The 70,898-nt window shown below is 42.4% G+C and overlaps 1 protein-coding gene and 5 long non-coding RNA genes across 12 annotated transcripts; 3 read left to right on the top strand and 3 right to left on the bottom strand.

The window, feature by feature from the left end:
* Window positions 1-17,507: 17,507 nt before the first annotated feature.
* On the top strand, window positions 17,508-24,187 carry LOC135565260 (uncharacterized). Its single transcript, XR_010461436.1, has 2 exons — window positions 17,508-18,491; window positions 24,050-24,187. It is a non-coding gene; the product is annotated as an uncharacterized LOC135565260 (long non-coding RNA).
* On the bottom strand, window positions 20,508-22,835 carry LOC135565213 (RNA-binding protein 25-like; the record flags this gene model as incomplete). Its single annotated transcript, XM_065011276.1, has 3 exons — window positions 20,508-20,641; window positions 21,767-21,801; window positions 22,684-22,835. Coding segments are annotated over 3 exons (321 nt in total), but the record flags the coding sequence as incomplete, so codon positions are not given.
* A 12,520-nt stretch (window positions 24,188-36,707) lies between the features above and the next one.
* Window positions 36,708-39,622, bottom strand: LOC135565263 (uncharacterized). 2 transcript variants are annotated; one of them, XR_010461440.1, is made up of 4 exons: window positions 39,534-39,622; window positions 39,111-39,162; window positions 38,897-39,018; window positions 36,708-38,601 (listed from the first exon to the last, which is right to left on the bottom strand). It is a non-coding gene; the product is annotated as an uncharacterized LOC135565263 (long non-coding RNA). The 2 variants fall into 2 exon arrangements; XR_010461441.1 differs by lacking the exon at window positions 39,111-39,162 and having other exon boundaries at window positions 39,534-39,619.
* Window positions 39,623-41,621: 1,999 nt separating this feature from the next.
* Window positions 41,622-58,131, top strand: LOC135565258 (uncharacterized). Of its 5 annotated transcripts, none has more exons than XR_010461430.1 (8): window positions 41,622-41,845; window positions 47,566-47,835; window positions 49,629-49,837; window positions 52,527-52,689; window positions 55,119-55,195; window positions 55,812-55,916; window positions 56,043-56,162; window positions 57,841-58,126. It is a non-coding gene; the product is annotated as an uncharacterized LOC135565258 (long non-coding RNA). The 5 variants fall into 5 exon arrangements; XR_010461431.1 differs by lacking the exon at window positions 55,119-55,195 and having other exon boundaries at window positions 41,623-41,845; window positions 57,841-57,889; window positions 58,042-58,125; XR_010461432.1 differs by lacking the exon at window positions 55,119-55,195 and having other exon boundaries at window positions 41,623-41,845; window positions 58,094-58,131.
* A 2-nt stretch (window positions 58,132-58,133) lies between these two features.
* On the top strand, window positions 58,134-63,831 carry LOC135565262 (uncharacterized). The gene is made up of 2 exons (XR_010461438.1): window positions 58,134-58,371; window positions 63,694-63,831. It is a non-coding gene; the product is annotated as an uncharacterized LOC135565262 (long non-coding RNA).
* Window positions 63,031-65,174, bottom strand: LOC115123217 (uncharacterized). Of its 2 annotated transcripts, XR_003862576.2 has the most exons (4): window positions 64,322-65,174; window positions 63,889-63,940; window positions 63,675-63,796; window positions 63,031-63,379 (listed from the first exon to the last, which is right to left on the bottom strand). It is a non-coding gene; the product is annotated as an uncharacterized LOC115123217 (long non-coding RNA). The 2 variants fall into 2 exon arrangements; XR_010461439.1 differs by lacking the exon at window positions 63,889-63,940 and having other exon boundaries at window positions 64,322-65,168.
* Between the last annotated feature and the right edge of the window lie 5,724 nt (window positions 65,175-70,898).

Genomic DNA, 70,898 nt, shown 5'->3' with positions numbered 1-70,898 from the left:
CAACCAGTGAAGGCTTTGATTTCTGGGTCAACAGATGGAAAAGGGATCTTAGAAAAGATCAGCAGAAAAAGTCTTAAAAGATCAAATATCAGAACTACATAAAACCAGAATCACGTTGACATAAAGACCCCTGACTACTATTATCAACACTTACATTTGGGTTTGGAGAAATCGTTTTGGTAATTTGGCCTTGTGCCTTGTAATTCCGTTACCAAAACCACACATAACTTTCAGATATTTTCACATTTGTCTTTGTGAGGAGGGGGGATAATGAAAGTTCACAGAAGTAACAAGTAATGGTGGAGCTAACAATTAGTTCTAGTGATTTTTCTGATGTATATTTTGGTTGTGAATTATTAAGTGATTAAAACTCATAATTCCGTTACCAAATTATACTATACTAGCGTATACGTCCAACTTAAATGGTTTGTCAAAGTTGGGAGCGGCAAGCACTGGGGCACTACCAAGTAGTGCTTTGGCTGAATCTAAATGTAATGGCAGATTTCCTCCTCTTCGTCAGAGGTGTTGCAAGGATCGGGCCAAAACGCAGTGTGGTAAGTGTCCATGTTTTAATAGAATAAACTGAACATGACACAATATAAAATAACAAAGTGAATATTAACGAAACAGTCCTGTGTGGCACAAAGACTGACACAGGAAACAAACACCCACAAAACAACAGTGAAACCCAGGCTACCTAAATATGGTTCTCAATCAGGGACAACGATAAACAGCTGCCTCTGATTGAGAACCATATCAGGCCAAACATAGAAATAGAAAAACATAGAAAAACACACAGACTGCCCACCCCAACTCACGCCCTGACCATACTAAATAAAGATCAGAACATGACAGTACCCCCCCCCCCAAAGGTGCAGACTCCAGCCGCAAAACCTGAACCTATAGGGGAGGGTCTGGGTGGGCGCCTGTCTGCGGTGGCGGTTCTGATGCGGGACGTGGACCCCACTTCACCAAAGTTCTGGTGCGCCTCTTCGCCCGCCTCTGTGGCCTCTTTAAAGCGGCGACCCTCGCCACCGACCTAGGACTGGACTGAGGGGCAGCTCCGGACTGAGGGGCAGCTCCGGACTGAGGGGCAGCTCCGGACTGAGGGGCAGCTCCGGACTGAGGGGCAGCTCCGGACTGAGGGGCAGCTCCGGACTGGCTGACGGCTCTGGCAGAGAAAAACACACATAGAAAAACACACAGACTGCCCACCACAACTCACGCCCTGACCATACTAAATAAAGACAAAACAAAGGAAATAAAGGTCAGAACGTGACACAAAAGCATAGCTACATTCCTTGGACCACTTAAATGGTACTTTGGGACTAAGCAGAGATGTAAGGAGAGCTACTACCGTCGAAAAGTTCTTACAGAACGTACGATAGTACCCTCCCATCCCCAGGAATCTGCACAACTGGTGACAAGTCGTGAGAGCAGGAAAAGCAACAATTGCTTCCACTTTGCCAGTAATTTGGCACACTTGACCTCGTCCCACCTGCGTCCCTAAGTAAGCCACAGTAGCCTTCCCAAACTCACACTTGACCTCGTCCCACCTGCGTCCCCAAGTAAGCCACAGTAGCCTTCCCAAACTCACACTTGGCCAAATTGAGGGTTAAAAGAAGCATTCTCCAACCACTGAAACACACTTTTCAAGGTGGCGAGATGATAAGACCAAGTTGACGAATTAATCACCACATTGTCAAGGTAAGCAGTACAATTTGACACATCCACGAACACAATGTTAACTAGGCGCTGAAAAGTAGCAGGTGCATTACACATTCCAAAGGGCATCACAGTATATTGTATGAAGTTATCAGGCGTAACAAAAGCTGAGATGTCAGAAGCTTGAGAGTTCAGAGGCACCTGCCATTAACCTTTTAGCAAATCTAACTTACTAACGTAAGCAGCAGAGCCAATTCTATCAATGCAGTCATCTAAGTGAGGTTTGAGGATCTGGATTTCATTTAGTTGTTATCCCTTGTCCTAACAGTTGACACAATTTCTGTAACTTTCAAGTCCTTGACACCTGTTGACATATGTTACACGCCTCGGACTGGGATGTGGTCAGCAGATAATAAACCTGAATTAACAGGGTAAAATGATGAGATGGAGAAACGTTACTAGTGTTCAGTAGTAGGAAATCTCCAAGATGTATTAAAATACTGTTCTCTTTTGTTAATCTGTTTGGTGATCAAAACCAATTATCCATTACAACTCTGTTGTATTACATCTCCACATTTCATATTCCAGTATTAAAAAAATAAAAGGTCTGAGGTTAAAAAACTATCACCACACATCTACACATTCACATTATATATAACTCACTGTACTATCAGTGTCAATTTGGAAAAAGCTATAAATTACAGGAGGCCTGTGCTAAACGGTGCTACAACCATTATATTATAAACTACTAACATGTAAGCTATCAGACTGAGATAAACTAGCCTAGAGCTAGCTAGTGCTTAGCCAAGCTAAATTTGGTTAGCATCAAGTTAGCAAACTGTTAAATACTATTTTTGTAGAAATAATAACACATTTTATCGTGACATGACATATTTACAAATATTACCTGAACTAAACTGAGTCTTTGTTAGAAAATAAAACAAATGGAGTCTAAAACGTTGTTGAAAAGAAGTACAGAAATTTCAGACGCCATCTTGTTCCCTTCTCTTACATGTAAACCATTAGCAACCTAGCCAACCTCCATTACTTACAATCACTCTGTTAAAACTCCCTTCAATTGCCTTCAAACGTGACCAAACTCATGGACTAAGTAGTTAACCATGTTACCTCAATGTGCTGAGAGTCATATTGCACTTTTGCACATTACGTAACTGAATTAATAGGGTCAAATGATGAGACGGAGAAACGTTATTAGTTTTCAGTAGTAGGCATTCTCCAAGATTGAAGAAGAAACCTCTAAGACCTCACGATCTCACTAACGCTCCCCATTGACATCACAGCTCCCCCTAGCAGCAGTAATCATATACATTACTTTAAATGCAAATACCTGGGAGGCCTAGAAAATGATACAAGGGATGGCTCCATCAGATAACAAATGAAATAAAACATCAAAAATATGACCATACGTATTTGTATGTGGCACATATACACATGGCATATGCTTGGGTGCCACCTTGACATCTCTGATCTGCTTGCCTCAGTGGTGGAAAAAGTACTATATAGTCATACTTGAGTAAAAGTAAAGATCCCTTAATAGAAAATAAGTAAAGTGAGAGTCACCCAGTGAAATACTACTTGAGTTAAAGTCTTAAAGTATTTGGTTTTAAATATATTTAATAGGGGACTCTTGCGTCCCACTTGGCCAAAAACCAGGGAAAGCGCAGTGCGGCAAATTCAAATAAATTGATAAAAAAATCTAACTTTCATTAAATCACACATGTAAGATACTCAATTAAAGCTACACTCGTTGTGAATCCAGCCAACATGTCAGATTTTAAAAAGGCTTTTCGGTGAAAGCATAAGAAGTTATTATCTGATGATAGCACAGCAGTAATCAAAGAGGGTAGCATATTTCAACCCTGCAGGCGCTACACAAAACGCAGAAATAAAACATGCCTTACCTTTGACGAGCTTCTTTTGTTGGCACTCCAATATGTCCCATAAACATCACAATTGGTCCTTTTGTTCGATTAATTCCGTCCATATATATCCAAAATGTCAATTTATTTGGGGCGTTTGATCCAAATCAAATCAAATGTATTTATATAGCCCTTCGTACATCAGCTGATATCTCAAAGTGCTGTACAGAAACCCAGCCTAAAACCCCAAACAGCAAGCAATGCAGGTGTAGAAGCACGGTGGCTAGGAAAAACTCCCTAGAAAGGCCAAAACCTAGGAAGAAACCTAGAGAGGTGTTACGCCCCTGAAAACAGGGGAGAAATAATCACGAGAGTGATACGGTGTTGTATTCTCAAGTCAACATTTAGTTCAATGATTTCACAAAAGTAACACATTACATAACAGAAAACTCATTATACAAATAACACAGCAAAATATCTTATTAACAACACGCACGTTCATTCACAATCGACATAAAATGGCAGCTACTCTCAGTACGATGCTATCCTTCACTTCAACCGAGCAGGGCTAATATTACTCTCTTCAAACTTAACTCTAACTTCCTCAAGACGTTACTAAAACACACCTTAAACACTCTTGACATGTTCGCTAGTTATAACATTTAAATTACTATTTTTATCATCAATAAAATACCTGAAAACAGGGGAGAAATAATCACGAGAGTGATACGGTGTTGTATTCTCAAGTCAACATTTAGTTCAATGAGAAAAAAGACCGCGAATTTCCCCAGGAATATGGGTGGAGACCAGAGCAATCGATCTCCGGCTCATAGATTAAAAGCATTTCGTAGATCACAGATTAACACTTTTAGGCACCACAAAATAAAGTAATCAATATAACGTTTACACATTACTCTCACAATTCGTACCCTTTGACAGATTTGAACTTTAACACAATTATATGAATGTTATCAATCTCTATCAACTAATACTGAATGCATATTTTAACCTTAGATGTTTTAAGATCCTCACATACTATGAACTTACTAATACTTTTCAATGTATAACAGGCTATGAATATGTCCTTTAACCTGTCACACTCTCCCGACAAAATAAATGTTGTCCCAACATTACCAACATTGTCTTCTTCAACAGTTCGTATGCACTGGACCTAGAAAATCCTCTTCTGTAAGGTAGTACTTGAGCAGAAGTCACGGGTCACAGTTCAAATATAACTAACAAGTTATATTCACAGTCCATATCTGTTGACCAGCTATATAACATAAGCAGTATTTTCTCATACTATTGATCAACAGTCCATCAATTTTAATGATCTATATGCATAGTCTGTAAATTGTCTCTTTTGACAGTCTGTGAAATCTGACAGTAGTCCATGGTCAAACATGTCAACTCTGTAGCCTCATGTTTGCTGAAGCCCATACATGTAAGGTGGCTGAAAGTAACATTGCTGTAGTGATGGCAGCCATGGAACCAGTCCTGGTGCAGAGTAGACAGGGAACAACTGTGGCTGTGGCTGTATACTGTAGCAGGAAGGGATACCAAGCTGATCATAGGTGATACGTCTTGGAGGGTGTCTCTCTTTGTGGCAGCTGGTAGGCTGGTTCCTCAGGTTCAGCAGCATCAGTATATGAAGGAAAGGCACTTGGTGGACGATCATCAGGCAAATTTTCAGCAGGCAAGTTAATCTCCTCAGCAGGTAGGTCTTTAACTGTTGTTGTCTCCTCCAGCCGCTTTTCAACAAGAGGCTGTGCTGGTAGTGTATCAGGGACTGGCACTGCAACTGTCCGTTTCACTGTTGGGGGCCTGTGTTCCCACTCTCTCGCTGGTTCAGCATTCCTCTCCTCAGGTACTGTAGGAGATGTGGGAACCTGTAGCGGCTCATGATGAAGGTCATATTCATCCCCACTGTCTTCATCAGAATCTAGAGTCTGTGATGCAGGCTGGTGTCTCCTCGTTTTCTGACTTTTGTCCACTTTGGTCATTTCTGGTTGTGTCTCAAAAGGTAAGTGGTCACAGGACATGAGCAGATTTCTGTGCAGGACCCTGGAGCGTCCCTACCCTTTTCTGGTCTCAATTCATAAATCGGCAGGTCTGAACCCATTTGTCTCACCACTGTGTGAATTGTATCTTCCCAATAGTTACGGAGTTTTCCTGGTCCTCCTCTTGGTGTCAGGTTTTTAATCAGAACTCGCTCGCCAGGCTGTAGCACTGAACTCCTAACTTTAGTGTCATAGTACTTCTTACTTCTTTCAGCGGCTTTCTGAGCATTTTCATTTGCAATGGCGTATGCTTCTTCCATCCCTCGTTTCCAGTTCTCCACGTATTCTCGCTGGTTACTGGAACCTGCCTCTGTGCACAATCCAAAGAGCATATCAACTGGAAGCCTGGGTGATCTCCCAAACAGAAGATAAAATGGTGAATAGCCAGTCACTTCGCAACGGGTGCAGTTATAGGCATAAACCAGTTTGTTCAGAGACTCCTTCCAATTTGACTTTTGTGTCTCAGTTAGTGTCTTTAACATTTGCAACAATGTTCTGTTCATGCGTTCCGCTTGACCGTTTCCCATCGGGTGATAGGGTGTTGTCCTGGACCCCGCCATGCCACTGAGTTTCTTTAACTGATGGAACAACTGATTTCCAAATTCTCCCCTTGGTCATGGTGGATGCGGGACGGGAACCCAAACTTCAGGGCAAAATCATTGAAGATGAGATTTGCAGCAGTTTTACCTGACTTTGATGTGGTGGCGTAGGCTTGAGTGAAACGTGTAAAATGATCAACAATCACGAGGATGTACTCATATCCTCCTTTGCATCTGTCGAGATGAAGGAAGTCTATACATACCAGTTCAAATGGCTGTGTTGTCACAATGTTTGTCAGAGGAGCTCTTGTTGCATGGGCTGGCCTTTTCTGCTTGACACAGCTACAAGTTTTAGTCACATAGTGCTCGATGTCAGATTGCATATATGGCCAGAAGAAGCGGTCACGTACTAGTGATACAGTGCGGTCAGTACCTTGGTGTCCCATGTTATTGTGCAACTCTTCCATCACTTTACCTTTGTACTGCTCTGGTAGAACTAACTGCTTGCGGGCTGTAGTGATTCTGTACAAAATGCCATCACTGTCTATTGTCAATTTGTCCCATTCTCTGAATAGGCATTTTGTCTTTGGACTGAATTTCTTTTGCTCTTTAACTGGCGGTTTGGAACCCGACAGTTTGAAATTGAGCACAGGACGGATGACTGGATCAGATTCTTGTGCTTCTCTAATCCCATCTTTTGGGATCGAGCTGGTTGTTGCAGTGGTTGTCTCACCTTCAGCTGATACTGACATAGATGCAGCTGAAAATGACCAATGTACAACAGCCTCTTTCTGTACCTCAACTGCTTGTATCGTGGCGGCGATGGTGTCTGGTGGAAGCTCCTCAGAACATTCTCTCATCAGTGACTCTACATCCAGTGGCATCCTTGACAAAGCATCTGCATCACCGTTCTCTCTGCCTGGCCTGTACTTTATTGTAAAGTGGAAATCAGCCAAGTCTGCAACCCACCTGGAAGTGGTTGCGTTCAGTTTGCAGTAGACAGAATGTAGCAGAGCGGGTTGTTATCGCTGTATACAGTGAAGGTGGGAGCATAGTACAAATAGTCATGGAACTTATCAGTGATTGCCCATTTTAGAGCTAGAAATTCTAGCTTGCTCGGAGTGGTAGTGATAGTTCTTCTCAGCTGCTGTTAAGGTTCGAGAGCCATAAGCAATGACCCTAAGCTTCCCCTCTTGCTTTTGATAAAGAACTGCTCCCAAGCCTTGGTGTGACGCATCAGTGTGTACAACAAATGGCTGAGTGAAATCAGGGAAACCTAAAACTGGTGGGTGAAGCAAACACTCAATCAGCTGTTCAAGTGCCTGTTGATGCTGGTCAGTCCACAGGATTGGCTTGTTTGAGGGCACCACATGACTTACTTTCTTTGTTTTTGTTTTCCGTGGGTGGTCAGGTAATTTCTCTGAATCTGCTTTCAGGAGGTCATACAGGCAGCTGGCACTCTAGAAAAGTCTTTGATGTACTGTCTGTAGTACGTGAGTAAACCAAGCATTTTTCTGAGCTGGCCCACAGTCTCTGGTCTGATTTCTTTCAATGCTCTTACTGCTTCAAAATCGGCTGGGTCAACTCGACTACCCTCTGCAGACACTATTCTGCCCAAATAACGGACCTGGGGTTTAAAGAGATCACACTTACTTGGTTTGAGTTTAATGCCATACTCTCTGAGACGCTGCAAAACTTTTTCGCACATCATTCACATGGCTGTTGAATGTTTTACTGAAAACTAGCGTGTCGTCCAGATAAGGAATGCAGATGTTATCCCGGAGCCCTTCCAAACACTCCTCCATACACCGCTGAAAAGCTGCAGGAGCGTTCATGAGGCCGAATGGCATACGTATCCACTCATAGAGTCCCCACGGTGTCACAAATGCTGTCAGTGGTCTGCTTTCTTCTTTCTGCTTTCCGACATGCCGCCATCTTCTAACTCTGTGACTTCCTCTCTTTCAAGGAACATCATAATGCGAGTCATTAATGCTATGCGGGATTTGTCTTTAACATCTCTTCTCTGTTCGCCTGATATTTCAAGGAAATCACATATCTCTAGTAATTTGTCTTTAGTCAGGGTGTGTAATTCTCCTACTACCTCTTCCTGTAGTTCTTCCAAGGCGCTTGTCATGTTGACAGAACAGGAGGAACTTTTACTGTGCAGGAGTTGACTCTGAATTAGATGGTCCTGTCTCTGATGGTCGATCAATGGCCTCAGTTGACACGTACTTAACCACTAACTTCCAACTTCCCTCGAACAGCAACACTTTCCTCACTGCAGCCTGCCTGAGTTGTTATGTGGAGATTTAGCTGGCTGGAATTCAGCGACCAGGGTGTGGAAACTGGACATCTGAGCAGCAATCTCAGCGGAGCCTCCAAAAATGTTACGCCCCTGAAAACAGGGGAGAAATAATCACGAGAGTGATACGGTGTTGTATTCTCAAGTCAACATTTAGTTCAATGATTTCACAAAAGTAACACATTACATAACAGAAAACTCATTATACAAATAACACAGCAAAATATCTTATTAACAACACGCACGTTCATTCACAATCGACATAAAATGGCAGCTACTCTCAGTACGATGCTATCCTTCACTTCAACCGAGCAGGGCTAATATTACTCTCTTCAAACTTAACTCTAACTTCCTCAAGACGTTACTAAAACACACCTTAAACACTCTTGACATGTTCGATAGTTATAACATTTAAATTACTATTTTTATCATCAATAAAATACCTGAAAACAGGGAGAAATAATCACGAGAGTGATACGGTGTTGTATTCTCAAGTCAACATTTAGTTCAATGAGAAAAAGACCGCGAATTTCCCCAGGAATATGGGTGGAGACCAGAGCAATCGATCTCCGGCTCATAGATTAAAAGCATTTCGTAGATCACAGATTAACACTTTTAGGGACCACAAAATAAAGTAATCAATATAACGTTTACACATTACTCTCACAATTCGTACCCTTTGACAGATTTGAACTTTAACACAATTATATGAATGTTATCAATCTCTATCAACTAATACTGAATGCATATTTTAACCTTAGATGTTTTAAGATCCTCACATACTATGAACTTACTAATACTTTTCAATGTATAACAGGCTATGAATATGTCCTTTAACCTGTCACAGAGGCACCAGGCTATGTGGGGTGGCCAGTCCTCTTCTGGCTGTGCCGGGTGGAGATTATAACAGAACATGGCCAAGATGTTCAAATGTTCATAAATGACCAGCATGGTCGAATAATAATAAGGCAGAACAGTTGAAACTGGAGCAGCAGCACAGTCAGGTGGACTGGGGACAGCAAGGAGTCATCATGTCAGGTAGTCCTGGGGCACGGTCCTAGGGCTCAGGTCAGTTGAAACTGGAGCAGCAGCATGGCCAGGTGGACTGGGGACAGCAAGGAGTCATCATGTCAGGTAGTCCTGGGGCATGGTCCTAGGGCTCAGGTCAGTTGAAACTGGAGCAGCAGCATGGCCAGGTGGACTGGGGACAGCAAGGAGTCATCATGTCAGGTAGTCCTGGGGCATGGTCCTAGGGCTCAGGTCCTCCGAGAGAGAGAAAGAAAGAGAGAAGGAGAGAATTAGAGAACGCACACTTAGATTCACACAGGACACTGAATAGGACAGGAGAAGTACTCCAGATATAACAAACTGACCCCAGCCCCCCGACACATAAACTACTGCAGCATAAATACTGGAGGCTGAGACAGGAGGGGTCAGGAGACACTGTGGCCCCATCCGAGGACACCCCCGGACAGGGCCAAACAGGAAGGATATAACCCCACCCACTTTGCCAAAGCACAGCCCCCACACCACTAGAGGGATATCTTCAACCACCAACTTACCATCCTGAGACAAGGCTGAGTATAGCCCACAAAGATCTCCGCCACGGCACAACCCAAGGGACGATGTGCCCGTCTCCGGAGTCTGACCAAAAGACCGCCTCGTTTCCCTCTTTTACGGAGTCGTTTTTTTGGGTCGCCGGCTTGGATCCATTCTGTTGTCCTGGTTGAAAGGCAGAACACAGGATCCACTTCGTGAAAATCATATTCTTGGTCGTACTGATGGTGAGTTGACGCTGATCTTATATTCAGTAGTTCTTCTCGACTGTATGTAATGAAACCTAAGATGACCTGGGGTACTAATGTAAGAAATAACACGTAAAAAAACAAAAAACTGCATAGTTTCCTAGGAACGCGAAGCGAGGCGGCCATCTCTGTCGGCGCCGGAAGTCAAGGGTTCAGTTACTTGGGCCACAGAGAGGGGAGAGGTCAAGCTTGTCATCATATGTAAACATATCTTTTAAACCATGTGAAGGAATGATTGAGGGGGAGCCAATTATCTCTTTGCTCCACAATGTCTGTGTGCCAGTCACTGTGTCTCCGTGAGCTTGTCTAGAATGGGAGTGTCTAAAATGACAATTGATATATATTCTAATGTCTTGGTACTATGTTGTACCAAGAACGAGAAGTAGAACCTCGTTTTAGGAGAGCAAACTGAATGATAATTTATAGCCAATGCTGTCTGGCTATGGAATACTCCTCTCTCAAGTAAAGTCTTCCTTTGTAATGTTCCTAAGATCTGTTATTCGTCATGTGAGTTGAGATGGGTGTGTCTTGGCTATAAATGATACTAAGAACTGTTTTGTAAGGACTCTCAGAGAATTCATTGATAGACACTGAATTGATCTGAGAGTCACAGGGTTGTGATGGAGCTCATATAATTAAAGATGGACGTTATGATAACTCTGACTTGTGTGGTTTGCTCTCATGATTTGGTAAATACAGGAAATTTCCACTACAGGGCACATCACACTCATGTCTTTTCTTGGAACTCAAATCACACACACACACACACACACACACTTATAGCATCTTGTTTACATTTCTCACATTGTAGGCGTCCAGCTGAGGCCCTGGATGGACCATCTTGCAATGAGATGGGCACAGGGGTATGTACAGTTGATGTCGGGAGTTTACATAAACCTTAGCCAAATACATTTAAACATAGTTTTTCACAATTCCTGACATTTAATCCTAGTAAAGATTCCCTGTCTTAGGTCAGTGAGGATCACCACTTTCTTTTAAGAATGTGAATTGTCAGAATAATAGGACAGAGAATGATTTATTTCAGCTTTTATTTCTTTCATCACATTCCTAGTGGGTCATAAGTTTACATACACTCAATTAGTATTTGGTAGCATTCCCTTTAAATTGTTTAACTTGGGTCAAACGTTTCGGGTAGCCTTCCACAAGCTTCCCACAATAAATTTGATGAATTTTAGAACCATTTTTGTTTCATCAGACCAGAGGATATTTCTCCAAAAAGTACGATCTTTGTCTACATGTGCAGTTGCAAACCGTTGTCTGGCTTTTCTATGGTGGTCTTGGAGCAGTGGCTTCTTCCTTGCTGAGGGCCTTTCAGGTTATGTTGATATAGGACTCGTTTTACTGTGGATAAAGATATTTTTGTACCTGTTTCCTCCAGCTACGTCACAAGGTCCTTTGCTGTTGTTCTGGGATTGATTTGCACTTTTTGCACCAAAGTACGTTCATCTCTAGGAGACAGAGCACGTCTCCTTCCTGAGCGGTATGACAGCTGCGTGGTCCCGTGGTGTTTATACTTGCGTACTATTGTTTGTACAGTGGCACCTTCAGGCGTTTGGAACTTGTTCCCAAGGATGAACCAGACTTTCATTTGATTTTCCCATGACGTCAAGCAAAGAGGCACTGAGTTTTAAGGTAGGCCTTGAAATACATCCACAGGTACTGTTAGGGTTGCGTCAATTCGAATCTGGTATCAGGATAAATATGACATTGAGTCACCGATTGTATACTATGTATTTTTTATTAGCTAAGCAATAAGTGGTAAATGCAATTTTCGTATATACGGGCTCTCTGTCCCACCTCGCAGGGAAAACAGAGAACTGACTTGTTCCTGACAAAGATATTATAATATACTCTTGACAGAAGTAGTTCCTGCTTCTGAGCCGGCCTGTCAGAGTAGAGACTGGGCGTGGTTTAAACTCACCCAGCCTATCGTTGATTGTTGGCGCACGAGCTGGTCCCAGCCTCCTTGGCGCTTCAGCGGTCAGTCGTTGTAGTTGTGTAGAATATCTATGCGCTCACACACTCAATACAGTTATCTCACACCTGGCTCTAACAAAAGACTGTTTTATCTAACAAAAGACAGTTTGTTCTCCCAAGTTCAAACACTGACAAGGTTCTGAATGTGCAGTTAACCCCCCACAACTCATTGAAAAATATGCCCCAACAACTCACAGTTCCTGTCTTCATGTTATTCTGTATTTTTCCATCACGAGAAAGGCCTTAACAATGTCTCAAGTCAGCTATGTTGCATAACACATATACCCACACAAGCCAACAGCAAATAGTATTCCATCACATATGATATGATAAGGGCTACAGTCACATCCAATTGCCTCAAATGATGTCAATTAGCCTATCAGAAGCTTCTAAAGCCATGACATCATTTTCTGGAATTTTCCAAGCTGTTTAAATGCACATTCAACTTAGTTTATGTAAACTTCTGACCCACTGAAATTGTGATACAGTGAATCATAAGTTAAATAATCTGTCGGTACATTTTTGGGGGAACAAAGTAGATGTCCTAATCGACTTGCCAAAACTATAGTTTGTTAACAAGAAATGTGTGGAGTGGTTGAAAAATTAGTTTTAACGACTCCAACCTAAGTGTATGTAAACTTCTGACTTCAACTGTATGTACAGTCCTTTCTAGTGGGGAGACAAATGAGTTGAACAGGAGAAGAGGATGAGGTTGGTGGTGGAGGAAGAGCAGTGGGGGTGGTGGGTAGAACAGCTGCAGTGACGTTGATTGGTTGCTCTGGCTCATCACTTGTTGACTAAAAGAAAGAAAGATTTAGACATTTGTTGGACATTGCCATAGTTCAACAGCTGAAAAGCCTTCATTAACATACTCCCAGAGATAGAAAGACATCCAGTATTCACTGGAATGAAGGAGATTATTTACAATTTCATTCATGGTTTTCAATAAATGATACTATAGTACATTCAATGATTATTATTGTGGACTATAGGCTACTCCTATATCTACCTTCTACAATACCCTCATCATTGAATGGAAGCATACCTATCCACATTTACAATGGTAGATGTGGTGGTGGTAGGGATGGTAGGTGTGGTGATGTTAGGGATGGTAGGTGTGGGGATGGTAGGGATGGTAGGTGGGTCATGGTAGTTGTGGTTATGGTAGATGTGATGATGGTTGGTGTGGTAGGCGGGTGATTTTTTAAAATTTATTTTTATTTCACCTTTATTTAACCAGGTAGGCAAGTTGAGAACAAGTTCTCATTTACGATTGCGACCTGGCCAAGATAAAGCAAAGCAGTTCGACAGATACAATGACACAGAGTTACACATGGAGTAAAACAAACATACAGTCAATAATACAGTATAAACAAGTCTATATACAATGTGAGCAAATGAGGTGATATAAGGGAGGTAAAGGCAAAAAAGGCCACGGTGGCAAAGTAAATACAATATAGCAAGTAAAACACTGGAATGGTAGTTTTTCAATGGAAGAATGTGCAAAGTAGAAATAAAAATAATGGGGTGCAAAGGAGCAAAATAAATAAATTAATTAAATACAGTTGGGAAAGAGGTAGTTGTTTGGGCTAAATTATAGGTGGGCTATGTACAGGTGCAGTAATCTGTAAGATGCTCTGACAGTTGGTGCTTAAAGCTAGTGAAGATAAGTGTTTCCAGTTTCAGAGATTTTTGTACAAACTGATTCCAGTCATAGGCAGCAGAGAACTGGAAGGAGGCTGAAAACAAACAAACTAATTGGTTTTGGGGGTAACTATGTAAGAGATATACCTGCTGGAGCGTGTGCTACAGGTCGGAGATCTATGGTGACCAAGCTGAGATAAGGGGGACTTTACCTAGCAGGGTCTTGTAGATGACATGGAGCCAGTGGGTTTGGCGCCGACAGTATGTAGGTGTAGGTGTGGTGATGGTAGGTCTTATTGTATTTGTGATGATGGTAGGTGTGATAGGTGTGGTGAAGGTCATCGGTAGGTGTGGTGATGGTAGGTGTGTGGATGGTAGGTATGGTTGGTGTGGTGATGGTAGGTGTAATAGTTGTGGTAGGTAGGTGTGGTAGTTGTGATAGGTAGGTACTGTAGGTAGATTTGGTGGGCGTGGTAATGGTAGGTGTGGTGATGGTAGTTGTGGTAGGTTTAGTGTCGGTAGGTGAGGGGAAGGTAGGTACGGTATGTGTGGTGATGGTAGTTGTGTTAGGTTTGGTGATGGTAGGTGTGATAGAAGTGGTGATGGTAGGTATGATAATTGTGGCGATGGTAGATGTGGTAGGTGTGATGGTAGTTGTGGTAGGTAAGTTTGGTAGGTTTGGTGATGGTAGATATGGTAGGTATGGTGATGATAGGTGTGGTAGGTGTGGTGATCATATATATATATATAGTAGGTTTGGTGATGATAGGTGTGGTAGTTGTGGTAGCTAAGTGTGGTAGATGTAGCAGGTAGGTTTGGTAGGTGTGGTGATGGTTGTTGTGGTGATGGTAGCTGTGGTAGGTTAGGTGATAGTATTTTTGATAGTTGTGTTAGGTGTGTTAGTTGTGGTTTGTAGGTTTGGTGATTGTAGGTTTGGTAGATGTGTTGATGGTAGGTGTGGTAGTTGTGGTAGTTTGGTGTGGTACTTGTGGTAGGTAAGTGTAAGGAACTGAACACTGTGGAACTGACCTTCCATGGACTTGCATTATTTTCCAGAGAACCATAAAGCCCTGAGTTGATTATCCCTTTTATACCATGGCTATAATTTAACACATTTGCCGGTAGAAATGTGTTCAAGTAGCTAGCAAGTTTACTAGATAGCTACAGTAGTTGCCTTGGTAACAAACAAACATACTTGCTAGTTTAGATAACCAAACCATCAGTCCTAGCTTGCTATTATGAAAACCTAATTCAACAACACCAATAATGTTTTCAATTTGACTTCATTTATAATGTCCAAAAGTCCAAACGTAATTACCGTGGATTGGAGGGAAGAGGTCTGTGAACCAATATCAGTTTGTTGTTTTCATAAAAGTGGAACCTACTGACGTTTTAGGGAAGCATTTTTCAGGTAAAGTCCATTCAAATTCATTAAAAATATAAAATAGTTTTTAAAAATACAAAAACTTATTTATATTTATTAGTGGGATGAGGACTGAACCAATGACAGTTGTTTGTATTCATTAAAGTAATATGGAGTGGAAGCTATTGACGTTTTAAGCAAGTATCTTTACTGTAAAGTCAATTTAAGTTGGTAGAATATCACCAAAGTCAAGAAATACAAAAACAATTGATATTGATTGGAGGGATGAGGTCTCTGAACCAATCACAGTTAGTTTAACTCATCAATGTCAAATGGGTGGAATCTATTGACATTTTAAAGTATTATTCATGCAAATTTAATTAACGTTTGTAAAAAAGTATCCAAAGTCAACAAATACAACACAAATTACTGTTGATTGGAGGCATGAGGTCCCTGAACCAATAACAGTTGGTTGTTTTCATGAAAGCCTAATGGGGTGGAAGATATTGATTTTTAAAAGTATTTTTATGTAAAGTAACTTGTTTTACTTTTAGTAGATTTTATAGAAGTTTAAAATAATGTAACTCCTGCATTCCAGAAAAGAGGTCTCTTATCAGTGTCAAATTTGTTTGAGATCTCTATGTCATGTCGTTGAGAAGGTATTGATATTTTCCATTTACAGGCAATTGTTTGAGATGCAGTTTTAAGACCGGTTCCTTAACCCTCTGAACAGAGGATGGCACATTTTTAGTTACATTTCACCTCCAAAAAGTGAATGACACCGAATGGTAAAAACAAGGGGTTTAACTTATTCACTATCATCAAGCTGATTTAGAATATTACATTTATTTGTTTTTTATTTATTTAACTAGTTCAGTCAGTTAAGAACTAATTCTTATTTACAACAACTACCTAGGAACAGTAGGTTAACTGCCTTATCCAGTTGTCTTGAAAGAACCGCCAGAGAATGACAGACTTTGATGCCAAACCGCCGCTACACCTTCCTGTTCAAGTGAGCACAACACAACAAGGTGAGTCCAACAATGTATTGACTGCTGCTCTATAAATGATGTTATGCCAGGAGATGTGTATACTGTAGATAAGGACAAGTAATACTAAGTGTATGTTGTGTAGTAAGCTGTTAGTCAGCCCATGTGCCTCACCCTAATAATGTTGTCCCTTTCCCTCTCATAACTTAGCCTACTGCTCTGACTTGGTGGTGCACATGTAGACTATAGCCTGTTTTAGAGAAATGTAATCATCAAATATTGTAAGAGCTTTCATTGTCTGCTTATATGCAGTTATGACTTCAACTCCAGGGATTAATACTGGGAAGAATGGCCCATGTTCAAAATATCTGTCGCTAGCACATTTCAAAAGTGCTGAACACATATTATATTGACGACGTCCATCCTAGGTCTCTCATTGTCTTAATCTAAATGACAGATATCCTATAGTCCACTGTATGTCCCCTTGTGCCATAGTTTGTTTACATCACAAGTGTCAGTAGAAACCACATTTGTTTTCCCCACCAAGATGTACATGCTGCAATCACCACTGGGTGGGTGAATTATAACATATCAACCCTGTTACCTATAGATAGACAGTCTAGAAATGTTTAAACTATTTACATGTGTTTGGTAAGCTTGCATTCCATTCCCCCTGTCACATGGGGATCTATGGTTGATTCTAGATGAAATAGTCAACTCTGTTACAGTCAACCCTGTCACTTTATTTGATTAATAGGCACTTGCTATAGTATGTATTTGTTACTTTTGAGATGGGAAAACATGTGAATCTATTGACATTTTAAAGTTTATGACAGAATGTTAATTAGGTGAAATATCCAAAGTTAAACTCCCCAAAATTACTTGATTGGTGGAATGACCCAAGTACTGAACTGGAGGTGGGAGAGTAAGTTTGCGTCTTGTTGTTTCTCCTCAGACTCTTAGAGAAGATATTGATTTCTGATATTTCTTATGGTAAAATAGATGTTTTACTTTTAGTAGGACTTTTAATAGAACTTTAAAATTGTATCAAACTGATGGAATGTTAGGTGTCTCATTGAAAGTCTAACATCTACCATGACTATTGATATTTTTCAATTTAATAAATAACAAAACAATCCACACCGTAACAACAATATTGCTTTTTTAAAAATGATTTTATTAAAGAGTAAAACATTGCTAACAAAAATGACATCATCAAACATCACTGGCCTGACTTGAGCAGCTCTGCCCGGGATGGAGCCAGCAACTTAGCTGCTACCGGTCCGGTCCAGGCTACCTGCAGACCTCCTCCCAGACCTCATTTTCAGCACCAACAGGAGAGGTGGTGGAAATGATCAGAGTTGCATTCAACTTGAATAAAGATGAGAAACTCTGGTCTGTGGAGCCACTGGTCTGAGGGGAGGACTTCTGTTGAAACCATTTCCATTTTTGGGATATTTTCTAGGACTGTAGAGGTGGTAAGCAGAGATTAATTTAACTAGGATACAGATGAGAGTCTCTGTTCTTGGGAGGAGGGTCACTGACCTTCGATGGTTTGTTGCCTGATAAAGAGGATACTTGCTGGCTTGAGGAGACTATAATGTTTTGAGGAGGAAATGTGGCTCGATGACTTAAAGAGGAGGAGGAATTATTGGGCGACACTTTTAATTACCAACGTAACCTCAGTGGAACTTTGGCTTCATTGAGTTCCAGCTCTAGGCAGACAGTACGTCAGGAATGCTGTAAGACATCACAGAGACAGGTAAGTATCTATATATTTACATGTGTGTTGCATGTACACTAAACCCTCACATTTGGATAATGTCACTTTTTAAAGTGATGACATGTATATTAACAGTGTAAAACATGAATAGATGTTTAAACATTCTTTACCCCATCCTAATTTTCTTCCAGATGCTTGGCTTTTTCTTTGTCTTTGTGTTGGAGATTGGCTCTGATGTTTCAGCCTCTTCTGGAGCTTCTAGCTGCTGGCTGTCTGGCCCCCCCTGATGGTTCTCTGGCCCCTCCTGCTGGTTCTCTGAACTCCCCTCCTGGTTGTCTGCCCATGCCTGTTGCCTCCTTGGCCTTTCCTGGTGGCCATCAGCAGATCCAGTGGGCTCTTGGCTTACTTGTTGGCCTGTGGCCCACCAGGGCAACTCCTGACCGTGGTTGTAATCGTGGCTGTGTTGGGTGGTTAGACACCGGGTATTGATTTGAGCATCAGCCTCCAGATTCATCTGATCCAGGTAGTTTTCCTTCATCCTCTCCCTCTCCTCCTTCAGTTGTTGATGCGTGTGTTTTTTAAGCAGGGACCGCTCTCTCCACTGCTTATTGAAATCCTCCATCTTCTTCCTTCTCTCCTCAGCCTTCAGCAGCTCCTTCCTCTTCTCCCTCTCTCTCTCTGCCCGGGTCATGGTGGATGTTAGCCTTGTGTGTCCAGGGATGGCTGGGAGGGGAGAAGAAGTAGAGTTTACATTCAACTTAGTGGATCTGGTATCAACTTAAATGTAATGGACACAGGGAATGAAGAATAGAAAACACAATTGGATCTCAATGATTCTTTACTCTTTTCAGTTGAGCAAGGCATGGAATGTGTCAATAAAGTGCAATAATTCCCATCCCGAATTGACCTGGTCCTAAGTTGAACATGAGTCCAGAATGGCACCTATTCTTTGTATAGTGCCAGGGCATATGTGATCGCTTTGGGCCCCATGGCCACTAGTAGCCCCCGGATCCCCTCAAAACACGTTTTTGTGTGTGTTTTTTAGGAACTCTTTCTGGTTCTTTACTTAGTCTTGAGAGTTAGACTAGTAGATGACACAAGGTACCATTTAAAAACGTGGTTGTTACATCAGCAGTATTTTTCTTGTTATGTCAGTCAGTCACTCAATGAGCCATGTCAGCTAACATATTCTTTGGACAGTAGTTTTATATTGAAACAATGATGCAACATGATGACTGGTGTGGAACTTATGTGTGTAGAGGAGACTAAAGAGGATGATGTCATAAGTAGAGGGAAAACAGGTCTTACCTATGTGGACGATCTTATGGCCCTCCTCAGCCTCTCTCTGATACGTTCTCTCTATCTTTCTGAGGTTCCTCTTCTCCCATGTTTTATTCACCCAGCCCACAGCTCTCCTTCTGATACTTTTATCAGGTGGGAGAATGTCCTCCTTGTCATCTTCCTTCTCCTCCTCCTCTAACTCACCCCTCTTGTACTCAAGGATCTCCCTTCTTTCCTCTTCCACCATCTCCTTTCTTTTTTTTGCCTCTATTATATTTTCTCTCTCTCTGATTAAAGATAAATGGCATTTAATGGCTTTCTTTCTCTGCTCCTCTCTCTCCTCCTCTCTCTCTGCCTCTCCTCCTCTCTTAGTCTCAACATTTCTTTCTGTCTAGCAATTTCAATCTCTTGTTTTCTATCCTGCTCCTCTTGTTGTCTTGCCCTCTCCTGTTTTCTTTCCATCTCCAGCCGTCTTTCCTCCTTCTCCCTCCTGATTTGTTGTCCTCTTTCTCTGTGTTCTCGTTCCCCCTTCAACACTTCTAACCTCCTCTCTTTACGCCTATTGAAGACTTCCCGTGCTTTTGCTTTAACATTAACTACTACATGTTTCTTCATGCTTACTTCCTTTCCTCTCTCTTCTCTTTCCCTGTACTCTTCCTCTGCTTCCTTAATCACTTCCTGCTTTTCTTCCATCTCTCTCTCCTGTTCTATCTCCAGTTCATTCTGTCCCTCAATTTCCCCCAAAATATTTTTCTGCCCCTCCTTTCTTCTTCCTGCTTCCTCCCTTTCTCTCATAATCATCTTTTCTTTCTCCATCTCTTTCTGTTGCTGATCTTTTAATTCCATTTTTCTCTGTCTCTCTTTCTCTTGATCTCTCTCTGTCTCTCTTCTTCTCTTTCTTCCTCTTCCATCTCTATTTGCTTCTGTTTAAATAGTTGTTCTTCATTCTCTCTTTCAATCTCTTTCTGTTCCTCTTCTCATCTCTATTTTTTTCTCTTTTCCAAATAGTTCTTCTTCATTCTCTCTTTCAATCTCTTTTCTGTCTCACTTCTCTTTCCATTTTTTCTGTTTCATATTTCCATTCTCTTTCCTTTGATCTCTCTCTGTCTCTCTTCTTCTCTTTCTTCCTCTTCCATCTCTTTTGCTTCTGTTCAAATAGTTCTTCATTCTCTCTTTCAATCTCTTTCTGTCTCTCTTTCCTTTCTCTCCCTCTCTCTTTGTTCTTCCTCTTCCATCTCTATCTGTTTTTGCTTCTGTTTTACATCTTTCTTCTTTGCTCTCTTTCAATCTCTCTCTGTCTCTCTTCTTCTCTTTCTTTCTCTTCCATCTCTATTTTCTTCTGTTTACATCTTTCTTCTTCGTGCTCTCTTTCAATCTCTCTCTGTCTCTCTTCTTCTCTTTCTTTCTCTTCCATCTCTATTTTCTTCTGTTTACATCTTTCTTCTTCGTGCTCTCTTTCAATCTCTCTCTGTCTCTCTCTTCTTCTCTCTTCCATCTCTATTTTTTCTGTTTACATCTTTCTTCCATTCTCTTTCAATCTCTTTGATCTCTCTCTGTCTCTCTTTCTCCCTGTCTCTTTCTTCCTCTTCCATCTCTATTTGCTTCTGTTTACATCTCTTTCTTCTTCAATCTTTCTTTCAATCTCTCTCTGTCTCTCTTCTTCTCTTTCCATAATTTTCTGTCTCTTCTCCATTCTCTTCCTTTTGATCTCTCTCTGTCTCTCTTTCTCCCTCTCTCTTTCTTCCTCTTCCATCTCTATGTGCTTCTGTTTGCGTCTCTCCTCTTCTTCTTCTCTCTCCATCTCCTTCTTCTTCTCATCTTCTTCTTGTCTCTGTTTTGGTATTTTCTCCATTCTGTTTCTTTCTACCTCTTTCTGTTTGTTGTGCTCACCCTCCATCTTCTCCTCCATGTCCATTTGGTTCTGTTTCCATTTATATTTGTCTGTTTCCATATTTTCTAATTCTATCTGCTGTTCCTTGATTTTCTTGAAGACTTCCTCCAATTCAGACGTCTTTTTGTCATTGATGAGGGCAATCTCCATCTCCATCTCTCTCTCCACTCTATTTTTCATCTCCTCTTCACTTCGTCTCCAATCATTTTCTCTCTCTCTATCAAATGTTCTCTCTGGTTCAGTCTCGTCTTTCAATCTAATCTCTTCTTTCATTCTAACAACCTCTCTGTCTAACACTAGTACATTTTGGTTAACCTGTTTCACTCTCTCATTCTGTCTTCTAAACACTTCTTTCGTTCTTTCAAATTTGATTTTGTATTGAATCTCTTTTGTTGTCATATCTTCTTTCAGTCTCTCAACCTCTCTCTCTAACTCTTTTACCTTTTCGTTAACCAGTTTGACTTTCTCATTCTCTGCAATACGCATGTCTCTTTCTCTTTCCAATATGATTTCCTTCTCAATCTCTTTCAATCTCTCAATCTCTCGTTCTAACGCTTTTATCGTTTCTTCTGCCTGTTCCACTTTCTTCTTCATTTCTTGTCTTTCCAATTCTGCTTTTCTCTCACTTTCCATCTCCCTTTCTCTCTCTCTTTCCCTCTCTCTTCCTGTTTCAATAGGTTTGTTGTTCCAGGCCAGTCTTGGTCGCCGCTCCTCCATGACTTTCTGCCATAGCCTCAATCTCTCAATCTCTTGCTTCATTTTAAAAGGTAAAATTAGTGATAATCTATTACCAAGACATACTTTCAAAGGATTTGCAGAGAATGATACACAGAAATACAACCTAGAGCTAGGTAATTGAATCAAACACTGGACAACATCAATAGCAGGGTCATGTTGATCAATTCATCTGGACAATTCATTGTCAATTAATGTATTGACATTGTTTGAAAAAATTATGAGACATTTTATGGAATCAATTATGTCCAAAATGTGTACAAATACAAACACACAACCTTCTTGCCCATTCAGTTAGGGGTTTGAGAAATTCCTGTTACAATTTGTGTGATGTTACAACAATGTGGCCTCTGATGTTTATGCTTGTAGAAATGACTCCTACAAATGATGCTTCACTAATGCAACTATTTACAACCTGCACAGATACAGTTATCAACAACAACAACAGTAATGACGTTAATAAGGAAGTGGATATTCAACCGGCAGAAGAAAGGCATAGGGGTTGAGATAAATGAAGGTTAGGTTCAGGACCTAGGGTTGGGTTAAGGTAAAGGTTAGGTATAGTTTCAGTGAGGTTAAGGTAAGGGTTAAGGAAAGGAATAAAAGTTAACATTGGGTTAGCATACCGCTGTCAGCCACTATTCATTTTCAGCTGGGTAAATATACACTGCCTTTTAATAATAACAATGACATGTCTTACGTGGGCCAGTTGTAGGTCCACCATCAGTAGATCCAGCAGTTGTTTGAGTCTGTGGATCTCCTGCAGTTTTCTCTGGTACGCCATTCTTCATCTGCTTCTCTCTTCTGCTTCTCTCTGTCTCTCTGCCTCCCTCTGTCTCTCTGCTTCCCTCTCTGCCTCCCTCTGTCTCTCTGCTTCTCTCTGTCTCTCTGCCTCCCTCTGTCTCTCTGCCTCCCTCTGTCTCTCTGCTTCCCTCTCTCTCTCTGCCTCCCTCTGTCTCTCTGCTTTCTCTCTCTCTGCCTCCCTCTCTCTCTCTTCCCTCTGTCTCTCTGCTTCTCTCTGTCTCTCTGCTTCTCTCTGTCTCTCTGCCTCTCTCTGGCTCTCTGCCTCTCTCTGGCTCTCTGCCTCTCTCTGGCTCTCTGCCTCTCTCTGGCTCTCTTCCTCTCTCTGGCTCTCTGCCTCCCTCTGGCTCTCTGCCTCCCTCTGGCTCTCTGCCTCCCTCTGTCTCTCTGCTTCCCTCTGTCTCTCTGCTTCTCTCTGTCTCTCTGCTTCTCTCTGTCTCTCTGCCTCCCTCTGTCTCTCTGCCTCCCTCTGTCTCTCTGCTTCCCTCTCTCTCTCTCTCTGCCTCCCTCTGTCTCTCTGCTTCCCTCTCTCTCTCTGCCTCCCTCTCTCTCTCTGCCTCCCTCTGTCTCTCTGCTTCTCTCTGTCTCTCTGCTTCTCTCTGTCTCTCTGCCTCTCTCTGGCTCTCTGCCTCTCTCTGGCTCTCTGCCTCTCTCTGGCTCTCTGCCTCTCTCTGGCTCTCTTCCTCTCTCTGGCTCTCTGCCTCCCTCTGGCTCTCTGCCTCCCTCTGGCTCTCTGCCTCCCTCAGTCTCAGGATCTCAGCCTTCCACTCTTTCATTATACCCCTTTCTACTCTTCTTCTCCTCCTTTCATCTTTTAAAAGGGCCCGGAGATGGTCTGTCTCAGACTGTAATTGTTCAATGATCTTGTCCTTCTCCGTTCCACCATTCCTCTTCTTCTTTTCCTCCTCCCAGAGGCACACTTGAAGTCTGTCCATCTCCTTCTTCTGATTTCGGATCGTTCGATCCTTCCCCATCAACTCAAGCATGTGGGCTTCCTTCTCTGTATAGGTCTTCTTCTCTTCTCTCGGGAAGTGAACCTCCATCTCTGCCTGCTTGTAGCTGGGAGCAAAGGAATGTCAACACATTATTTAGGAAGTGAACTCAGACAATTTACTACAATATTAAAATAATAATTCAACTTCTGCCCAATTTAACTGTCTTTAATAACACAAATCACACAACTGTGACTTACAATACGTGAATGTGATGAGTTGACTGTCCATGATGGCCAGAGGTGGGTAATGTGTAGCTCTGGTCCAGGGCGTTACGTACAGCTTGCAGACACTGAGCCTTCCTTCAGCAAGCCGCACATAATGCCCTGGACCAGAGCTAGGTTATGTGATGAATGACTTACAGACTGTTCCATATGATAGGAGGGGGTAAGAAGACAGTCCCAGTAGGAGACGGAGATCGTCCAGAAGAAGAAGAGCTGTCCATCTCCTCAGAGACTGCAGGAAAGGTCTACAAGTTTTATTTCTGGAAAATAAAGAGATGCTTTCGTTCAGCAACAATGTGTGTTTCTATGTTTCTGTCACTAGATGGTGCCATTGTACACAACATTTACTCACCAGGTCAGTGAATTCAGAAACAGTCTTCAGAGTTGAGTCCTCAAGCTCTAGCCTACAACCCATCATGCATCAGCACAACTAATATAATAATACCTCATCACAACTTCATAATCACAGTACACCTGGATTGTGTTCACAAAGTGTTTCAGGGTAGGAGTGCTGATCTAGGATCAGGTCGCCTCCTGTCCATCAAAACGTATTCAGTTCATTTAAAAGACCAAACTGATTATTGATCAGCACTCCTTCTATGAGACTTTGTGAATATGAGCCTATGTGAAAGAACCTTTCTGGCATATGCTGGCTAGACAGTACACAGACAATTCAGATAGTCCGACAGACAGAAGAGTAGATACAGATGGAGTGATTGATAGCAACAGAAATAACAAAGCTATTATAAATAATTGTATTTTATAAAGCTAGCTATATAATGTCAGAAATAAAAATTATTTCAAAAACATTTAACGTTTTTGAAATATAGGCTAAGTAGGCTAGCGGATGGATAATGTATTGTAAACTTTCGTAAATATTTGACTCACCTCAAATCACACGTGTCAAACCTCAGTTTTAGTGTGTTGAACCGAATAATATCTTCGGCATTAACTTTCTCTGTTCTGGAGCTGTATTGTTGCGTCATTTGAAACGCTTGAGCGTCATAATCCGTTCACCGCGCCTGCTTGATTGACAGCTAGGGGTTCACCTGCGCATCAGTGTCCAAAAGTCGATAATGTTTAGCTACTCATAATTGATCAAGACATTTATAACTATTTTCACTTGACTTTTATTTCGTGTATTTTTGCCTAAGGTTATTTGGAATTCTATGTTGTGTGATTTGTCTTTGTATGGGCCTAAAGTTCAATGAAATACAAACATCAACCATAGCCTACAAACATTTCCCACACAAATACAAATGTGGTTTATAATGGGGAAAATACCAACCAGTTTATCACTCTGTTAAAACTCCCTTCAATTGCCTTCAAACGTGACCAAACTCATGGACTATGTAGTTAACCATGTTACCTCAATGTGCTGAGAGTCATATTGCACTTTTGTACATTACGTAACTGAATTAATAGGGTAAAATGATGAGACGGAGAAACGTTATTAGTTTTCAGTAGTAGGCATTCTCCAAGATTGAAGAAGAAACCTCTAAGATCTCACTCACGCCCCCCATTGACATCACAGCTCTCCCTAACAGCAGTAATCATATACATTACTTTAAATGCAAATACCTGGGAGGCCTAGAAAATGATACAAGGGATGGCTCCATCAGATAACAAATGAAATAAAACATCAAAAATATGACCTGGAGCGGCAGGTTGCCTCGTGGTTAGAGCATTGGACTAGCAACTGCAAAGGTTGGAAGATCACAACCCCGAGTTGACAAGGTAAAAATCTGTCGTTCTGCCCCTGAACAAGGCAGTTAACCCACAATTCCTAGGCTGTCATTGAAAATAAGAATTTGTTCTTAACTGACTTGCCTAGTTAAATCAAGGTCAAATAAATCCACATTGTATGTGCTTGGGTACCACCTTGACATCTGCTTGCCTCAATAAATGAATGCTAGAACATTGGTAGCCAGGATTAGCTGTTTGTATGTAGTCTCTTAATAATTGCATAACGGTACAAGCTAGACACATGTTGGACTCACTCATCACCTGTTATTACCTCCCCTATATTTGTCAGTTCCCCAGCTCTGTTCCCCTCTTCTACATTAATTGTTTTTTTGTTTGTATTACTAGTTTGCTGATTCTTGTCTCGTTCCATGTCCGTTCTTTATTAAATGTTTGACTCCCCTCCCTGCTTCGTCTCTCCAGGGTCATTGCATGTGACAGGATTAGCTGTTTGTATCTAGTCTCTTAATAATTGCATAACGATGCAAGTTAGACATGTTATCTTTTGTTTGCATGTGAGCCTGTCTTTTTCTGTCGGTCCTGTCAATGTTGAGTGATCACACATGCCTCAGCACACATAGGAGGTTACTTTGTCTGCTTGTAAATGTGGGCTAAAAGTGGGGATGTTTCATATGATTTCAGATCATCTTAACTCCCCTCCACCAATGAACCATTTATTTATTACAGAAAACCACTGAACCACCACTGCAATATAGACCTACACTAAGAACAAGGTGCTTTCTACAACCTAAAAGGATTATTCCTCTGTCCCCATAGGAGAACCCTTTTTGGTTCCAGGTAGAACCCCTTCTGTGCCGAGGTAGAACACTTTTGGGCTCCATTCCACAGAGGGTTCTACCTGGAACCAAAAAGGATTTTCCTTCGGTGACAGCCAAGAACCCTGTTGGAACCCCTTTTTAGAAGAGTGTAGTCAACAAGTTCAACATGTTAAGTTTACACCATTTCATTCTGTTCTCAAACTGCTGATTGGTATTCAAGATAACATGCAACATAGCACCACCACCGTTGAAGGTTTTCATCAACCTCTTAAATAGCAGTGTTCCAAGATCCTCCACCAGGGGTGACTGTAGTATCCTCAAACGGACAGAAAGGAGACACTAGAGGGCCCCCACACTCATTTTAGATCCCAAGGGGTCTTTATTTTCATACTGGATGCTCTCACCCTCAGCTCTCACCCTCATCACTATCTCCTTTGTCATCTTCCATTCATGGCATTTCAACATTAAAACAGAGGGGCACATCACACTCATGTCTTTTCTCGGAACTCAAACCACACACACACACACACACTATTATAGCATCTTGTTTACATTTCTCACATTGTAGGCGTCCAGCTGAGGCCCTGGATGGACCATCTTGCAATGAGATGGGCACAGGGGTATGTACAGTTGATGTCGGGAGTTTACATACACCTTAGCCAAATACATTTAAACATAGTTTTTCACAATTCCTGACATTTAATCCAAGTAAAGATTCCCTGTCTTAGGTCAGTGAGGATCACCACTTTCTTTTAAGAATGTGAATTGTCAGAATAATAGGACAGAGAATGATTTATTTCAGCTTTTATTTCTTTCATCACATTCCTAGTGGGTCATAAGTTTACATACACTCAATTAGTATTTGGTAGCATTGCCTTTAAATGGTTTAACTTCCCACAATAAATTTGGTGAATTTTAGAACAGTTCTATTTATGTTTTATCAGACCAGTGGACATTTCTCCAAACGGTACGATCTTTGTTCTCATGTGCAGTTGCAAACTGTAGTCTGGCTTTACTATGGTGGTTTTGGAGCAGTAGCTTCTTCCTTGCTGAGGGCCTTTCAGGTTATGTCGATATAGGACTCGTTTTACTGTGGATAAAGATATGTTTGTACCTGTTTCCTCCAGCTACTTCACAAGGTCCTTTGCTGTTGTTCTGGGATTGATTTGCACTTTTTGCACCAAAGTACGTTCATCTCTAGGAGACAGAACACGTCTCCTTCCTGAGCGGTATGACGGCTGCGTGGTCCCATGGTGTTTATACTTGCGTACTATTGTTTGTCCAGATGAATGTGGTACCTTCAGGCGTTTGGAACTTGTTCCCAAGGATGAACCAGACTTGTGGGGGTCTACAATTTTTTTCTTTAGATTTTCCCCATGATGTCAAGCAAAGAGGCACTGAGTTTTAAAGTTGGCCTTGAAATACATCCACAGGTAGACCTCCAATTGACTCAAATTATGTCAATTAGCCTATCAGAAGCTTCTAAATCCATGACATCATTTTCTGGAATTTTCCAAGCTGTTTAAAGGCACATTCAACTTAGTGTATGTAAACTTCTGACCCACTGAAATTGTGATACAGTGAATCATAAGTGAAATAATCTGTCTGTACATTTTTTGGCGAAAAATGACTTGTTTCATGCACAAAGTAGATGTCCTAAACAACTTACCAAAACTATAGTTTGTTAACAAGAAATTTGTGGAGTGGTTGAAAAATGAGTTTTAACGACTCCAACCTAAGTGTATGTAAACTTCTGACTTCAACTGTATGTACAGTCCTTTCTAGTGTGGCAAATGAGTTGAACAGGAGAAGAGGATGAGGTTGGTGGTGGAGGAAGAGCAGTGGGGGTGGTGGGTAGAACAGCTGCAGTGACGTTGATTGGTTGCTCTGGCTCATCACTTGTTGACTAAAGAAAGTTAAAAGATTTAGACATTTGTTGGACATTGCCATAGTTCAACAGCTGAAAAGCCTTCATTAACATACTCCCAGAGATAGAAAGACATCCAGTATTCACTGAATGAAGGAGCCTATTTACAATTTCATTCATCAATTCAATAAATGATACTATAGTACATTCAATGACGTTATTATTGTGGACTATAGGCTACTCCTGTATCTACCTTCTACAATACCGTCATCATTGAATGAAGCAGCATACCTATCCACATTTACAATGGTAGATGTGGTGGTGGTAGGGATGGTAGGTGTGATAGGTGTGGTGATGGTAGGGATAATAGGTGTAATGGTAAATGGAGTGGTTGTAGGTACATGGTGTGGTAGGTGTGGTTATGGTAGATGTGATGATGGTAGGTGTGGTGACGGTAGGTGTTGTGATGGTAGATGTGATGATGGTAGGTGTGGTGATGGCAGGTCTGATGGTAGGTGTGGTGAAGTAATTATGGTATGGTTTTTGTGGTGATGGTAGGTGTGATAGGTGTGGTATTGGTATGTATGATGGTAGGTGTAGTGATTGTAGGTGTGATAGGTGTGGTGATGGTAGGTGCAGTGGTAGGTATGGTGATGGTAGGTGTGATAGTTGTGGTAGGTAGGTGTGGTAGTTGTGGTAGGTAGGTAGGTTTGGTGGGCGTGGTGATGGTACATGAGGTAGCTGTGGTTATGGTAGGTGTGGCGATGGTAGGTGTGTGATAGGTGTGGTGATGGATGGTTTGGTGATGGTAGGTGTGATAGGTGTGGTGATGGATGGTTTGGTGATGGTAGGTATGGTAGGTGTGTTAGGTTTTGTGATGTAGGTGTGAGAGAAGTGGTGATGGTAGGTAAGTTTGGTAGGTTTGGTGATGATAGATATGGTAGGTATGGTGATTATAGGTGTGGTAGTTTGGGTAGGTAGTTGTGGTAGGTTTGGTAGGTGTGGTAAGTTGATGATAGGTAGATGTGATAGTTGTGGTGTTGGTGGATTGTAGGTGTGTTGATGGTGGGTAGGATAGTTGTGGTAGGTCAATGTGGTAGTTGTGGTAGGTAGGTTTGGTAGTTGTGTTTGGTAGGTGGGGTAGTTGTGGTACATATGTGTGGTGGTTGTGTTAGGTAGGTTTGGTGATGGTAGGTTTTGTAGTTGTGGTGATGATAGGTGTGGTAGGTGTGTTAGTTTTGGTAGGTTGGTGTGGTGGTTGTGGTACATAGGGGTGGTAGTTGTGGTAGTTGTGGTGATTAGGGTTGGGCGGTATCCAGATGTTCATATTATCATACCATCCTTCTCTCATACCGGGATTTACAGTATTACCGGCATAGCACATGAGTGGGTGCTAAAAACACAAGAAAAACCTATTGCTCTCTATTTCCAGAATGCTAACAAATTAGCACAAACTGATAGCAAATTCACATAGACGCTGTTAGCTAAATGCTAACAACGGAAAACAAACTAGCTAATTGCAAAGCAGTGGAGGCTGCTGAGGGGAAGACAACTCATAATCATGTCTGGAATAAAGTCAATGGAGTGGTATCAAACACATCAAAGATTCCAGACATTATTATGAGCTTCCACTGTTGCAAAGAAAGGCAAATCCAGCTCATAAAGTGATGTAAGGGATAATCAACGAGGGACTATGAGTTCTATGGTAAATAATGAACACTGTGGAACTGACCTTCCATGGACTTGCATTATTTTCCAGAGAACCATAAAGCCCTGAGTTGATTATCCCTTTTATACCATGGCTATAATTTAACACATTTGCGAAATGTGTTCAAGTAGCTAGCAAGTTTATTAGATAGCTACAGTAGTTGCCTTGGTAACAAACAAACATACTTGCTAGTTTAGATAACCAAACCATCAGTCCTAGCTTGCTATTATGAAAACCTAATTCAACAACACCAATAATGTTTTCAATTTGACTTCATTTATAATGTCCAAAAGTCCAAACGTAATTACCGTGGATTGGAGGGAAGAGGTCTGTGAACCAATATCAGTTTGTTGTTTTCATAAAAGTGGAACCTACTGACGTTTTAGGGAAGCATTTTTCAGGTAAAGTCCATTCAAATTCATTAAAAATATAAAATAGTTTTTAAAAAATACAAAAAGTTATTTATATTTATTAGTGGGATGAGGTTCCTGAACCAATGACAGTTGTTTCTATTCATTAAAGTAATATGGAGTGGAAGCTATTGACGTTTTAAGAAAGTATCTTTACTGTAAAGTCAATTTAAGTTGGTAGAATATCACCAAAGTCAAGAAATACAAAAACAATTGATATTGATTGGAGGGATGAGGTCCCTGAACCAATCACAGTTAGTTTAACTCATGAATGTCACATGGGGTGGAATCTATTGACATGTTAAAGTATTATTCATGCAAATTTAATGAATGTTTGTAAAAAAGTATCCAAAGTCAACAAATACAACACAAATTACTGTTGATTGGAGGCATGACGTCCCTGAACCAATAACAGTTGGTTGTTTTCATGAAAGCCTAATGGGGTGGAAGATATTGTTTTTTTAAAGTATTTTTATGTAAAGTAACTTGTTTTACTTTTAGTAGATTTTATAGAAGTTTAAAATAATGTAACTAATTGCATTCCAGAAAAGAGGTCTCTTATCAGTGTCAAATTTGTTTGAGATCTCTATGTCATGTCGTTGAGAAGGTATTGATATTTTCCATTTACAGGCAATTGTATGCGATGCAGTTTTAAGACGGTTCCTTAACCCTCTGAGCAGAGGATGGCACATTTTTAGTTACATTTCACCTCCAAAAAGTGAATATGACACCGAATGGTAAAAACAAGGGGTTTAACTTATTCACTATCATCAGCTGATTTAGAATATTACATTTATTTGTTTTTTATTTATTTAACTAGTTCAGTCAGTTAAGAACAAATTCTTATTTACAACAACTACCTAGGAACAGTAGGTTAACTGCCTTATCCAGTTGTCTTGAAAGAACCATAAATCCAGAGAATGACAGACTTTGATGCCAAACCACACTGCTACACCTTCCTGTTCAAGTGAGCACAACACAACAAGGTGAGTCCAACAATGTATTGACTGCTGCTCTATAAATGATGTAATATGCCAGGGAGATGTGTATACTGTAGATAAGAAAGTAATACTAAGTGTATGTTGTGTAGTAAGCTGTTAGTAGCCCATGTGCCTCACCCTAACAATGTTGTCCCTTTCCCTTCTCATAACTTAGCCTCCAGGGGTAGTGCTCTGACTTGGTGGTGCACATGTAGACTATAGCCTGTTTTAGAGAAATGTAATCATCAAATATTGTAAGAGCTTTCATTGTCTGCTTATATGCAGTTATGACTTGGTGTACAGGGAGAATACTGTAAGAATGGCCCATGTTCAAAATTCTGTCGCTGCACATTTCAAAAGTGCTGAACACATAGTTATATTGACGACGTCCATCCTAGGTCTCTCATTGTCTTAATCTAAATGACAGATATCCTATAGTCCACTCGTTGTCCCCTTGTGCCATAGTTTGTACATCACAAGTGTCAGTAGAAACCACATTTGTTTTCCCCACCAAGATGTACATGCTGCAATCACCACTGGGTGGGTGAATTATAACATATCAACCCTGTTACCTATAGATACAGTCTAGAAATGTTTAAACTATTTACATGTGTTTGGTAAGCTTGCATTCCATTCCCCCTGTCACATGGGGATCTATGGTTGATTCTAGATGAAATAGTCAACTCTGTTACAGTCAACCCTGTCACTTTATTTGGCACTTAATAGGCACTTGCTATAGTATGTATTTGTTACTGTTGAGATGGGAAAACATGTGTTTTATTAAGTTGAACATGTGCTCTTTATGACAGAATGTTAGAATTAGGGGAAATATAAAGTTACACTCCCCAAAAGGTACTCAATTGGTGGAATGACCCAAGTACTGAACTGGAGGTGGGAGAGCTAACGATGCGTCTACTGTTGCTCTCTCCTCAGACTCTTAGAGAAGCTATTTCAATCTGATATTTCTCCTATGGTCTAAAATAGATGTGTATTTAGAGGACTCCTCTCTAATATAACATGTCACACATTGTATCAAACTGATGGAATGTTAGGTGTCTCATTGAAAGTCTAACATCTACCATGACTACTGCATGTTTCAATTCTAATAAATAACAAAACAATCCACACCGTAACAACAATATTGCTTTAAAAAATGATTTTATTAAAGAGTAAAACATTGCAAACAAAAATGACATCATCAAACATCACTGGCCTGACTTGAGCAGCTCTGCCCGGGGATGGAGCCAGCAACTTAGCTGCTACCGGTCCGGTCCAGGCTACCTGCAGACCTCCTCCCAGACCTCATTTTCAGCACCAACAGGAGAGGTGGTGGAAATGATCAGAGTTGCATTCAACTTGAATAAAGATGAGAAACTCTGGTCTGTGGAGCCACTGGTCTGAGGGGAGGACTTCTGTTGAAACCATTTCCATTTTTGGGATATTTTCTAGGACTGTAGAGGTGGTAAGCAGAGATGAATTTAACTAGGATACAGATGAGAGTCTCTGTTCTTGGGAGGAGGGTCACTGACCTTCGATGGTTTGTTGCCTGATAAAGAGGATACTTGCTGGCTTGAGGAGACTATAATGTTTTGAGGAGGAAATGTGGCTCGATGACTTAAAGAGGAGGAGGAATTATTGGGCGACACTTTTAATTACCAACGTAACCTCAGTGGAACTTTGGCTTCATCGAGTTCCAGCTCTAGGCAGACAGTACGTCAGGAATGCTGTAAGACATCACAGAGACAGGTAAGTATCTATATATTTACATGTGTGTTGCATGTACACTAAACCCTCACATTTGGATAATGTCACTTTTTAAAGTGATGACATGTATATTAACAGTGTAAAACATGAATAGATGTTTAAACATTCTTTACCCCATCCTAATTTTCTTCCAGATGCTTGGCTTTTTCTTTGTCTTTGTGTTGGAGATTGGCTCTGATGTTTCAGCCTCTTCTGGAGCTTCTAGCTGCTGGCTGTCTGGCCCCCCCTGATGGTTCTCTGGCCCCTCCTGCTGGTTCTCTGAACTCCCCTCCTGGTTGTCTGCCCATGCCTGTTGCCTCCTTGGCCTTTCCTGGTGGCCATCAGCAGATCCAGTGGGCTCTTGGCTTACTTGTTGGCCTGTGGCCCACCAGGGCAACTCCTGACCGTGGTTGTAATCGTGGCTGTGTTGGGTGGTTAGACACCGGGTGTTGATTTGAGCATCAGCCTCCAGATTCATCTGATCCAGGTAGTTTTCCTTCATCCTCTCCCTCTCCTCCTTCAGTTGTTGATGAGTGTGTTTTTAAGCAGGGACCGCTCTCTCCACTGCTTGTTGAAATCCTCCATCTTCTTCCTTCTCTCCTCAGCCTTCAGCAGCTCCTTCCTCTTCTCCCCTCTCTCTCTGCCCGGGTCATGGTGGATGTTAGCCTTGTGTGTCCAGGGATGGCTGGGAGGGGAGAAGAAGTAGAGTTTACATTCAACTTAGTTGATCTGGTATCAACTTAAATGTAATGGACACAGGGAATGAAGAATAGAAAACACAATTGGATCTCAATGATTCTTTACTCTTTTCAGTTGAGCAAGGCATGGAATGTGTCAATAAAGTGCAATAATTCCCATCCCGAATTGTCCTGGCCCTAAGTTGAACATGAGTCCAGAATGGCACCTATTCTTTGTATAGTGCCAGGGCATATGTGATCGCTTTGGGCCCCATGGCCACTAGTAGCCCCGGATCCCCCAAAACACGTTTTTGTGTGTGTTTTTAGGAACTCTTTCTGGTTCTTTACTTAGTCTTGAGAGTTAGACTAGTAGATGACTCAAGGTACCATTTAAAAACGTGGTTGTTATCAGCAGTATTTTTCTTGTTATGTCAGTCAGTCACTCAATGAGCCATGTCAGCTAACATATTCTTTGGACAGTAGTTTTATATTGAAACAATGATGCAACATGATGACTGGTGTGGAACTTATGTGTGTAGAGGAGACTAAAGAGGATGATGTCATAAGTAGAGGGAAAACAGGTCTTACCTATGTGGACGATCTTATGGCCCTCCTCAGCCTCTCTCTGATACGTTCTCTCTATCTTTCTGAGGTTCCTCTTCTCCCATGTTTTATTCACCCAGCCCACAGCTCTCCTTCTGATACTTTTATCAGGTGGGAGAATGTCCTCCTTGTCATCTTCCTTCTCCTCCTCCTCTAACTCACCCCTCTTGTACTCAAGGATCTCCCTTCTTTCCTCTTCCACCATCTCCTTTCTTTTTTTTGCCTCTATTATATTTTCTCTTTCTCTGATTAAAGATAAATGGCATTTAATGGCTTTCTTTCTCTGCTCCTCTCTCTCCTCCTCTCTCTGCCTCTCCTCCTCTCTTAGTCTCAACATTTCTTTCTGTCTAGCAATTTCAATCTCTTGTTTTCTATCCTGCTCCTCTTGTTGTCTTGCCCTCTCCTGTTTTCTTTCCATCTCCAGCCGTCTTTCCTCCTTCTCCCTCCTGATTTGTTGTCCTCTTTCTATGTGTTCTCGTTCCCCCTTCAACACTTCTAACCTCCTCTCTTTACGCCTATTGAAGACTTCCCGTGCTTTTGCTTTAACATTAACTACTACATGTTTCTTCATGCTTACTTCCTTTCCTCTCTCTTCTCTTTCCCTGTACTCTTCCTCTGCTTCCTTAATCACTTCCTGCTTTTCTTCCATCTCTCTCTCCTGTTCTATCTCCAGTTCATTCTGTCCCTCAATTTCCCCAAAATATTTTTCTGCCCCTCCTTTCTTCTTCCTGCTTCCTCCCTTTCTCTCATAATCATCTTTTCTTTCTCCATCTCTTTCTGTTGCTGATCTTTTAATTCCATCTCTCTCTGATTCTCATTGTCTTTCTCCCTTTCTTTCTCCTTCTCCTTTTGTTTCTGTCTCTCCTCTTGTTGTTGTCGTCTTTATCTCTTCTATCTCTCTCTGTCTCTTGTTTTCCCCCTCTCTTCCCTCCTTCTCCATGTCAATTTGCTTCTGTTTCCATATATTTTCTTCTTCTTGATCTCTCTCAAACATTATCTTTCTCTCTCTTGTTGTTGTCGTCTTTCTGTCTCTCCCATCTCTCTCTGTCTCTCTTTCTCTTGATCTCTCTCTGTCTCTCTTCTTCTCGTTCTTCCTCTTCCATCTCTATTTGCTTCTGTTTAAATAGTTCTTCTTCATTCTCTCTTTCAATCTCTTTCTGTCTCTCTTCTTCTCCTCCGATATGTTTTTGTCTCTTTTCCATTATCTTTCTTTTGATCTCTCTCTGTCTCTCTTTCTCCTTCTCTTGTACTTCCTCTTTCATCTCTTTTTGCTTCTGTTTACATATTTCTTCATCATTCTCTCTTTCAATCTCTTTCTGTCTCTCTTCTTCTGTTTTTCTTCCTCTTCCATCTCTATTTGCTTCTGTTTACATCTTTCTTCTTCGTTCTCTCTTTCAATCTCTCTTCTGTCTAGTTCTTCATTCTCTCTTTCGATATGTTTTTTTGTCTCTTTTCCATTCGTTCTTTCCTCTTCCATCTCTATTTGCTTCTGTTTTCTCTTTCTTCTTGTATCTCTCTTTCAATCTCTCTTTTCTCTTCTTCTCTTTATAATTTTTTCTTTTCCATTCTCTTCTTTTGATCTCTCTCTGTCTCTCTTTCTCCCTCTCTCTTTCTTCCTCTTCCATCTCTATTTGCTTCTGTTTACATCTTTCTTCTTCAATCTCTCTTTCAATCTCTCTCTGTCTCTCTTCTTCTCTTTCCATAATTTTCTGTCTCTTCTCCATTCTCTTCCTTTTGATCTCTCTCTGTCTCTCTTTCTCCCTTTCTCGTTCTACCTCTTCCATCTCTATTTGCTTCTGTTTACATCTTTGTTCTTCAATCTCTCTTTCAATCTCTCTCTGTCTCTCTTCTTCTCTTTCCATAATTTTCTGTCTCTTCTCCATTCTCTTCCTTTTGATCTCTCTCTGTCTCTCTTTCTCCCTCTCTCTTTCTTCCTCTTCCATCTCTATGTGCTTCTGTTTGCGTCTCTCCTCTTCTTCTTCTCTCTCCATCTCCTTCTTCTTCTCATCTTCTTCTTGTCTCTGTTTTGGTATTTTCTCCATTCTCTTTCTTTCTACCTCTTTCTGTTTGTTGTGCTCACCCTCCATCTTCTCCTCCATGTCCATTTGGTTCTGTTTCCATTTATATTTGTCTGTTTCCATATTTTCTAATTCTATCTGCTGTTCCTTGATTTTCTTGAAGACTTCCTCCAATTCAGACGTCTTTTTGTCATTGATGAGGGCATCTCCATCTCCATCTCTCTCTCCACTCTATTTTTCATCTCCTCTTCACTTCGTCTCCAATCATTTTTCTCTCTCTGTCTCTATCAAATGTTCTCTCTGGTTCAGTCTCGTCTTTCAATCTAATCTCTTCTTTCATTCTAACAACCTCTCTGTCTAACACTAGTACATTTTGGTTAACCTGTTTCACTCTCTCATTCTGTCTTCTAAACACTTCTTTCGTTCTTTCAAATTTGATTTTGTATTGAATCTCTTTTGTTGTCATATCTTCTTTCAGTCTCTCAACCTCTCTCTCTAACTCTTTTACCTTTTCGTTAACCAGTTTGACTTTCTCATTCTCTGCAATACGCATGTCTCTTTCTCTTTCCAATATGATTTCCTTCTCAATCTCTTTCAATCTCTCAATCTCTCGTTCTAACGCTTTTATCGTTTCTTCTGCCTGTTCCACTTTCTTCTTCATTTCTTGTCTTTCCAATTCTGCTTTTCTCTCACTTTCCATCTCCCTTTCTCTCTCTTTTTCCCTCTCTCTTCCTGTTTCAATAGGTTTGTGGTTCCAGGCCAGTCTTGGTCGCTGATCCTCCATGACTTTCTGCCATAGCCTCAATCTCTCAATCTCTTGCTTCATTTTAAAAGGTAAAATTAGTGATAATCTATTACCAAGACATACTTTCAAAGGATTTGCAGAGAATGATACACAGAAATACAACCTAGAGCTAGGTAATTGAATCAAACACTGGACAACATCAATAGCAGGGTCATGTTGATCAATTCATCTGGACAATTCATTGTCAATTAATGTATTGACATGGTTTGAAAAAATTATGAGACATTTTATGGAATCAATTATGTCCAAAATGTGTACAAATACAAACACACAACCTTCTTGCCCATTCAGTTAGGGGTTTGAGAAATTCCTGTTACAATTTGTGTGATGTTACAACAATGTGGCCTCTGATGTTTATGCTTGTAGAAATGACTCCTACAAATGATGCTTCACTAATGCAACTATTTACAACCTGCACAGATACAGTTATCAACAACAACAACAGTAATGACGTTAATAAGGAAGTGGATATTCAACCGGCAGAAGAAAGGCATAGGGGTTGAGATAAATGAAGGTTAGGTTCAGGACCTAGGGTTGGGTTAAGGTAAAGGTTAGGTATAGTTTCAGTGAGGTTAAGGTAAGGGTTAAGGAAAGGAATAAAAGTTAACATTAGGTTAGCGTACCGCTGTCAGCCACTATTCATTTTCAGCTGGGTAAATATACACTGCCTTTTAATAATAACAATGACATGTCTTACGTGGGCCAGTTGTAGGTCCACCATCAGTAGATCCAGCAGTTGTTTGAGTCTGTGGATCTCCTGCAGTTTTCTCTGGTACTCCATTGCTTCTGTGGCTCTCTCTGCTTCTCTCTGTCTCTCTGCCTCCCTCTGTCTCTCTGCCTCCCTCTGTCTCTCTGCTTCCCTCTCTCTCTCTGCCTCCCTCTGTCTCTCTGCTTCTCTCTGTCTCTCTATTTCTCTCTGTCTCTCTGCTTCTCTCTGTCTCTCTGCCTCTCTCTGGCTCTCTGCCTCTCTCTGGCTCTCTGCCTCTCTCTGGCTCTCTGCCTCCCTCTGGCTCTCTGCCTCCCTCTGGCTCTCTGCCTCCCTCTGGCTCTCTGCCTCCCTCAGTCTCAGGATCTCAGCCTTCCACTCTTTCATTATACCCCTTTCTACTCTTCTTCTCCTCCTTTCATCTTTTAAAAGGGCTCGGAGATGGTCTGTCTCAGACTGTAATTGTTCAATGATCTTGTCCTTCTCCGTTCCACCATTCCTCTTCTTCTTTTCCTCCTCCCAGAGGCACACTTGAAGTCTGTCCATCTCCTTCTTCTGATTTCGGATCGTTCGATCCTTCCCCATCAACTCAAGCATGTGGGCTTCCTTCTCTGTATAGGTCTTCTTCTCTTCTCTCGGGAAGTGAACCTCCATCTCTGCCTGCTTGTAGCTGGGATCAAAGGAATGTCAACACATTATTTAGGAAGTGAACTCAGACAATTTACTACAATATTAAAATAATAATTCAACTTCTGCTCAATTTAACTGTCTTTAATAACACAAATCACACAACTGTGACTTACAATACGTGAATGTGATGAGTTGACTGTCCATGATGGCCAGAGGTGGGTAATGTGTAGCTCTGGTCCAGGGCGTTACGTACAGCTTGCAGACACTGAGCCTTCCTTCAGCAAGCCATACATAATGCCCTGGACCAGAGCTAGGTTATGTGTTGAATGACTTACAGACTGTTCCATATGATAGGAGGGGGTAAGAAGACAGTCCCAGTAGGAGACGGAGATCGTCCAGAAGAAGAAGAGCTGTCCATCTCCTCAGAGACTGCAGGAAAGGTCTACAAGTTTTATTTCTGGAAAATAAAGAGATGCTTTCGTTCAGCAACAATGTGTGTTTCTATGTTTCTGTCACTAGATGGTGCCATTGTACACAACATTTACTCACCAGGTCAGTGAATTCAGAAACAGTCTTCAGAGTTGAGTCCTCAAGCTCTAGCCTACAACCCATCATGCATCAGCACAACTAATATAATAATAGCTCATCACAACTTCATAATCACAGTACACCTGGATTGTGTTCACAAAGTGTTTCAGGGTAGGAGTGCTGATCTAGGATCAGGTCTCCTCCTGTCCATCAAAACGTATTCAGTTTCATTTAAAAGACCAAACTGATTATTGATCAGCACTCCTTCTATGAGACTTTGTGAATATGAGCCTATGTGAAAGAACCTTTCTGGCATATGCTGGCTAGACAGCACACAGACAATTCAGATAGTCCGACAGACAGAAGAGTAGATACAGATGGAGTGATTGATAGCAACAGAAATAACGAAGCGGATGGTTAATGTTTTGTAAATATTTGACTCACCTCAAATCACACGTGTCAAACCTCAGTTTTAGTGTGGAACCGAATAATAACTTTGGCATGAACTTTCTCTGTTCTGGAGCTGTATTGTTGCGTCATAATCCGTTCACCGCGCCTGCTTGATTGACAGCTAGGGGTTCTCTGCGCACCAGTGTCCAAAGGTCGATAATGTTTAGCTACTCATAATTGATAAAGACATTTATAACTATTTTCACTTGACTTTTATTTCGTGTATTTTTGCCTAAGGTTATTTGAATTCTATGTTGTGTGATTTGTCTTTGTATGGGCCTAAAGTTCAATGAAATACAAACAGCAACCATAGCCTACAAACATTTCCCACACAAATACAAATGTGGGTGTTTAGTGAGAACACAAAATAATAACATTACAGCCATAACTGTACAAACAAACATACAATCACAACTCTCTCCCCACTATTTATTATTTCTGCAGTGAGGATTCACCCCCTTTAGATAATGATGTTGTAATTTATCTAAGGGCATAAAGTTTAAGATATAGCAAGAGAGATGACAATATGGTGCAAGGTAGCCAAAGAGGAATCAAAAGTCATAGGCCTAATCATCAATCAAATATGAAATATAAAACCCAAATATAATCTACATATAAATGTAGTAGAGTTGAAAAGGTCATTCCATCAAACTTCAAATGATTAGAATAGTAAACAAGGCAGAACAGAACAACCAGGTTGGGGGTCAGTGGCCCAAGCCCGCGAACAGGAATATTCCAAGTTCAGACAGCAGGGGGGGAGTCAGATCGCTATGATCGCCAGGAAATTTACTTTTGGTGTCTATTTTCAATTGTTGCGCTACTGTTTATGTTAGGTACGGAACTACAATAGCTGAATGATGTTAACATGTTGAGGTTTTGTTTCATTAAATGTATTTTATTTCATCTGGGTGCTTGCGTCAACACCCTGGTACAACCCGTAGCTCCCATTCTCCTCAGTCTGAGAAAACACTGAGAGAAAGGTATGTGTTGCAGATTACTCCTTTGTAGAAGTCCATAACGTGAAATAAATAAAACATCCCATTGTTAATGTTGTAGATATTGTTATAAGGGAGTGTGAGACTATTGAAACATGTAACTTTCAGAGTTTTATTGTTATTAATATAGTTTACAGAGTGCTAAAAGTCCTGCTGTTGCTAGCTAGCATGCCTTTCTGTGATGCAGACGGTTAGCTGCCCACTGGTGCTGCATTATGGGAGATGTAGTTTTGTCCTCTACGGTCTGAATTTGATAGAGGCTGAATGGGATAGAGGCGATTTCACGTTGTAACTTGTTTGTGTTGCAGTGTTTTTGTACATGAGTTGTTATTCTTCTGGACGATCTCCGTCTCCTACTGGGACTGTCTTCTTACCCCCTCCTATCATATGGAACAGTCTGTAAGTCATTCATCACATAACCTAGCTCTGGTCCAGGGCATTATGTGCGGCTTGCTGAAGGAAGGCTCAGTGTCTGCAAGCTGTACGTAACGCCCTGGACCAGAGCTACACATTACCCACCTCTGGCCATGATGGACAGTCAACCCATCACATTCACATACTGTAAGTCACAGTTATGTGAGTTGTGTGATTAAAGGATGTTTAATTGAGTAGATGTTGAATTATTATTGTAATATTGAAGTAAATTGTCTGAGTTCACTTCCTAAATAATGTGTTGACATTCCTTTGCTCCCAGCTACAAGCAGGCAGAGATGGAGGTTCACTTCCTGAGAGAAGAGAAGAAGACCTGTACAGAGAAGGAAGCCCACATGCTTGAGTTGAGGGGGAAGGATCAAACGATCCGAAATCAGAAGAAGGAGATGGACAGACTTCAAGTGTGCCTCTGGGAGGAGGAAAAGAAGAAGAGGAATGGTGGAACGGAGAAGGACAAGATCATTGAACAATTACAGTCTGAGACAGACCATCTCCGAGCCCTTTTAAAAGATGAAAGGAGGAGAAGAAGAGTAGAAAGGGGTATAATGAAAGAGTGGAAGGCTGAGATCCTGAGACTGAGGGAGGCAGAGTGCCAGAGGGAGGCAGAGAGCCAGAGGGAGGCAGAGAGCCAGAGAGAGGCAGAGAGCAGAGAGAGGCAGAGAGAGGAGAGAGAAGCAGAGAGAAGCAGAGAGACAGAGGGAGGCAGAGAGAGAGAGGGAAGCAGAGAGACAGAGTGAGGCAGAGAGACAGAGAGAAGCAGAGAGACAGAGAGAAGCAGAGAGAGCCACAGAAGCAATGGAGTACTAGAGAAAACTGCAGGAGATCCACAGACTCAAACAACTGCTGGATCTACTGATGGTGGACCTACAACTGGCCCACGTAAGACATGTCATTGTTATTATTAAAAGGCAGTGTATATTTACTGTCATGTTATGTCTTGTCCCTGTGCTTTCTCTTCTCTTCGTTTCCCCCTGCTGGTCGTATTAGGTTACTATCTCTCTCTCTCTCTCTATCGTTCCGTTCCTGCTCCCAGCTGTTCCCCATTCTCCTAACGACCTCATTTACTCTCTCACACCTGTCTCCTCTTTTGCCCTCTGATTAAGTCTATATTTCTCTCTCTGTTTCTGCTTCTGTCCTTGTCGGATTCTTGTTTGCTTTGCCCTTGTCCCGTCCTGTCGTAATCTGCCTCTTCATCAGATGCTGCGTGTGAGCAGGTGTCTCTGTCCTCTACGGCCCGCGCCTACCCGGAGGGACCAGCAGTCTGTTGCCGCTAGCCCTGCTATTCTCCTCTACTACTAGAAGGGGGACTCTCCTGTAAAGATAGAGGATTTATGTTTTCCTGTTTGGACATCTCCTGTAAAGATTGAGGATTTATGTTTTCCCTGTTTGGACATTAAAAGACTCTGTTTCTGTTGAATCGCTTTTGGGTCCTCACTCACCTGCATAACAGAAGAATCCGACCAAGAATGGACCCAGCGACTTCGGATCCTCTCTACTCAGCCGTCGAGATCCAGGGAGCGATGCTAGGCAGACACGAGCAGGAATTGTCTGCTGCTCGACATGCCGCTGAGACCCTGGCCGCCCAAGTCTCCGACCTCTCGAAACATATTCACAATCTCCGCCTCGATCCACTGGCTACTTCCAGGGCTTCCGAGTCTCCGGAGCCCAGAATTAATAACCCACCGTGTTACTCTGGGGAGCCCACTGAATGCCGCTCGTTCCTCACCCAGTGTGATATTGTGTTCTCTCTCCAGCCCAGCACGTACTCCAGGGGTACAGCTCGTATCGCCTACGTCATATCTCTCCTTACTGGACGGGCTCGTGAGTGGGGCACGGCAATCTGGGAGGCAAGGGCTGAGTGTACTAACCAGTATCAGAACTTTAAGGAGGAGATGATACGGGTTTTTGATCGTTCAGTTTTTGGGAAAGAAGCTTCCAGGGCTCTGTCTTCCCTATGTCAAGGTAATCAATCCATAACGGACTACTCTATAGAGTTTCGCACTCTTGCTGCCTCCAGTGACTGGAACGAGCCGGCGTTGCTCGCTCGTTTTCTGGAGGGTCTCCACGCGGAGGTAAAGGATGAGATTCTCTCCCGGGAGGTTCCTTCCAGCGTGGATTCTTTGATTGAACTCGCTATTCGTATAGAACGACGGGTAGATCTTCGTCACCGAGCTCGTGGAAGAGAGCTCGCGTTATCCGTTTCCCCCCTCTCCGCATCACTACCATCTTCCTCCACTGGCTCAGGTTCTGAGCCCATGCAGCTGGGGGGTATTCGCATCTCGACTAAGGAGAGGGAACGGAGAATCACCAACCGCCTCTGTCTCTATTGCGGTTCCGCTGGTCATTTTGTCATTTCATGTCCAGTAAAAGCCAGAGCTCATCAGTAAGCGGAGGGCTACTGGTGAGCGCTACTACTCATGTCTCTCCTTCAAGATCCTGTACTACCTTGTCGGTCCATCTACGCTGGACCGGTTCGGCAGCTTCCTGCAGTGCCTTGATAGACTCTGGGGCGGAGGGCTGTTTTATGGACGAAGCCTGGGCTCGGGAACATGACATTCCTCTCAGACAGTTAGGGAGCCCACGGCCATGTTCGCCTTGGATGGTAGTCCTCTCCCCAGGATTCAGCGTGAAACGCTACCTTTAACCCTCACTGTCTCTGGTAATCATAGCGAAACCATTTCTTTTTTGATTTTTCGTTCACCTTTTACACCTGTTGTTTTGGGCCATCCCTGGCTAGTGTGTCATAATCCTTCTATTAATTGGTCTAGTAATTCTATCCTCTCCTGGAACGTCTCTTGTCATGTGAAATGTTTAATGTCTGCTATCCCTCCTGTTTCTTCTGCCCCCTCTTCACAGGAGGAGCCTGGTGATTTGACAGGGGTGCCGGAGGAATATCATGATCTGCGCACGGTCTTCAGTCGGTCCAGGGCCACCTCCCTTCCTCCTCACCGGTCGTATGATTGTAGTATAGATCTCCTTCCGGGTACCACTCCCCCGGGGTAGACTATACTCTCTGTCGGCTCCCGAACGTAAGGCTCTCGAAGATTATTTGTCTGTAGCTCTCGACGCCGGTACCGTAGTCCCTTCCTCCTCTCCCGCCGGAGCGGGTTTTTTTTTTTTGTTAAGAAAAGGACGGGACCCTGCGCCCCTGCGTGGATTATCGAGGGCTGAATGACATAACGGTTAAGAATCGTTATCCGCTTCCCCTTATGTCTTCAGCCTTCGAGATCCTGCAGGGAGCCAGGTTTTTCACTAAGTTGGACCTTCGTAACGCTTACCATCTCGTGCGCATCAGGGAGGGGGACGAGTGGAAAACGGCGTTTAACACTCCGTTAGGGCACTTTGAATACCGGGTTCTGCCGTTCGGTCTCGCTAACGCTCCAGCTGTCTTTCAGGCATTAGTGAATGATGTACTGAGAGACATGCTGAACATCTTTGTTTTCGTTTACATTGACGATATCCTGATTTTTTCACCGTCACTCCAGATTCATGTTCAGCACGTTCGACGTGTTCTCCAGCGCCTTTTAGAGAATTGTCTTTATGTGAAGGCTGAGAAGTGCGCTTTTCATGTCTCCTCCGTCACATTTCTCGGTTCTGTTATTTCCGCTGAAGGCATTCAGATGGATTCCGCTAAGGTCCAAGCTGTCAGTGATTGGCCCGTCCCTAAGTCACGTGTCGAGCTGCAGCGCTTTCTCGGTTTCGCAAATTTCTATCGTCGTTTCATTCGTAATTTCGGTCAGGTGGCAGCTCCTCTCACAGCCCTTACTTCTGTCAAGACGTGCTTTAAGTGGTCCGTTTCCGCCCAGGGAGCTTTTGATCTCCTCAAGAAGCGTTTTACATCCGCTCCTATCCTTGTTACACCTGACGTCTCTAGACAGTTCATTGTCGAGGTTGACGCGTCAGAGGTGGGCGTGGGAGCCATTCTGTCCCAGCGCTCCCATTCTGACGATAAGGTCCATCCTTGCGCGTATTTTTCTCATCGCCTGTCGCCGTCGGAACGTAACTATGATGTGGGAAACCGCGAACTGCTCGCCATCCGCTTAGCCCTAGGCGAATGGCGACAGTGGTTGGAGGGGGCGACCGTTCCTTTTGTCGTTTGGACAGACCATAAGAACCTTGAGTACATCCGTTCTGCCAAACGACTTAATGCGCGTCAGGCTCGTTGGGCGCTGTTTTTCGCTCGTTTCGAGTTCGTTATTTCTTATCGTCCGGGCTCAAAGAACACCAAGCCTGATGCTTTGTCCCGTCTCTTCAGTTCTTCAGTAGCCTCCACCGACCCCGAGGGGATTCTCCCTGAGGGGCGTGTTGTCGGGTTGACTGTCTGGGGAATTGAGAGGCAGGTAAAGCAAGCACTCACTCACACTCCGTCGCCGCGCGCTTGTCCTAGGAACCTTCTTTTCGTTCCCGTTCCTACTCGTCTGGCCGTTCTTCAGTGGGCTCACTCTGCCAAGTTAGCCGGCCATCCCGGCGTTCGGGGTACGCTTGCTTCTATTCGCCAGCGTTTCTGGTGGCCCACTCAGGAGCGTGACACGCGTCGTTTCGTGGCTGCTTGTTTCGGACTGCGCGCAGACTAAGTCCGGTAACTCTCCTCCTGCCGGCCGTCTCAGACCGCTTTCCATTCCCTCTCGACCGTGGTCTCACATCGCCTTAGACTTTATTACCGGTCTTCCTTCGTCAGCGGGGAAGACTGTTATTCTAACGGTTGTCGATAGGTTCTCTAAGGCGGCTCATTTTATTCCCCTCGCTAAGCTTCCTTCTGCTAAAGAGACGGCACAAATCATCATTGAGAATGTTTTCAGAATTCATGGCCTTCCGTCAGACGCCGTTTCGGACAGGGGTCCGCAATTCACGTCTCAATTTTGGAGGGAGTTTTGCCGTTTGATTGGGGCTTCCGTCAGTCTCTCTTCCGGTTTTCACCCCCAGTCTAACGGTCAAGCAGAACGGGCCAATCAGACGATTGGTCGCATCTTACGCAGTCTTTCCTTTCGAAACCCTGCGTCTTGGGCAGAACAGCTCCCTGGGCAGAATACGCTCACAACTCGCTTCCTTCGTCTGCGACCGGGCTATCTCCTTTTCAGAGTAGCCTCGGGTACCAGCCTCCTCTGTTCTCGTCCCAGCTCGCCGAGTCCAGCGTCCCCTCCGCTCAGGCTTTTGTCCAACGTTGTGAGCGCACCTGGAAGAGGGTCAGGTCTGCACTTTGCCGTTATAGGGCGCAGACTGTGAGAGCCGCTAATAAGCGTAGGACTAAGAGTCCTAGGTATTGTCGCGGTCAGAGAGTATGGCTCTCCACTCGTAACCTTCCCCTTATGACAGCTTCTCGCAAGTTGACCCCGCGGTTCATTGGTCCGTTCCGTATTTCTCAGGTCGTTAATCCTGTCGCAGTGCGATTTTCTTCTTCCGCGACATCTTCGTCGCGTCCACCCGGTCTTCCATGTCTCCTGTGTCAAGCCTTTTCTTCGCGCCCCCGTTCGTCTCCCCCCCGTCCTTGTCGAGGGCGCACCTATCTACAGGGTCCGGAAGATTATGGACATGCGTCCTCGGGGCCGTGGTCATCAGTACCTAGTGGATTGGGAGGGTTACGGTCCTGAGGAAAGGAGTTGGGTTCCATCTCGGGACGTGCTGGACCGTTCGCTGATCGATGATTTCCTCCGTTGCCGCCAGGTTTCCTCCTCGAGTGCGCCAGGAGGCGCTCGGTGAGTGGGGGGGTACTGTCATGTTATGTCTTGTCCCTGTGCTTTCTCTTCTCTTCGTTTCCCCCTGCTGGTCGTATTAGGTTACTATCTCTCTCTCTATCGTTCCGTTCCTGCTCCCAGCTGTTCCCCATTCTCCTAACGACCTCGTTTACTCTCTCACACCTGTCTCCTCTTTTGCCCTCTGATTAAGTCTCTATTTCTCTCTCTGTTTCTGCTTCTGTCCTTGTCGGATTCTTGTTTGCTTTGCCCTTGTCCCGTCCTGTCGTAATCTGCCTCTTCATCAGATGCTGCGTGTGAGCAGGTGTCTCTGTCCTCTACGGCCCGTGCCTACCCGGAGGGACCAGCAGTCTGTTGCCGCTAGCCCTGCTATTCTCCTCTACTACTACAAGGGGGACTCTCCTGTAAAGATAGAGGATTTATGTTTTCCCTGTTTGGACATCTCCTGTAAAGATTGAGGATTTATGTTTTCCCTGTTTGGACATTAAAAGACTCTGTTTCTGTTAAATCGCTTTTGGGTCCTCACTCACCTGCATAACATTTACCCAGCTGAAAATGAATAGTGGCTGACAGCAGTATGCTAACCCAATGTTAACTTTTATTCCTTTCCTTAACCCTTACCTTAACCTCACTGAAACTATACCTAACCTTTACCTTAACCCAACCCTAGGTCCTGAACCTAACCTTCATTTATCTCAACCCCTATGCCTTTCTTCTGCCGGTTGAATATCCACTTCCTTATTAACGTCATTACTGTTGTTGTTGATAACTGTATCTGTGCAGGTTGTAAATAGTTGCATTAGTGAAGCATCATTTGTAGGAGTCATTTCTACAAGCATAAACATCAGAGACAACCATTGTTGTAATATCACACAAATTGCATTGGGAATTTCATTTTGCTTCAATCAGAGAGAGAGAGAAGATAATAGAGGCAACGAAAAGAGATGAGATGGCAGAAGAGGAAAGAAGGGAGATCCTTGAGAAGAGGGGTGAGTTAGAGGACACTGAAGAGGAGGAGGAGAAGGACGATGACAAGGAGGACATTCTCCCACCCGATAAAAGTATCCGAAGGAGAGCTGTGGGCTGGGTAAACAAGAAGTGGGAGAAGAGGAACCTCAGAAAGATAGAGAGAACGTATCAGAGAGAGGCTGAGGAGGGCTATAAGATCGTCCACATAGGGTAAGACCTGTTTTCCCTCTACTTATGACATCATCCTCTGTAGTCTCCTCTACACACATAAGTTCCACACCAGTCATCATGTTGCATCATTGTTTCAATATAAAACTACTGTCCAAAATGGTCAAGCTGATCTGGTATCAACTTAAATGTAATGTACACAGGGAATTTAGAATGAAAACCTCAACTGGATCTCAATGACCCTGGTCTAAAGTAGTGCATCATAGCCTTTTGAGGCCCTAAGAAACATTTTGTTCAGGTTTTTGACTTCATTTCCTCCAAATCTACACTTTGCAACGGGGCGTAGAGAACATGTTGCGGTTTTTAAACAAGTTTGCTGCAATTCTACACATTTTCCCACGGGGTGGAGAGAAGAATTAGCTGTTTTAAACCTAATCAATTCTACACATTTTCCCATGGGGTGGAGAGAAGAATTAGCTGTTTTAAAGCTAATTTCCTTCAATTTACACATGTTCCCATGGGGTGGAGAGAAGAATTAGCAGTTTTAAACCTAATTTCCTTCAATTCTACAGTTCCCATGGGGTGGAGAGAAGAATTAGTTTTAAACCTAATTTCCTTCAATTCTACACATTTTCCCATGGGGTGGAGAGAAGAATTAGCTGTTTTAAACCTAATTTCCTTCAATTCTACACATTTTGCCATGGGGTGGAGAGAAGAATTAGCTGTTTTAAACCTAATTTCCTTCAATTCTACACATTTTGCCATGGGGTTGACAGAAAATGTTGGCAGTTTGAATCTGACACCATGCCGAAACGTGTCCGCATGCGCAAATTGATTTTGTCCACCCACACCAAACGCAATCACGACACGCAGGTTGAAATATCAAAACAAACTGAACCAATTATATTCATTTGGGGACAGGTCGAAAACTATTAAACATTTTTGGCAAAATAGCTAGCTAACTTGCAGTTGCTAGCTAATTTGTCCAGGGATATAAACGTTGAGTTGTTATTTTACCTGAAATGGGCCTCTTCTCTGAAAATGAATCCCTACATATAATGGTCAACTGAATCGTTTCTTCTTTGGACTTTATATGGCGATTGGCATGTAACTTTCATAATAAGGTGTATTACCACAACCGACCGACTTCAGTTCATCTTTCAATCACCCACGTGGGTATAACCAATGAGGAGATGGGAGAGGCAGGACTTGCATCGCGTTCACGGTAACAAATAGAAGCAACTTCTATTTTCGTGCTTGGAAACGCACATGCGAACAGTGTGGATGCAATGATTGAATAACATGTATGTGTAAATTTATTTTGCAATGCTCGCGCACGCATTGTGTCCGGTTTGGGTAGCGTGTCATTTTACACATTTTGCCATGACGCTAAGATGCTATCTGAATGCGAGTGACTAACAAGATCAATGGAAGCCCACTACAGGTCAAGGCCCCTGGGCACGTGCCCTGTGTGCCTTGCGTGCCAGGTCTGTAATTCCACCCCAAAAGTTTTTTGGGGGGGGTCAGGGGGCCCCAAGTTGCCACGAAGCCCTAAGCTATCGCATATGCCTAGGGCCGGCCCTGGCACTATACAAAGAATAGGTGCCATTTGAGACTCATGTTAAATTTTGGGTCAGGTCAATTCGGGAAGGGACTTATTGCACTTTATTGACAAATTCCATGTCTTGCTCAATTGTAAAAAGAAGGGGGGGAAAAGTAAATAATCATTGAGATCCAACTGGGTTTTCTATTCCTAATTCCCTGTGTCCATTACATTTAAATTGATACCAGATCCACTAAGTTGAATGAGAACTCTACTTCTTCTCCCCTTCCAGTCATCCCTGGACCCATAAGGCTAACCATGACCCGGGCAGAGAGAGAGAGGAAGGAGCTCCTGAAGACAGAGGAGAGAAGGAATAAGATGGAGGATTGCAGTGGAGAGAGCAGTCCCTGCTTAATAAACGGACTCATCAGAAACTTAAAGAGGAGAGGGAGAGGATGAAGGAACAGTACCTAAAAAAACAAGCAAGAGATTTAAGATGGGGTAAAGAATGTTTAAAAATGTATTCATGTTTTACAATGTTATATATATGTTATATAGCATTCCTGCTGTCTGTTGAGAGCTGGAACTCGACGAAGCCACAGTACCACTGAGGACCACTTCTCTACTCAATCTTTACTCATGATTTACCTTCAGTAATGAACAAATCAAGAGTGGTCATGTATGCTGATTATTCTACAATGTATAGTGCAGCATCAGAATGTAATGAGCTAACAAATGTACTGAGCAGTGTCCAGTTATATGGTCAATCCCTGGTCCTGTCACACTTAGAGTACTGTCCGGTTATATGGTCAATCCCTGGTTCTATCACACTTAGAGTACTGTCCAGTTATATGGTCAATCCCTGGTCCTGTCACACTTAGAGTACTGTCCAGTTATATGGTCAATCCCTGGTCCTATCACACTTAGAGTACTGTCCAGTTATATGGTCAATCCCTGGTCCTATCACACTTAGAGTACTGTCTGGTTATATGGTCAATCCCTGGTCCTATCACACTTAGTTAGTACTGTCCAGTTATATGGTCAATCCCTGGTCCTATCACACTTAGAGTACTGTCCAGTTATATGGTCAATCCCTGGTCCTATCACACTTAGAGTACTGTCCGGTTATATGGTCAATCCCTGGTTCTATCACACTTAGAGTACTGTCCGGTTATATGGTCAATCCCTGGTCCTATCACACTTAGAGTACTGTCTGGTTATATGGTCAATCCCTGGTCCTATCACACTTAGAGTACTGTCTGGTTATATGGTCAATCCCTGGTCCTATCACACTTAGAGTACTGTCCGGTTATATGGTCAATCCCTGGTCCTATCACACTTAGAGTACTGTCCGGTTATATGGTCAATCCCTGGTCCTATCACACTTAGAGTACTGTCTGGTTATATGGTCAATCCCTGGTCCTATCACACTTAGAGTACTGTCCGGTTATATGGTCAATCCCTGGTCCTATCACACTTAGAGTACTGTCCGGTTATATGGTCAATCCCTGGTTCTATCACACTTAGAGTACTGTCTGGTTATATGGTCAATCCCTGGTCCTATCACACTTAGAGTACTGTCCAGTTATATGGTCAATCCCTGGTTCTATCACACTTAGAGTACTGTCTGGTTATATGGTCAATCCCTGGTCCTATCACACTTAGAGTACTGTCTGGTTATATGGTCAATCCCTGGTCCTATCACACTTAGAGTACTGTCCAGTTATATGGTCATCTGCAGCAAAGAAAGAAAAAAAGCTCAAAATGGCTCAAAACAGGGCTGGTAGATTAGCTCTTCATTGTTCTAACCAGGGCTGGTAGATTAGCTCTTCATTGCTCTAACCAGGGCTGGTAGATTAGCTCTTCATTGCTCTAACCAGGGCTGGTAGATTAGCTCTTCATTGCTCTAACCAGGGCTGGTAGATTAGCTCTTCATTGCTCTAACCAGGGCTGGTAGATTAGCTCTTCATTGCTCTAACCAGGGCTGGTAGATTAGCTCTTCATTGCTCTAACCAGGGCTGGTAGATTAGCTCTTCATTGCTCTAACCAGGGCTGGTAGATTAGCTCTTCATTGCTCTAACCAGGGCTGGTAGATTAGCTCTTCATTGCTCTAACCAGGGCTGGTAGATTAGCTCTTCATTGCTCCTAAACAGGGCTGGTAGATTAGCTCTTCATTGCTCCTAAACAGGGCTGGTAGATTAGCTCTTCATTGCTCCTAAACAGGGCTGGTAGATTAGCTCTTCATTGCTCTAACCAGGGCTGGTAGATTAGCTCTTCATTGCTCTAACCAGGGCTGGTAGATTAGCTCTTCATTGCTCCTAAACAGGGCTGGTAGATTAGCTCTTCATTGCTCCTAAACAGGGCTGGTAGATTAGCTCTTCATTGCTCTAAACAGGGCTGGTAGATTAGCTCTTCATTGCTCTAAACAGGGCTGGTAGATTAGCTCTTCATTGCTCTAAACAGGGCTGGTAGATTAGCTCTTCATTGCTCTAACCAGATTATCTGACCGTATGAATATTATCCAAATGCATCAGAATCTCTCATGGCCTCACGTTGAAAACAAATTACTATCCAGTCTTCTGATTATTTTAGGAATGTTATTTTCTTTTTTCATTACGTATTTTTTAGGCCAGTTAGTATATACTAGCAACACACACAACCACCAAACCAGGGCAGCTAAGACAACCCAAGCCAAGGACAAATTGCCTTAAATCAACAGTTTTATAAAGAGCCATAGCTGAATGGAACTCTTTACCAATCCATATTTCTCAGGCAAAAAGTAAACACCCCTTCAAGAAGAAAAGAAAATAACATCTAATGCAATAGACCATATGACTGGACAGGAAGTAGAAAGAACATCTAATGCAATAGACCATATGACTGGACAGGAAGTAGAAAGAACATCTAATGCAATAGACCATATGACTGGACAGGAAGTAGAAAGAACATCTAATGCAATAGACCATATGACTGGACAGGAAATAGAAAGTATCAACTGAATGTTAAATGTGTTTCCTGTCACGTGTTTTAATTGTCTGTACTGTCTACTTGTTGAATGTTTGAAGTCTTGATTTGTGAATGTTTGTAATGTCTTGTTAATTGGTGTTGGACCCCAGGAAGATCAGCTGGAGTTACGGCGTTAGCTAATGGGGATCCTACTAAATATGACAAATGACATGTTCTATTACAGAGGAGTCAACTATACACATCTATTTTAGACCATAGACCTTGTTCCACCCTATAAAAGTATCCGAAGGAGAGCTGTGGCCTAAGAAGTGGGAGAAGAGGAACCTCAAAAAGATAGAGAACATATCAGAGAGAGGCTGAGGAGGGCTATAAGATCATCAACAAAGGTAAGTCCTGTTTTCTCTCAGTTCATAACGTTTAATGACTCCAACCTAAGTGTATGTAAACTTCCGACTTCAACTGTATGTACAGTCCTTTCTAGTGGGGCGACAAATGAGTTGAACAGGAGAAGAGGATGAGGTTGGTGGTGGAGGAAGAGCAGTGGGGGTGGTGGGTAGAACAGCTGCAGTGACGTTGATTGGTTGCTCTGGCTCATCACTTGTTGACTAAAAGAAAGAAAGATTTAGACATTTGTTGGACATTGCCATAGTTCAACAGCTGAAAAGCCTTCATTAACATACTCCCAGAGATAGAAAGACATCCAGTATTCACTGAATGAAGGAGCCTATTTACAATGTCATTCATCAATTCAATAAATGATACTATAGTACATTCAATGACGTTATTATTGTGGACTATAGGCTACTCCTGTATCTACCTTCTACAATACCCTCATCATTGAATGAAGCAGCATACCTATCCACATTTACAATGGTAGATGTGGTGGTGGTAGGGATGGTAGGTGTGGTGATGTTAGGTGTGGGGATGGTAGGTGTGGGGATGGTAGGTATGATAGGTGTGGGGATGGTTGGTGTAATGGTAAGTGGAGTGGTTGTAGGTGTGGTGATGGTAGGTGTTGTGAAGGTAGGTGTGGTTATGGTAGATGTGATGATGGTAAGTGTAGTGATGGTAGGTGTGGTGACGGTATGTGTTGTGAAGGTAGGTGTGGTTATGGTAGATGTGATGATGGTAGGTCTGATGGTAGGTGTGGTGAAGTAATTATGGTATGGTTTTTGTGGTGATGGTATGTATGATGGTAGGTGTATGGATGGTAGGTATGGTGGGTGGTAATGGTAGGTGTAATGGTAGGTATGGTGATGGTAGGTGTGATAGTTGTGGTAGGTAGGTATGGTATGGTAGTTGTGGTAGGTAGGTAGGTAGGTTTGGTGGGTGTGGTGATGGTACATGAGGTAGCTGTGGTTATGGTAGGTAGGTGTGGTGATGGATGGTTTGGTGAAGGTAGGTATGGTAGGTGTGTTAGGTTTTGTGATGTAGGTGTGAGAGAAGTGGTGATGGTAGGTAAGTTTGGTAGGTTTGGTGATGATAGATAGGGTAGGTATGGTGATTATAGGTGTGGTAGTTTGGGTAGGTTTGTTAGGTGTGGTAAGTTTGATGATAGTAGATGTGGTGTTGGTGGATTGTAGGTGTGTTGATGGTAGGTAGGGTAGTTGTGGTGGGTAGGTTTGGTAGGTGTGGTGATGGTAGGTTTTGTAGTTGTGGTGATGGTAGGTGTGTTAGTTTTAGTAGGTTGGTGTGGTGGTTGTGGTACATAGGGGTGGTAGTTGTGGTAGGTAGATGTGGTAGTTGGGATAAGTAGGTGTGGTAGTTGGGATAAGTAGGTGTGGTAGTTGTGGTAGTTGTGGTACATAGGGGTGGTAGTTGTGGTAGGTAGGTGTGGTAGTTGTGGTGTTGGTGGATTGTAGGTGTGTTGATGGTGGGTAGGATAGTTGTGGTAGGTCGATGTGGTAGTTGTGGTAGGTAGGTTTGGTAGTTGTGTTTGGTAGGTGGGGTAGTTGTGGTACATATGTGTGGTGGTTGTGTTAGGTAGGTTTGGTGATGGTAGGTTTTGTAGTTGTGGTGATGATAGGTGTGGTAGGTGTGTTAGTTTTGGTAGGTTGGTGTGGTGGTTGTGGTACATAGGGGTGGTAGTTGTGGTAGTTGTGGTGATTAGGGTTGGGCGGTATCCAGATGTTCATATTGTCATACCATCCTTCTCTCATACCGGGATTAACAGTATTACTGGCATAGCACATGAGTGGGTGCTAAAAACACAAGAAAAACCTATTGCCCTCTATTTCCAGAATGCTAACAAATTAGCACAAACTGATAGCAAATTCACATAGACGCTGTTAGCTAAATGCTAACAACGGAAAACAAACTAGCTAATTGCAAAGCAGTGGAGGCTGCTGAGGGGAAGACAACTCATAATCATGTCTGGAATGAAGTCAATGGAGTGGTATCAACCACATCAAAGATTCCAGACATTATTATGAGCTTCCACTGTTGCAAAGAAAGGCAAATCCAGCTCATAAAGTGATGTAAGGGATAATCAACGAGGGACTATGAGTTCTATGGTAAATAATGAACACTGTGGAACTGACCTTCCATGGACTTGCATTATTTTCCAGAGAACCATAAAGCCCTGAGTTGATTATCCCTTTTATACCATGGCTATAATTTAACACATTTGCTGGTAGAAATGTGTTCAAGTAGCTAGCAAGTTTACTAGATAGCTACAGTAGTTGCCTTGGTAACCAAACAAACATACTTGCTAGTTTAGATAACCAAACCATCAGTCCTAGCTTGCTATTATGAAAACCTAATTCAACAACACCAATAATGTTTTCAATTTGACTTCATTTGTAATGTCCAAAAGTCCAAACGTAATTACCATGGATTGGAGGGAAGAGGTCTGTGAACCAATATCTGAAGTTTTAGGGAAGCATTTTTCAGGTAAAGTCAATTCAAATTAATTTAATAAAAATTGAAAGTAAGTTTATTAGTGGGATGTGGTTCCTGAACCAATGACAGTTGTTCGTATTCATTAAAGTAATATGGGGTGGAAGCTATTGACGTTTTAAGAAAGTATCTTTACTGTAAAGTCAATTTAAGTTGGTAGAATATCACCAAAGTCAAGAAATACAAAAGCAATTGATATTGATTGGAGGGATGAGGTCCCTGAACCAATCACAGTTAGTTTAACTCATGAATGTCAAATGGGTGGAATCTATTGACATTTTAAAGTATTATTCATGCAAATTTAATTAACGTTTGTAAAAAAGTATCCAAAGTCAACAAATACAACACAAATTACTGTTGATTGGAGGGATGAGGTCCCTGAACCAATATCAGTTGATTGTATTCATGAAAGTTATATGGAGGGGAAGATATTGATGTTTTTTGAAGTACTTTTATGTAAAGTGATTTATTTTACATTTTGTAGATTTTAGAGAAGTAAAATAAAATGTAACTAATTGCATTCCAGAAAAGAGGTCTCTTATCAGTGTCAAATTTGTTTGAGATCTCTATGTCATGTCGTTGAGAAGGTATTGATATTTTCCATTTACAGGCAATTGTATGCGATGCAGTTTTAAGACGGTTCCTTAACCCTCTGAACAGAGGATGGCACATTTTTAGCTACATTTCACCTCCAAAAAGTGAATGACACCGAATGGTAAAAACAAGGGGTTTAACTTATTCACTATCATCAGCTGATTTAGAATATTACATTTATTTGTTTTTATTTATTTAACTAGTTCAGTCAGTTAAGAACTAATTCTTATTTACAACAACTACCTAGGAACAGTAGGTTAACTGCCTTATCCAGTTGTCTTGAAAGAACCATAAATCCAGAGAATGACAGACTTTGATGCCAAACCGCCGCTACACCTTCCTGTTCAAGTGAGCACAACACAACAAGGTGAGTCCAACAATGTATTGACTGCTGCTCTATAAATGATGTAATATGCCAGGGAGATGTGTATACTGTAGATAAGAAAGTAATACTAAGTGTATGTTGTGTAGTAAGCTGTTAGTAGCCCATGTGCCTCACCCTAATAATGTTGTCCCTTTCCCCTCTCATAACTTAGCCTACTGCTCTGACTTGGTGGTGCACATGTAGACTATAGCCTGTTTTAGAGAAATGTAATCATCAAATATTGTAAGAGCTTTCATTGTCTGCTTATATGCAGTTATGACTTGGTGTACAGGGAGAATACTGTAAGAATGGCCCATGTTCAAAATTCTGTCGCTGCACATTTCAAAAGTGCTGAACACATAGTTATATTGACGACGTTCATCCTAGGTCTCTCATTGTCTTAATCTAAATGACAGATATCCTATAGTCCACTCGTTGTCCCCTTGTGCCATAGTTTGTACATCACAAGTGTCAGTAGAAACCACATTTGTTTTCCCCACCAAGATGTACATGCTGCAATCACCACTGGGTGGGTGAATTATAACACACCAACCCTGTTACCTATAGATAGACAGTCTAGAAATGTTTAAACTATTTACATGTGTTTGGTAAGCTTGCATTCCATTCCCCTGTCACATGGGGATCTATGGTTGATTCTAGATGAAATAGTCAACTCTGTTACAGTCAACCCTGTCACTTTATTTGGCACTTAATAGGCACTTGCTATAGTATGTATTTGTTACTGTTGAGATGGGAAAACATGTGTTTTATTAAGTTCAACATGTGCTCTTTATGACAGAATGTTAGAATTAGGTGAAATATAAAGTTACACTCCCCAAAAGGTACTCAATTGGTGGAATGACCCGAGTACTGAACTGGAGGTGGGAGAGCTAACGATGCGTCTACTGTTGCTCTCTCCTCAGACTCTTAGAGAAGCTATTTCAATCTGATATTTCTCCTATGGTCTAAAATAGATGTGTATAGAGGACTCCTCTCTAATATAACATGTCACACATTGTATCAAACTGATGGAATGTTAGGTGTCTCATTGAAAGTCTAACATCTACCATGACTACTGCATGTTTCAATTCTAATAAATAACAAAACAATCCACACCGTAACAACAATATTGCTTTTTAAAAATGCTTTTATTAAAGAGTAAAACTTTAATAACAAAATGACATCATCAAACATCACTGGCCTGACTTGAGCAGCTCTGCCCGGGGATGGAGCCAGCTACCGGTCCGGTCCAGGCTACCTGCAGACCTCCTCCCAGACCTCATTTTCAGCACCTCCCCTTAACAGGAGAGGTGGTAGAAATGATCAGAGTTGCATTCAACTTGAATAAAGATGAGAAACTCTGGTCTGTGGAGCCACTGGTTTGAGGGGAGGACTTCTGTTGAAACCATTTCCATTTTTGGGATATTTTCTAGGACTGTAGAGGTGGGGATCAGAGATGAATTTAACTAGGATACAGATGAGAGTCTCTGTTCTTGGGAGGAGTGTCACTGTGCTTAGATGGTTTGTTGGCTGATAAAGAGGATACTTGCTGGCTTGAGGAGACTATAATGTTTTGAGGAGGAAATGTGGCTCAATGACTTAAAGAGGAGGAGGAATTATTGGGCGACACTTTTAATTACCAACGTAACCTCAGTGGAACTGTGGCTTCATTGAGTTCCAGCTCTAGGCAGACAGCACGTCAGGAATGCTGTAAGACATCACAGAGACAGGTAAGTATCTATATATTTACATGTGTGTTGCATGTACACTAAACCCTCACATTTGGATAATGTCACTTTTTAAAGTGATGACATGTATATTAACAGTGTAAAACATGAATAGATGTTTAAACATTCTTTACCCCATCCTAATTTTCTTCCAGATGCTTGGCTTTTTCTTTGTCTTTGTGTTGGAGATTGGCTCTGATGTTTCAGCCTCTTCTGGAGCTTCTAGCTGCTGGCTGTCTGGCCCCCTGATGGTTCTCTGGCCCCTCCTGCTGGTTCTCTGAACTCCCCTCCTGGTTGTCTGCCCATGCCTGTTGCCTCCTTGGCCTTTCCTGGTGGCCATCAGCAGATCCAGTGGGCTCTTGGCTTACTTGTTGGCCTGTGGCCCACCAGGGCAACTCCTGACCGTGGTTGTAATCGTGGCTGTGTTGGGTGGTTAGACACCGGGTGTTGATTTGAGCATCAGCCTCCAGATTCATCTGATCCAGGTAGTTTTCCTTCATCCTCTCCCTCTCCTCCTTCAGTTGTTGATGAGTGTGTTTTTAAGCAGGGACCGCTCTCTCCACTGCTTGTTGAAATCCTCCATCTTCTTCCTTCTCTCCTCAGCCTTCAGCAGCTCCTTCCTCTTCTCCCTCTCTCTCTCTGCCCGGGTCATGGTGGATGTTAGCCTTGTGTGTCCAGGGATGGCTGGGAGGGAGAAGAAGTAGAGTTTACATTCAACTTAGTGGATCTGGTATCAACTTAAATGTAATGGACACAGGGAATGAAGAATAGAAAACACAATTGGATCTCAATGATTCTTTACTCTTTTCAGTTGAGCAAGGCATGGAATGTGTCAATAAAGTGCAATAATTCCCATCCCGAATTGTCCTGGCCCTAAGTTGAACATGAGTCCAGAATGGCACCTATTCTTTGTATAGTGCCAGGGCATATGTGATCGCTTAGGGCCCCATGGCCACTAGTAGCCCCCGGATCCCCCCAAAACACGTTTTTGTGTGTGTTTTTTAGGAACTCTTTCTGGTTCTTTACTTAGTCTTGAGAGTTAGACTAGTAGATGACACAAGGTACCATTTAAAAACGTGGTTGTTATCAGCAGTATTTTTCTTGTTATGTCAGTCAGTCACTCAATGAGCCATGTCAGCTAACATATTCTTTGGACAGTAGTTTTATATTGAAACAATGATGCAACATGATGACTGGTGTGGAACTTATGTGTGTAGAGGAGACTAAAGAGGATGATGTCATAAGTAGAGGGAAAACAGGTCTTACCTATGTGGACGATCTTATGGCCCTCCTCAGCCTCTCTCTGATACGTTCTCTCTATCTTTCTGAGGTTCCTCTTCTCCCATGTTTTATTCACCCAGCCCACAGCTCTCCTTCTGATACTTTTATCAGGTGGGAGAATGTCCTCCTTGTCATCTTCCTTCTCCTCCTCCTCTAACTCACCCCTCTTGTACTCAAGGATCTCCCTTCTTTCCTCTTCCACCATCTCCTTTCTTTTTTTTTTTGCCTCTATTATATTTTCTCTCTCTCTGATTAAAGATAAATGGCATTTAATGGCTTTCTTTCTCTGCTCCTCTCTCTCCTCCTCTCTCTGCCTCTCCTCCTCTCTTAGTCTCAACATTTCTTTCTGTCTAGCAATTTCAATCTCTTGTTTTCTATCCTGCTCCTCTTGTTGTCTTGCCCTCTCCTGTTTTCTTTCCATCTCCAGCCGTCTTTCCTCCTTCTCCCTCCTGATTTGTTGTCCTCTTTCTATGTGTTCTCTTTCCCCCTTCAACACTTCTAACCTCCTCTCTTTACGCCTATTGAAGACTTCCCGTGCTTTTGCTTTAACATTAACTACTACATGTTTCTTCATGCTTACTTCCTTTCCTCTCTCTTCTCTTTCCCTGTACTCTTCCTCTGCTTCCTTAATCACTTCCTGCTTTTCTTCCATCTCTCTCTCCTGTTCTATCTCCAGTTCATTCTGTCCCTCAATTTCCCCAAAATATTTTTCTGCCCCTCCTTTCTTCTTCCTGCTTCCTCCCTTTCTCTCATAATCATCTTTTCTTTCTCCATCTCTTTCTGTTGCTGATCTTTTAATTCCATCTCTCTCTGATTCTCATTGTCTTTCTCCCTTTCTTTCTCCTTCTCCTTTTGTTTCTGTCTCTCCTCTTGTTGTTGTGTTTAAATAGTTCTCTTCTATCTCTTCTATCTCTCTCTGTCTCTTGTTCTCCCCCTCTCTTCCCTCCTTCTCCATGTCAATTTGCTTCTGTTTCCATATATTTTCTTCTTCTTGATCTCTCTCAAACATTATCTTTCTCTCCTCTTGTTGTTGTCTCTTTCTTCTCTCCCATCTCTCTCTCATTCTCTTTCTCTTCGATCGCTCTCTGTCTCTCTTCTTCTCTTTCTTCCTCTTCCATCTCTATTTGCTTCCATCTTTCTTCTTTGCTTCTTTCAATCTCTTTCTGTCTTCTTCTTTCTCTCTTTCAATCTCTATTTTTCTGTTTCTATTTCTTCTCTTTCTTTCAATCTCTTTTCTGTCTCTTCTCCATGTTTTTTCTCTTTCCTTTTGATCTCTCTCTGTCTCTCTTTCTCCTTCTCTTGTACTTCCTCTTTCATCTCTTTTTGCTTCTGTTTACATATTTCTTCATCATTCTCTCTTTCGATCTCTCTCTGTCTCTCTTTCTCCCTCTCTCTTTCTTCCTCTTCCATCTCTTTTTGCTTCTGTTTACATCTTTCTTCTTCAATCTCTCTTTCAATCTCTTTCTCTCCCTTTCTGTCTCTCTTCTTCCTCTTTCTCTATTTGCTTCTGTTTACATCTTTTTTCGTGTCTCTTTCAATCTCTCATTCTCTTCCTTTTTCTCTCTCTTTCTGTCTCTCTTTCTCTCCTTTTCTTCTTCCTCTTCCATCTCTATTTGCTTCTGTTTACATCTTTGTTCTTCAATCTCTCTTTCAATCTCTCTCTGTCTCTCTTCTTCTCTTTCCATAATTTTCTGTCTCTTCTCCATTCTCTTCCTTTTGATCTCTCTCTGTCTCTCTTTCTCCCTTTCTCGTTCTACCTCTTCCATCTCTATTTGCTTCTGTTTACATCTTTGTTCTTCAATCTCTCTTTCAATCTCTCTCTGTCTCTCTTCTTCTCTTTCCATAATTTTCTGTCTCTTCTCCATTCTCTTCCTTTTGATCTCTCTCTGTCTCTCTTTCTCCCTCTCTCTTTCTTCCTCTTCCATCTCTATGTGCTTCTGTTTGCGTCTCTCCTCTTCTTCTTCTCTCTCCATCTCCTTCTTCTTCTCATCTTCTTCTTGTCTCTGTTTTGGTATTTTCTCCATTCTCTTTCTTTCTACCTCTTTCTGTTTGTTGTGCTCACCCTCCATCTTCTCCTCCATGTCCATTTGGTTCTGTTTCCATTTATATTTGTCTGTTTCCATATTTTCTAATTCTATCTGCTGTTCCTTGATTTTCTTGAAGACTTCCTCCAATTCAGACGTCTTTTTGTCATTGATGAGGGCCGTCCCCATCTCCATCTCTCTCTCCACTCTATTTTTCATCTCCTCTTCACTTCGTCTCCAATCATTTTCTCTCTCTCTGTCTCTATCAAATGTTCTCTCTGGTTCAGTCTCGTCTTTCAATCTAATCTCTTCTTTCATTCTCACAACCTCTCTGTCTAACACTAGTACATTTTGGTTAACCTGTTTCACTCTCTCATTCTGTCTTCTAAACGCTTCTTTCGCTCTTTCAAATTTGATTTTGTATTGAATCTCTTTTGTTGTCATATCTTCTTTCAGTCTCTCAACCTCTCTCTCTAACTCTTTTACCTTTTCGTTAACCAGTTTGACTTTCTCATTCTCTGCAATACGCATGTCTCTTTCTCTTTCCAATATGATTTCCTTCTCAATCTCTTTCAATCTCTCAATCTCTCGTTCTAACGCTTTTATCGTTTCTTCTGCCTGTTCCACTTTCTTCTTCATTTCTTGTCTTTCCAATTCTGCTTTTCTCTCACTTTCCATCTCCCTTTCTCTCTCTCTTTCCCTCTCTCTTCCTGTTTCAATAGGTTTGTGGTTCCAGGCCAGTCTTGGTCGCTGATCCTCCATGACTTTCTGCCATAGCCTCAATCTCTCAATCTCTTGCTTCATTTTAAAAGGTAAAATTAGTGATAATCTATTACCAAGACATACTTTCAAAGGATTTGCAGAGAATGATACACAGAAATACAACCTAGAGCTAGGTAATTGAATCAAACACTGGACAACATCAATAGCAGGGTCATGTTGATCAATTCATCTGGACAATTCATTGTCAATTAATGTATTGACATGGTTTGAAAAAATTATGAGACATTTTATGGAATCAATTATGTCCAAAATGTGTACAAATACAAACACACAACCTTCTTGCCCATTCAGTTAGGGGTTTGAGAAATTCCTGTTACAATTTGTGTGATGTTACAACAATGTGGCCTCTGATGTTTATGCTTGTAGAAATGACTCCTACAAATGATGCTTCACTAATGCAACTATTTACAACCTGCACAGATACAGTTATCAACAACAACAACAGTAATGACGTTAATAAGGAAGTGGATATTCAACCGGCAGAAGAAAGGCATAGGGGTTGAGATAAATGAAGGTTAGGTTCAGGACCTAGGGTTGGGTTAAGGTAAAGGTTAGGTATAGTTTCAGTGAGGTTAAGGTAAGGGTTAAGGAAAGGAATAAAAGTTAACATTGGGTTAGCATACCGCTGTCAGCCACTATTCATTTTCAGCTGGGTAAATATACACTGCCTTTTAATAATAACAATGACATGTCTTACGTGGGCCAGTTGTAGGTCCACCATCAGTAGATCCAGCAGTTGTTTGAGTCTGTGGATCTCCTGCAGTTTTCTCTGGTACTCCATTGCTTCTGTGGCTCTCTCTGCTTCTCTCTGTCTCTCTGCTTCTCTCTGTCTCTCTGCCTCCCTCTGTCTCTCTGCCTCCCTCTGTCTCTCTGCTTCCCTCTCTCTCTCTGCCTCCCTCTGTCTCTCTGCTTCTCTCTGTCTCTCTGCTTCTCTCTGTCTCTCTGCTTCTCTCTGTCTCTCTGCCTCTCTCTGGCTCTCTGTCTCTCTCTGGCTCTCTGCTCTCTCTCTGTCTCTCTCTCTGGCCTCTGCCTCTCTCTGGCTCTCTGCCTCCTCTGGCTCTCTGCCTCCCTCTGGCTCTCTGCCTCCCTCAGTCTCAGGATCTCAGCCTTCCACTCTTTCATTATACCCCTTTCTACTCTTCTTCTCCTCCTTTCATCTTTTAAAAGGGCTCGGAGATGGTCTGTCTCAGACTGTAATTGTTCAATGATCTTGTCCTTCTCCGTTCCACCATTCCTCTTCTTCTTTTCCTCCTCCCAGAGGCACACTTGAAGTCTGTCCATCTCCTTCTTCTGATTTCGGATCGTTCGATCCTTCCCCATCAACTCAAGCATGTGGGCTTCCTTCTCTGTATAGGTCTTCTTCTCTTCTCTCGGGAAGTGAACCTCCATCTCTGCCTGCTTGTAGCTGGGATCAAAGGAATGTCAACACATTATTTAGGAAGTGAACTCAGACAATTTACTACAATATTAAAATAATAATTCAACTTCTGCTCAATTTAACTGTCTTTAATAACACAAATCACACAACTGTGACTTACAATACGTGAATGTGATGAGTTGACTGTCCATGATGGCCAGAGGTGGGTAATGTGTCACTCTGGTCCAGGGCGTTACGTACAGCTTGCAGACACTGAGCCTTCCTTCAGCAAGCCGTACATAATGCCCTGGACCAGAGCTAGGTTATGTGTTGAATGACTTACAGACTGTTCCATATGATAGGAGGGGGTAAGAAGACAGTCCCAGTAGGAGACGGAGATCGTCCAGAAGAAGAAGAGCTGTCCATCTCCTCAGAGACTGCAGGAAAGGTCTACAAGTTTTATTTCTGGAAAATAAAGAGATGCTTTCGTTCAGCAACAATGTGTGTTTCTATGTTTCTGTCACTAGATGGTGCCATTGTACACAACATTTACTCACCAGGTCAGTGAATTCAGAAACAGTCTTCAGAGTTGAGTCCTCAAGCTCTAGCCTACAACCCATCATGCATCAGCACAACTAATATAATAATACCTCATCACAACTTCATAATCACAGTACACCTGGATTGTGTTCACAAAGTGTTTCAGGGTAGGAGTGCTGATCTAGGATCAGGTCTCCTCCTGTCCATCAAAACGTATTCAGTTTCATTTAAAAGACCAAACTGATTATTGATCAGCACTCCTTCTATGAGACTTTGTGAATATGAGCCTATGTGAAAGAACCTTTCTGGCATATGCTGGCTAGACAGTACACAGACAATTCAGATAGTCCGACAGACAGAAGAGTAGATACAGATGGAGTGATTGATAGCAACAGAAATAACGAAGCGGATGGTTAATGTATTGTAAACTTTTGTAAATATTTGACTCACCTCAAATCACACGTGTCAAACCTCAGTTTTAGTGTGGAACCGAATAATAACTTTGGCATGAACTTTCTCTGTTCTGGAGCTGTATTGTTGCGTCATAATCCGTTCACCGCGCCTGCTTGATTGACAGCTAGGAGTTCTCCTGCGCACCAGTGTCCAAAGGTCGATAATGTTTAGCTACTCATAATTGATAAAGACATTTATAACTATTTTCACTTGACTTTTATTTCGTGTATTTTTGCCTAAGGTTATTTGGAATTCTATGTTGTGTGATTTGTCTTTGTATGGGCCTAAAGTTCAATGAAATACAAACAGCAACCATAGCCTACAAACATTTCCCACACAAATACAAATGTGGGTGTTTAGTGAGAACACAAAATAATAACATTACAGCCATAACTGTACAAACAAACATACAATCACAACTCTCTCCCCACTATTTATTATTTCTGCAGTGAGGATTCACCCCCTTTAGATAATGATGTTGTAATTTATCTACAGAAAAACGTTGTTCTGAGCTCAACAAGCAGTTGTAGCAGTATGCAAATCATAGAGCCAGATGAATGGCTCTTTCACCGATGCAATTCGGTTCCCGAGGTTCAACAAAAATATCCGTTCAAAAAGAGCCGTTCGTTCGTGAACGACACATCACCACACTGTAGTTCTCCACCATTTAGTATCGTGAGCTGGAGGAGCGTTCGTCCAACTTCTCATCCAAGTAAATGGCAGCGGCGCATCATCCATCCGCTGAACTCCCAAGGGACTGGGAGGATAGTTCACGATGCAACAAGCGTTTGGGGAGGACATTCATTGTAACGCAATGACTGTTTTTAAATTCTTAATGGACTCTTGCTCCAGGGGAAATCTCAGCAGTGATGTCTCTGCTGTGCGTCAGAGGTGGGATCTTTTCCTTCTTCACTATGCTTACTATACTGTACATATCGGTCACATTAATGACATTGCACTCAGGAAAGTTGTCTGTAGGCTATTGGGGAGATGCGCATAGCCCGTTGAGTTGTCACGTTCCAGTCCAAACATGACCTGGGATGTGAGAAGGGAGCTATTCTATAACACATGTAGATGACATGTTGTCTTTATATGTAGATTATATTTGGGTTATATATTTCATATTTGATTGATGATTAGGCCTATGACTTTTGATTCCACTTTGGCTACCTTGCACCATATTGTCCTCTCTTGCTATATCTTAAACTTTATGCCCTTGTGCAGATCTTCTCTCTAAACAATATTCATGATAGTTTGAATGAGTTGAGTAAACTACACTGTTGTTAGCTTCTCAGTCTGTACTGTACTGTCCCTGGAAGACTCTCCACATAGTTCACCTAGATCCAGTCCACTTTGTACCACTGGTCAACTAATCATCCAAACCTCTGATTAGTGAATCAGGTGTGCTGGTGGTGGAATACATGATATGAGCTGGTTAGGGGGAGGACAGGTTTGAGAAGGGAAAGACTAAATGGACTTTTCTGACCAACATCCCATTGACAGCCCGTCTGGCCAAAACCTAAAACGGACCCTAACCTTAACCCTAACCTTAACCCTAACATTAACCCTAACCCCTAACATTAACCCTATGCCTTAACATCATGGGTGTGATTAACATTAACCCTGACATTAACCCTTACCTTAGTTTCTCCCTGTGTGTCCAGTAAACCTCCTCTCATCATGGGTAACAACTAACCAAACCCTTAAGCCTTAAAGGTAGTCTCATCAGTCATCAGACTGTAGTTTCTCCCTGTGTGTCCAGTAAACCTCCTCTCATCATGGGTGTGATTCAGACTGTAGTTTCTCCCTGTGTGTCCAGTAAACCTCCTCTCATCATGGGTGTGATTCAGACTGTAGTTTCTCCCTGTGTGTCCAGTAAACCTCCTCTCATCATGGGTGTGATTCAGACTGTAGTTTCTCCCTGTGTGTCCAGTAAACCTCTTCTCATCATGGGTGTGATTCAGACTGTAGTTTCTCCCTGTGTGTCCAGTAAACCTCCTGTCATCATGGGTGTGATTCAGACTGTAGTTTCTCCCTGTGTGTCCAGTAAACCTCCTCTCATCATGGGTGGGATTCAGACTGTAGTTTCTCCCTGTGTGTCCAGTAAACCTCCTCTCATCATGGGTGGGATTCAGCCTGAAGCTGGAGAGGCCATTAGCAACCAGCCCGACCACTTTATTAGTAGTTGGGGATGGATAGTATCTCTAGAGGTACAGTAGGGCATTTCCATTTAAAAGGATTGTCTATTAGTTATTTGTGAAATTGTTAGATATTACTTTTTAGATAATAGATAGATAATAGATATTACTGCACTGTCGGAACTAGAAGCACAAGCATTTCGCTAGACTCGCAATAACATCTACTAACCATGTGTTGTGACCAATAAAATTAGATTTTGATCACGCACCAATTATGACGTTCATAGGAGCATGTGTAATTGGGTGTCAAATGAAATCTAAGAGTGTATATTTTTGGTAAATGTAATTCTAGATGCTTCTAGTTCCGACAGTGCACGGAGTTGCAACTTGTACCAGAGGAGAATGTTATGCAGCAGAAAAATATTGTTGTAGAAGGTAAGGATGGATCTGAACAGCCATTTCCTCAGACTGGTGAGGAGGTGCCCAGTACGAGTGCTGGGGTACAGGAGGGGGTTCGTGTGGAGCTAATCTCCCAGGTAGTGGAGGAGATGCCTGGTACGAGTGATGGGGTTCAGGTGGGGCTAGTCTCCCAGGTAGTGGAGGAGATGCCTGGTACGAGTGATGGGGTGCAAGTGGGGAGTGTTGAGAGGGATGTGGTAGAAGGGATTCAGGGGTCTGTGGCCTCAGTTGAGAAGGATCAGGAGAAGGATATGGACCTTCTAGGAGGGAACGTTGCCATGAACCACTCGAGGCTCTGCGGATTCTGAAGACCTGGGAGAAGCTCACTCTGAAAATGGGTGTACTATATCGCGTTACCAAACGTTTTCTGTCAAAGAAGAAGACGTACCAGTATGTAGTACCCACCTCAATGAGGGCGACAGTTTTGAAGGGTGTCCACAATGAAGCCGGTCATCAGGGGCAACAGCGGACGTTGTACTTGACCAGACAGAGGTTCTTCTGGCATGGTCTGGAGTCGGATGTGAGAGAGTATGTCAAGACCTGCAAGTGGTGTGTGTTCAGTAAGGCCCCCGAGCCAGAGGCCAGAGCTCCACTGGAGAACATCATCACGACTGAGCCCCTCGAGTTGGTGTGTGTGGACTTCTGATCTGCAGAAGACTCCAACAACAAGTCCTTGGATGTTCTGGTCGTCACTGATCATTTTACTAAGATGGCCCATGCCTTCTTGTGTCCGAACCAATCAGCTAAAGCGGTGTCCCTTCAGCTGTGGAACAACATCTTCTGTGTGTATGGTTTACCTCGTCATATCCACTCTGACCAAGAGGAAAACTTTGAAAAGTAAATTGATTGCGAGTACATCAAGTCCCTGACGAGAGACCTGAGGGAGGCCATGGAGACGGTACAGGTGTCGGCACCCAAACAGCTGAAGAGGCATGCGGGCCTCTACAACAGGGAGATCAGAGGAGCTCCAGTGGAGGTCGGTGATCGGGCGCAGCTGGCGAATAAAGGTGAACGTGAAAAGAGGAAGCTGGCGGATCGTTGGGAGAACAACCTCTATATTGTTACGGAGAAGAATAGTGACATCCACAGAACATCCCTCAGAACATCCTTCAGAACTCACCACATTCTGAGGGTGCCACTGGTGGCACAAGCATGTCAGAGCTAACCTTTGGAGAAGAAATGTCCGAACCCTCTGAAGAAGAAAGGCATTCTGAAGATGCCTCTGGTAGCACAAGGTCCAGCAACAGTCACAGAACCCTTGACCTTGACTATCCACCGACTGTGGACAGTGACCCACCAGTGGTGGTTGTAGGTGAACAGGTTAAACGTAATGACAACTCTGTTAGGCCTGTCAGGTCAGGGGCTGGTCGGGTTAGGAAACACCCAGTAAGACTCATGGAGACTATGCAGACACAGAGGGTTTTTCATACAGAATTCATTAGAGTACCTGTGTGGGTGTAGGATTAGAATCCAAGTCTGTAGCCCATTTTTTTTTTTACTTTCAAGAGACCCCATGGAGGTCATGGGTCAGAGGTCAAGTAGGCCAAGGTTTTTCTGTCTGAGGTTCTTATTGTCACTGAGTGTACTGAACATGTAATAGGCATGTTTTCCTATGGGGTCTTTGAATTCCCCTAATTCTCTTTAGAGAATAGTCTTTGCACTGGAATGTTTGGTGACATATGTATTGCAAGGTATTGCATACCTCATTTTGTTTCTTTATAGTATGCAACTGTAATTCAGCAGGGGAGAATGGAACAGGGTTGGTTATGTTTCCACTTGCCATTAAAGAAATGTGTATTTAATGTTCAAGCGTTCTTATTGGTTCGTTCAACTCTGACGACAATAAGGCGTGATGTGATTGGCCCGTTTGCAGATCGTGAACGTCAGGTCTCCCCAGTATGAAAATGTGATGCAAGGGGTAGGTCACGTTCTGGATACTATTTCCTAATTTACAATGTGTACAAGTTTGCTGTACGTTACTGATTTATACATGTGTGTGTGTATATGGTACTTGTTAGGGATTGAGGGGCTTTCTGGGATGTGCTTTGGTATATGATTGCTGTATATAAGTGGGTTAGCTAGCATGCACCGATGTAATGGTCACATAAGCCCACTGCTAACACAGTTGTTTTCATGCTACAGATTTGACCTTTGACAGCCATCAACACCATTAGGCCCTTCACAACTAACCTGCTGTTTCCTATTGAACAACAGATAATAATGCTCAACTGGGACCACTGGCTGGAGTGATTTATTTGAACAAAACACAACGCAAGGAGAGAACGATTAACATCTGTTACACTAACAACAGTGTAGTTTACTCAACTCATTCAAACTATCATGACTATTGTTTAGAGAGAAGATCTGCACAAGGGCATAAAGTTTAAGATATAGCAAGAGAGGACAATATGGTGCAAGGTAGCCAAAGTGGAATCAAAAGTTATAGGCCTAATCATCAATCAAATATGAAATATAAAACCCAAATATAATCTACATATAAATGTAGTAGAGTTGAAAAGGTCATTCCATCAAACTTCAAATGATTAGAATAGTACACAAGGCAGAACAGAACAACCAGGTTGGGGGTCAGTGGCCCAAGCCCGCGAACAGGAATATTCCAAGTTCAGACAGCAGGGGGAAGTCAGATCGCTATGATCGCCAGGAAATTTACTTTTGGTGTCTATTGTACGGAACTACAGTAGCTGAATGATGTTGACATCTTGAGGTCTTGTTTCATTAAATGTATTTTATTTAATCTGGGTGCCTGCGTCAACACCCTGGTACAACCCGTAGCTCCCGTTCTCCTCAGTCTGAGAAAACACTGAGAGAAAGGTAGGTGTTGCAGATTACTCCTTTGTAGAAGTCCATAACGTGAAATAAATAAAACATCCCAATGTTAATGCTGCAGATATTGTTATAAGGGAGTGTGAGACTATTGAAACATGTAACTTTCAGAGTTTTATTGTTATTAATATAGTTTACAGAGTGCTAAAAGTGCTGCTGTTGCTAGCTAGCATGCCTTTCTGTGATGCAGACGGTTAGCTGCCCACTGGTGCTAGTGTTGCATTATGGGAGATGTAGTTTTGTCCTCTACGGTCTGAATGGGATAGAGGCGATTTCACGTTGTAACTTGTTTGTGTTGCAGTGTTTTTGTACATGAGTTGTTGTATTTTGGTACTGTCAACACTGAAATCACCTAGCAATGTATTGGGGATGTGAGACAGGATATGTGTTTTATCTTTCTTCATGCTCCTGTGTAGAACAACTTGTCAGATGGTGCATTGGAGACTGATGTGTTCCTGTCCTGTCTTTTCACAATACTATTGCAGATCAACATAAGCCAGCAGCATACCACCCTGCATACCACCGCTGGCTTGCTTCTGAAGCTAAGCAGGGTTGGTCCTGGTCAGTCCCTGGAAGGGAGACCAAATGCTGCTGGAAGTGGTGTTGGAAGGCCAGTAGGAGGCACTCCTTCATCTGGCCTATGTAGGGTGTTATCTTTTGCCTGGGATGTTAAACCGGTGTCCTGACTCTCTGAGGTCATTAAAGATCCCATGACACTGATCGTAAGAGTAAAGGTGTTACCCCGGTGTCCTGGCTAAATTCCCAAGCTGGCCCTCAAACCATCTCAGTCACCTAATAATCCCCAGTTTACAATTTGCTCATTCATCTCCTCCTCTCCCCTGTAACTATTCCCCAGGTCGGTGCTGTAAATGAGAATGTGTTCTCAGTAAACTTACCTGGTAAAATAATGGATTAAAAAAAAAAGTCTAGAAGACAGCCGTGGTGTCGCTCTTCATTTCCTGCTTCTCCTGTGGTGCATATAAGACCCACTACATAAAGACAACATGTCATCTACATGTGTTATAGAATAGCTCCCTTCTCACATCCCAGGTCATGTTTGGACTGGAACGTGACAACTCAACGGGCTATGCGCATCTCCCCAATAGCCTACAGACAACTTTCCTGAGTGCAAT

This window comes from Oncorhynchus nerka, linkage group LG27 (genome assembly GCF_034236695.1).
Source record: "Oncorhynchus nerka isolate Pitt River linkage group LG27, Oner_Uvic_2.0, whole genome shotgun sequence".
Lineage (NCBI taxonomy): Eukaryota > Metazoa > Chordata > Actinopteri > Salmoniformes > Salmonidae > Oncorhynchus > Oncorhynchus nerka.
The sequence above is the reverse complement of the archived record's forward strand: the minus strand, read 5'-3'. Positions and strand labels throughout refer to the sequence as shown.